Source organism: Dendrobium catenatum, unplaced genomic scaffold (genome assembly GCF_001605985.2).
Source record: "Dendrobium catenatum unplaced genomic scaffold, ASM160598v2 fragScaff_scaffold_726, whole genome shotgun sequence".
NCBI classification, from domain to species: domain Eukaryota; kingdom Viridiplantae; phylum Streptophyta; class Magnoliopsida; order Asparagales; family Orchidaceae; genus Dendrobium; species Dendrobium catenatum.
In genome coordinates this window covers 754397-815240 of record NW_021319188.1, presented here as the reverse complement: position 1 = coordinate 815240, position 60844 = coordinate 754397, and the positions used below count along the sequence as shown (strand labels likewise).

The window sequence follows — 60844 nt, the reverse complement described above, 5'->3', positions numbered from 1 at the left end:
TTTTTCTAAGTGTTCTTTTGAATTAAGAAAGCAATGGTTGAAATATGGGGGATTTCATATTACATTGCTTGGTCTAGATTGGCTCCTTTGTTCTTTTCAGTCACTTGAAGCCATGAATGAAGTTCTTAATGGAGGACCTTGGTTTGTAGGAGGGTTTGTGGTAGGTTTAGACAAATGGTCTCCTACCTTCTCACCTAATTCTTTTGATGGGATTTCAGCTCCAATTTAGGTTCGTCTTCCTCATTTACCATTAAATTGTTGGGATGAATCCAATATCACTAGAATTGGAACTCCAATTTTATTGGATGGTAATATGTTTAGATGGGGGAGAAGAGAATATGCTAGAGCTTGCATTCGGGTAAATTTGAATTCAAAACTACCTTTTGGTACTTGGGTGGAAGGCTTTAATGGTAGATTTTTTCAGAAATTTGAGTTTGAAAATCTATCTTCATTTTGTTACAAATGTGGCAAGATTGGACATATTGATTCCGTGTGTCCAAATTCAACTCAAACACAAAAACATCCTGCTATTGATGGTGATTCCAGTTCTTCCATTGAAAAAAACCCTTATGGGCCTTGGATGCATGTGAAGTACAAGAACAAAAGAAGAACAATTCTAGAAAAAAAGAATTGTAATGTTTTCTCATTCAAAGTAAATTCAGATGGATGTGGTGTTAATGCAAATAATGAGGCGTTGGAAGAAAGTGAAGGTGACGGGTTCACTGGTGCAGAAATTTGCATAGATCCTTTGAGTAATCAAGTTGATGCTATTACTAAGGAAGGAGATGGAAGAACGATCATTCAAGGAGTAGATTCTACAATCAAACAGCCAATCATTGCTGAAGTGTTACAAATTATAATCCCACAAAATCAGGAACATATCAAGGACGGTCAGATTTTGAATTCTAAAATTCCTGCTACCATGGTTGTTCCTGAGGGAGCTGGTTGTAACATTCCAAATGGAGATGCTAATCAAAAGGGGATCGTTATTTCTGATAACAGATTCAGTGATTATTTGAATTCAAATCCAGAATTCAAAATTGCTGAAAGTATGGAAGTTATTATGCCTAGTAAAAATGTTGATTTTTTGAATTCATATCCTGAATTTAAAAATGCTGAAAGTGTGGAAGCTATTAAGGAAGGAGTTTGTTTAGAAGAGGATTCTTTGGAAACAAACTATACTGATTCAACTATTGCTACTGAATTAAAGGGAGTTCAAAATTCTGATTCTGAATTAAAAAATTCAGATTTTTAGGTGGATTGTGTAAAAAATTTTGTTGTTGTAACAACTTTGGCGGCTGCTCACAATTCTAGAACAAGCCTTGATTTTAATAAAAGTTTTGATAATTCTCCTCCATCAGCAATCAATTTGAATTTCAAGAAAACTATTATTAAAAAAGACAAAAGTTTTTTTTCCAAGAAAAGTGATTCTTCCGGATCAAAACACATTCTATTCAAAGAGCTCCAAGCATTGGGTCCGGTCAAAGTTCTACCTAGAAGGAAGTTGGCTGATCACAAAGAGAAGAACGGTATGAGAAGTTCTTCTTCCCTATAATCCCACTAAATGCAAGAGTTTTTTCACGTGGATTACAACATTGTAAAGAGAGACTTCAAGATGGAGCAAATAATCTTAAAGTTGGGCATTTTTATTCCAATGAGTTTTGACCTTCAAAGTTGGAAAAAGCTTTTTGAATATCTTTCAATGATATTCTTAAGTGATTTTAGGAAATCCTTATTGAAATGTAATTTTCCTTTTTGCTTAACTTTCCTTTTTTTTAATTATAGTTTGTTATTTTAAATTTAGTCTAAATGATTATGTGATCTTTACTACTTCTTATTCTCTAATTGGATGGGAACTTTGGGATACTAATCAACCCTCGGGTTGTGTAATACTTTGGTATCCCCTGCATCTCAACAGTTTCAAAATAGGAGATAGTGGATTTCTTAACATTTATATTAAGTTTAAAATTACAAATTTTGTTTCAATAAGGTACCTTTTTCTTGTTAAAAAAGGGACCATTAGCTTCATTTTCCTAGTTAGTATTAGGGTGTCTACTTTTTCATTTTAATGCAATTTCTGCATTTCTTCAAAAAAAGTAAGGCAAAGTCAATTTTGTGTCTTTTTCTTGACCCTCTTGAACTTTGGCTTCTCTTCTCCCTTCTCCTTAATCAAGTAAGTCTTTTGGTTGGGGTAGTCAATTTGGAGGTGGTCTAGTTTTTCTTGCATTCAAAGTAAATAGTGTAAAAGTAACTTTAGAATTTTTGTTTCTTTTACCATTACTCTGATATTGTTGATGATACCTCCATTTTATTTTTATAAATCTTTAAAACTATTATGTCATTGAGGTGATGTCAATATGTGCCTCAATTGTAGAATTATTACTGTTAGAATAGTTTGGTTTAAGAGCTACAGTTCTCTCCTTCATTACTTTTCTTTTGACTCACTCCTTACTCGTAGGCAATGAGTGACCCAAGAAAATAGCCAATTGAATAAATATTCAAGTCCTTAGATTTAGTAATTAAAGTTATCTTCGCATCATAAGATATGGGTATATAACATAGAATGTTATTGACTTTTTTCAAACTTGTAAATTCTATACCTAATGCATGCAGGGATGCCACTATTTGTGTAAACCTAGTAAACATTTTAGAAATTGATTCATTAGGTTTCATGCACAATAGTTCATATACATGAAGCATGTTGTTTAACCTAGACTATTTTACTTCGCTAGTTCCTTCATAGGTTATACATAATTTACCCAAATATATTTTTGAGTAGTGAAGGTTTATACATATATATATAATCTCCATATTTCAATGCACATAAGAAATAATTTAAATATGTTGCATTTAGTTGTGTTAAATCTCTATTGAAAGTGCTCTGATGGAAATAGAAAGTTCATTAGGGATGTTAAGCCCATATGAACTAGTCCCAAGGCTAACCAAGAGGGGGGGAGAGGGTGAATTGGTATTAAAAAACTTTTGATCAAAATATAATCTTAAAATAAAAAACAAGATTCACCACAGAAGTCAAAGTGCAGAAAATAAATATGGAAGAAGTAATAAAGAACACATAGATTTATAGTGGTTTGGTTAACACGACCTACGTCCACTCCCTGGAGGTGCCCTCTGAGTATTGCACTAAAATCAGTGTCTCTCCTTTTGCCCCCACAACAAGGAGGAGAATCCTATATATACCTCCATTCTACCAACCCAGGTGACGTAGAGAACACAACTCCTTTTGTTACCTCCTGAAGAAGGAAGAGAACCTAACTCCTTTTGCTTCCTCCTAAAGTAGGTAGAGAACCTTGATTAGATGCTAAATTTTACCTCAATAGAACCCCCAAGGAACTAAGGATGACGACTAGAGAAGATGATGATGGATACTTGCTTGGAGAAACCTTTATGAACTCCCTCATAAACTACCCCCATAAGATCCTCTCTCTCTCTCTCCCTTTCTCTCACTATCCTCTTAACTTTCGCAGGTCAACGAAGCAACAAAAGATAAGCTAAATGGTAGAACAAGAGCTCTTAAATAGAAGAGCTTTAGAATAGCTCTTATTTTATACAAACTGGCTTTATCGTCCATGATGATTTGGACATCATCCTGGCTGATCAGTATAAATTTCACTCAGTTAGCCCTGTCGATTTGGGATGATCAAAAGATTTTTCTTCATAATCTTGACAGATATAATATTGCCCTGGATGATTAGTACAATTTCATAAATATCATCCAGATAATCTCTCTGATAGGATGTCTGGACGATGAAGAAATTCATCCTGGATGATTAGTTCAAATCTAAGGTAAATCATCCTGAATGTCACCCTAAATAGATGCTGGCCGATGTCAATCGTCCAAGATATCATCTAGGACGATCCTATGATTATCCCAGGTGATGTGATCGAGCAATCAAACCTTAATTACTTTTCTTAATTCCCTGATTAATTTAGGTATAATTGTGCAGCATTGTCCAGGCCGATGTCCTGAATGATGTCCAAAAAGAAAGAATATCTAAATAGATCTGGCGATTGATTCTTTCTATATTGAGCCTTTTATCCCGACCGATATGAATATCATCCAGGATGATGTGCTTAATGACGTCTGCCTTATCCAGGATTCCCTAATTTAGGGTTTTTATTTTTAACAGATCGTCCAGGCCAATTTGTAGATTATCCTGGATGATGTGATCAAAATAGAGAACTCTAACAAAAAGACAGAAAATTTCCCCCATGTGTGTGTGTGTGTGCAAGGTTACTTAGCATCAGGAGCCATTTCGTTTACAATAGAATCAAGAAAGGAAAAATTATAAATTGACTCAGACATATTCTATCTAATCTTGAGCTAGCTTGAGTTGCACTCGATCATGTGGACCTAAAATATTAGTAGGCAAGGCAGTCATAGAAAATCATGAATGTTTTTTATCATCAAAATTCTAATCTATGAAATCAGATTTGTAATAATCTCCCCCATTTTGATGATGGCAAACCAAAAAATAATCTAAGAAGTTCACGAACAGTTTAAAAGAAACAGTGAGAAGAAACAAAACATAGTTTTAACTATCCAATAGCATAATCAAACTACAAAATAAATATTACACAAACTACTCCCCCTTTTGACATCACAAAAAAGGAGGAGGAAAGTAAAATAGAAACAAGGCAGAGACTAAAAAAAATAGACACAACAAAAAAATAACAAAAAACAAAAAGAACGATGGCCCTTGATAATTTGAAGGAGGTGGTGATGGAGGTGGCAGATGAAAGTAACTGGCAAGGGTGGAGAACTTCTCTCCAAACCAGGTCATATCCTGGTCATGCTGGTGCTGCAGGTGAATAATGTCCTCAGTATGTTGAACCTCTTATGTAGCAATGTATCCCTCAAAGCGAAGCTCCCACTGGTCAAATCTCTCCACCAACTGATCCAGTTGAGAGTATTGGCGGAGCAGAGTAGGTGCAGGAATAGGTACAGGAGCAGGTGCAGGAGCCTCCGCCTCCTCCTTCTGAGCTTCCCCATCCCCCGAGTGGAGATGAGTACTATGAACAGCGTGAAAGGAATTGTTGTAGTGGAAAGCATATTGGAAGTTTGGTGGAGCAGGATGTTTGAGGTTATATTTTAATTCTAAGACATAAGAAATGATATATCCTATGGCTAGATTTGGCTTCCTCTTATGTCTTGGATTATGAATGATAGTAAGATGCTCGATGTAGCAAAAAATTAAATCAATGGCATTGAATTCTCGATGTGCAAAAATGTAAAAGGTGGTGATTGAAAGAAGTGGGGTGATATTAATGCGATCACCATGTTTTGAAATAATGGAAGTGCGAAGCACATGTTGGACAGTCCTAGCATCTTTGAATAAGCTGCTAGTCTCTTCAATAAGAAAATGAGCATTGGTGTTTCAAAGAAAATAGTTGGTTGCAGCCCAATCATAATCAGGATCAGGATATAGGGTATAGAGTTTATCCCATGTGGTGGAAAGTCGTAAAAGTTCTGCATAATCCTAATATGTGATCTTGACTAGGCGTTAATTCTCATAGGATCCAAAAGAAGTAAAGGTAGAATTTATATGGAGACTAGCAAAGAACTCAAAGAGAAGTTATGATTAAAAGGGACTGTAAGAGTAAGAATGAAGCACAAGGAAGTGTGAGAAAATTAGTCAAGTTTCAGATAAGACAGATGGTTCAGGTTGACAAACTGGGAGATAGTGATTCTGGTCGTCTTGTATCATTGGTAGGTGACTTGATCATCAGCCTCCATGAATCGAGGGTTTAAAGTTACCCTTGAGGAACTCCTAGAAGGGTAGCGGGATCGTTTTCCTCCTACCATGATCAAGAACAACAAAGCAATAGGAAGTATAAGGCTGGTAGAAGAAGAGGGTGTGAGAAAGAATGGCTGGAACCCTTCGAATTTAAAGAATCGACCTATTCATCTAGGCCGATCAAAAAAATTGTCCAGGCCAATCGGGTATATTAATGACGTCAAGGTCGATTGGTCAAAAAAGCAATCGTATCATCTAAGATGATAAGATATCATTTGGGTTGATAAGACATAGGCGATCTTCCTGAGGAGTCAAACCGGACGACAGTTGAAAAAGTATATTATACTAGCCGATTAGGTGGATCGTCCAGGATGATGCCCAATAATGTATAATACCAGCTGAATTTAGAAAAGTTTAAAATATTTCCACGTGTATCTTCCAGGATGAACAAGTGGATCGTACAGGCCGATCATAAATTATTAATCATATCGTTCGAGTTTTAAAGTGTTAAAAATGTATTACCACGTGTATAGGCTTGGCCGAATAGGTTGATAGTTCAGGATAATTTTCCATAAATTGGGCAAAGAGAAAATAACATCGTCCAGGATGAAAGAGAATCGTCCAGGATGATCACAGATGATTGAAGCAGAAGGTGATCAGATCATCCAGGCCGATTAATTCATCATCCAGAATGATAAAGAGGGAAATGGTTAGAATAACTAGCATATGTATTTTTAGAAGTGAATTGAACTGATCATCCAGGACGATATAAATATCATCCAGGATGATGTGAATAAAGTTTAAATCATAGGATGGGTGGAGATGATCTGAGAAATCCCAAAAACACAACAACACCAGAAAGTTAAAAATATGAAAAAGAAAAAAAAAATGAAAAAACAAAAAGTAATAATAATTTTTTTTATTTCAAAAACAAGGTCTAAAATCTCCAAGTGATTGAATTCAGGGACTTGTAAGACGAATGTATTAACATCGATGAAATAAAAAAATGGTAGAATATATGATCCTATTAACCCTAGCTTGGACTTCTCTTAGGGCAAAATCATCTTTTGAAAATAAGAGACCTAACTCAGAACAACTGGTTGGATAAGAAAAAAGATAAGTTCAAAACTTGGTTCCAGAAAAAATATCTTAAAGAATAATATTCCAAAGTGACTTATCATAATCATGAAATTTGAAATCAAGCCTTTGAAAATATTAAGTGACACATGAATTCTTCTAAGATTTAAAGGTTTTGAAAGAGAGGGAAGCTTTTCTTTTTGTGGACTCATTTTATTCCTCTTGTCAATTTGATTGGCGCACTTTGCACATCTTTTGATTTTTGATACACCTTATGTATTTTTTAATTTTTAATTATCATTACGCATCTTTTATTTTGGCGTCATTGGTCACCTTTTTTGTTTATTTTTCCAAGCTATATCTCTTTTCAAAACTCTTAAATATTCTAAGTTGTGAGCATATCTTCTAGTTATTAAAAAAGAAAACATCACTCTTTAATAAAGGGAGGAATAAACCACAAAATAGAATCAAATTCATATGATAAATGCAACAGCAAGATTTCAAAGAACTTGAAAGTGATATAAAGACTTTTGAATATTATATATATAAGGTAGATTACTATAGAAAGATAGAAAAGATCTTAATTGCAAAGTCCAGTTGTTAATTTAAGATAGACTTTTATTTAGAAAAGAAAATTGCATCACTAAAAGAAATTAGAGGGAGGGAAACTGTTACGAATCTATTTTTATTGATTAGAATTTTGATGATAGCAAACATTCATATTTTCTATGACTGTCTTGCCTACTTACTTTTCAGGTCCACAAGATCGAGTGCAACTCAAGCCAGCTCAAGATTGGGTAGATTAAGTCTGAGTCACTTTGTATTTTTTTCCTTTCTTGAGTCTATTTTAAATAATGTGGCTCCTAATACTAAGTAACCTTGCACACACACACCTTGGGAGAATTTCTGACTATTTTCTAGAGTTTACTAATTTTGGTAACTTTGTCCGAGATGATATTCATATCGGCTTGGATGATTGGTTCAAAAATAAAAAACCCTAATAAGGACATCCTTATGAATGCAACCATCATTAAGCACGTCGTCCTGGGAGATTTTTTATTGGCCAGAATAATAGGCTTAAATTAGAAAGAATCAGCCGCCAAATCTATTTAGGTATATCTTATTTTTGTACATCATTCCGGGCATCGGCCTGGCCTATCCAGCATAAATTTTCCTAAATTAATCTTGTATTTAAGGAAAGCAATTAAGATTCGATTACTGATCACATCAACCTGGACGATTGCAGGATCGGCCGGGATGATCCACTTGGCGATTGGACATCGAACAGCTCTTATTCAGGGATATGTTTAGGATAATATTCCATGATTTATACTGATCGGCCAGAATGATATATTATCGTACTGGACGATATGAATAAATTTCTTCTGATCATCCCAAATCATCCTGCTGATTGAGCTTTTTTTGTACTGATTGTACAGGATGATATTAATATCATCCTGGACGATAAAGTCGACAAGTTGTAATTAATGAGCTCATTTTGAGCCCTTCTATTTAAGCTTTGATAAGGTACTTAGTATGTATCTTTGGCAGCCATTGAAGCTTCGTTCTTCTGGAGGAAACTTGAAGAGAGAGCTTAAAAGGGAGAGAGGAAAAGGTGGAGTTTAAGAGAGGGAGAAGATCCTTAAACGGGGTTTGAAGTTAGTATTGAGGGGGTTCCACACGGTAGTTCCGGCAACCTTGCACCTTAGTACCATCGGATTCAAGGCTTATCTTGAGGGAAGTTTTGGGAAGAAGAAAATCTCTTTTGTGTCAAAGGGTCCGACTACACCGCCGCACCGGGGAAGGTGGAAGTGATTTTGTAAGGGCTTCTCCGCCTAACTATGGGGGCTAAAGGAGAGATAGTAAATTAAGTGCAATACTTGGAGGATGTCTCCGAGGAGTGGACGTACGTCAAGATTTGACCAAACCACTATAAATCTAGTGTGTTCTTTCCCTTATTATTTATGTATTTAATTTCTGCACTTTGATTTTCTTTGTGATGAGTCTTAGTTTTGGATGTGATTGTGTTTTTTAGTTTTAATATCTAATTCACCCCATCCCCTCTTGGTTAGCCTTGGGACTTATTAATATGGGCTTAACATCCTTAACGAACTTTCAAGTGGTATCAGAGAAGGATTCATAAAAATAAGTTTGAAAGCTTTTTGAATTTCGATCCATGGCTAATTTTTGTAATCATAATATTACGGAACGTTATTCAATCACCAGACCACCTTTATTTGAAAATATCACTTTTAATTTTTGGAAAATTTGCTTGTCTACATTCTTGTAGTCTATTGATTTTCGAATGTGGCAAATGAAGTTTATTCAAATTGTGACATCATTACATGCTTTAGGTAAAGAGTTTTGAAACTTTGAAAAAGTAAATAAAATTTTACATTGTCTTCTTGATAAGTTTGATGCTAAAGGTGTTGCTATTTGTGAATCAAAAAATTTGAATGAATATTCTATTGATAATTTGATTGGCTCATTGTGTACGAGCAAAGTTTGGGTCAAAAAATTTTTTTTGCAGGTGAAACGATAGTGCTAAAAGTTGAAGACACAGAAAAAAGTGGCTTAGTTGGTGAGGAAAATGATGACTTAACAAGCAAATTGGAAAGCTCGCTAAAATATAACCATCAACAAAAGTGGAATAAAGATAAAAATGATAAGATTGTTAAAATTTCTTCTGATATTATTTACTTATGATGTAGGAAATCTCGACATGAAAAATCAGTGCCCAAATTTGAGAACTCTTCCTGCAAAAGAAAAGGATAAAGCTAAGCAAATTATAAAAATGACAAATAATAAAAAGCAAAAAATATCCTGGGCAGACCTAGCTTCTGAATCATCAAACCAGGGGCAAGATGATGTTTAAACCATTATTTGTGTGCTTTATTTTTTTTTGTTTGCATGTTTTATTCATTTTTGTGTATTTTATATGTTTTTTTTATTCTTTTTTTCTTCTTTTTAGTTAAAATTTTTAATTTTGTCTTTAGTTTTTTCTTTTTATGTAGTATTTTCTCTGATCAACACACACATCACCATCTTTTTAAAAATAATAAAAAAATTATTGAAAATAAATCTAACTCCTATTTTTCTTGAATTCTTATATAAGTTGTGATTGACTTCTCTAAAAATAGTCAAAGGAAGGAAACGAAAGATTTTAACTCTCAATCTCTGTTTCTTAAAAGAGGTTATTCTACTTTTGATTTAAAATTTTCATCATATTATAAATTAGATTTTGAAATTGAACTTTTTCATCTCCCTACATTTATCTATCGCATATGAATCTTTTGCTAGTTATTAAATCTACCTCATAATTTTCTTAATCAAGTAGTTCTTTGTGTTAATAGAATGGCTTTACTTTGATTTTTAAAATTTTAGAAAGGTAGCATATTCAAAGAAGAAAGAAAAAATGGTCAATGACGCCAAATAAAAGAAGTGGCCAATGACGCCAAATCAAAAGATACGCAATGATGCCAATTTTGAAAAGATACATAAAATGTAGCAAAAAGTAAAAGATGCATAAAGTGCGCCAAAAATTGATAAGAGACATAAAATGAACCCACAAAGAGTATGCTTACTTTTTCTGTATTACTTAAAGCTTAAGAAAACCCTTGATATTTTCGATACTTGATCTTAAAAATCATGATTCTTGATTCATCAATTTTTGCATTAATCTTCTATTAGATATGTTTTATAAAATGATTTCTGAAAAATTAGTATTTATTTTTTTAATTTATTCCTTGATTTAGATATTGGATTAAAAAGTTTTTGAGCCTTTAAAAGAACTTTAGCCTATTTTAACAATTTCTGAATTTCTTACCTTACTGGATTATGCGGTGTCAATCCATTCCTTACTAAGTTTTTGAATAAAATACGAGGTAACTTATTCTTTCTTAAAACTTTTTAATGCCCCTTCTCTTTTTGATAATATCAAAGAGGAATGACATATTATTGTATTTATATCTTTTTTTACAAAAATTAAAAATAATAAAATTTTTTTGATTTTCCTTATTTTTTAAAGTTTTATTTTAGTAAGTGGGGGATTTGGACAAAATATTTTCATTTTTACAAAATCAACCAGTAATGTTTTCCATCATCAAAAAGGGGGAGATTGTTGCGGATCTATTTTCATGGATTAGAATTTTGATGATAAAAAATATTCATGATTTTCTACGACCGCCTTGCCTACTAACTTTTCAGGTCCACAAGATTGAGTGCAATTCAAACCAACTCAAGATTGGATAAATTAAGTCTAAGTTAATTTATAAATTTTTCCTTTCTTGAGTCTATTATAAATAATATGGTTCCCGATGCTAAGTAACCATGCACACACACATCTTGTGAGAATTTCTAACTATTTTTTAGTATTTACTGTTTTTGATAACATCGTCTAGGATGATATTTATATCATCCAGGACGATCAGTTTAAAAATAAAAACCCTAATGAGGACATCCTTATTAAGGCAGTCGTCTTTAAGCACATCGTCTTAGATGATTTTGAATCATTCAGGATGATAGGCTCAAATTAAAAAGAATCAGCCGCAAGATCTATTTAGGTATTACTTATTTTTAGACATCATCCCGGGCATCATCTCAGGCATCGGCCTGGCTGATCCAGCATAATTTTTCTTAAATTAATCTGGTATTTAAGGAAAGAAATTAAGATTTGATTACATGATCACATCATCCTAGACGATTTCAGGATCAATCAGGACGATCCACTAGACGATTAGAAATCGGACAGCTCTTATTTAGGGTGATGTTCAGGATGATATTCCTCGATTTGTATTGACTGGATAGGATGATATATTATCATCCTGGATGATATATTATCGTCTTGGATGATATGAAAAAATAACTTCTGATCGTCCCAAATCATCCTAGCTGATTGATCATATTTTGTACTGATCGTACAGGATGATATAAATATCATTGTGGGTGATAAAGTCAGCAAGTTGCAATTAATGAGCTCATTTTGAGCTCTTCTATTTAAGCTTTGACAAGCACTTAGTATGTGTCTTTGGCAGCCTTTGAAGTTTCATTTTTCTGGAGGAAACTTGAAGAGAGAGCTTGAAAGATAGAGAGGAAAGGGTGGAGTTTGAGAGAGGGAGAAGATCCTTGGAGGGGGTTTCATGGGAGTGTGGAGGGGGTTCCACACGGTTGCTCCGGTGAGCTTGTACCTTAGTACCATCAGATTCAAGGCTTATCTTGAGGGAAGTTTTAGGAAGAATAAGATCTCTTTGGTGTCAAAGGGCCTGACTACTTCGCCCCATCGGGGAAGGTGGAAGTGATTTTGTAAGGGCTTCTCCACCTAGCTGTGGGGGCTAAAGCAGAGACACTAAGTTTAATGCAATACATGGAGGGAGCCTCCGAGGTGTGGACGTAAGTAAAGGTTTGACAAAACCACTATAAATCTGGTTTGTTCTTTTCTTTATTAATTTCGCATTTATTTTTCGCACTTTGATTTTCTTTATGGTGAATCTTGGTTTTGGATGTGATTGTGTTCTTTATGGTGCTTCTCCCTTTAACTGATTTAGGGTTGTTTAGACACTGACTACAAAATTCCAAAAACCCAAAAAAAAGACAAAATATAATTTTGAGAGAAAAAAAAAACATTAGAGATGAAAAAATTAAAAAATTAATAAACACAAAAATAAAATAATAATAATCAATATAGATGTAAACATGCAATCCAAAATTTATTAAGCAACAAGTGTATGCAATTATGAACCGCAATCCTCCATTGTCTAAGTATCATATGCTCTCATGAGGTCTTTGGTGAGAGCACAGCTACAAAAATTAAATGTCAGATTTAGGAACCCAAACAGGTTTGGGTCCCTTCTTATGAAAAGAAGAATCTAATATATATTTGTGTTATGCTCTGAATCATGCAATTTGGGTCTCTAAACCCAATGTGTACTATAGTGAATGGTGCAAGTGTGTACAATGTCTCCTAGCATGCCACATGAAAAACATCTAACTCCAAGAAAATGATTTACTAATCTCTTTAGGTTATAATGCCTCTTCCTATGTTTTGGCTTTAGATAAAGTTGTTGAGTCTAGTAAATAGGTTGTTAGACCTAAGTTAATGTCCCAAGACTACCAAGAGGGGGGTTGAATTTATAGTTTAAAAATTTAAACCCTCTTTGAATTTAAGTTGAACCGAAATGAAAAATTTTCTTTTAAGTTTTTCTAGAAAATGTTTTTCAACCACAGAGTTTTTAAAATTAAAAATAAAATGCAGAAATGTAAAAACAGTAAAGTAAATGACACCAGATTTATAGTGGTTCGGTCTATACCAGATCTACATCCACTCCCTAGAGGCGCCCTCTGAATATTGCACTAATACAAATAGTGACTCTCATTTTGCACCCACAGCAAGGCGGAGAAGCCTTTACAAAACACTCTTTCACTACTATCCGGTGCGGTAGAGAACCGTCGTCCTTTTACCCAATCCCCAGTGTTGGCAGAGAACCGTCCGTCCTTTCACACAATCCCCAGTGTTGGCAGAGAACCATCGTCCTTTCATACTCTCCTAGTGTGGGCAGAGAACCCTTCAGCTATTCACACTCATCAAGTGTAGGCAGTGAACCCTTCGGCTGTTCACACTCTCCAAGTGTCGGCAGAGAACCGAATCTCCTTGACAGATCTTCTCACAAGAATCTAGAAGGAAAAGAGTGAAGTCATCCCAATTCACATGTAGAGATTCTTACCTTTGAACTCCAAGTGAAGCCTTCACGCTCCAGTGGTAGGAATCCTCCTTTGAATGCACTCTCACACTTTCTCCTTGGCTATTCTCTTAAGAGGCACGAAGATCAAATGACAAAAAAATATTGGGTGGCAGTCTAATTTGGACTATTTATACAAAAGACAAGAAAAACCGCCCAAAAATTGCAAGTTTTCAATTCTGTACGCAGTGGATCGTCCTGATCGATCGTGGATCGTCCTGGACAATTTTACATAAAATCCTTGAAACGAACCTCTTTGTATATGTGTACAAAATTTTTTCGTACAAGCTGATCGTCCCGTACGAACTAGTTCATCCGGTATGAACGGTTATTACTAGGTAGGTTCCAAAAATTGCAGAAAACCGTTCTAAGTCGGTTAATCGTCTGGACGAAAATCTTATTCGTCTGGTTGAAATTTTTACAGAGAACCGATCGTCCTGGACGATATTTAATTTCGTCTGGATAAAAAATTTACAGAGAATAGATCGTCATGTACGATAATTTAATTTCGTCTGGACAAAAATCTTACAGAGACCAGATCGTCCTGTATAATATTTAATTTCATCAGGACGAAAATTTTATAGAGATCAAATCGTCATGTACGACAAATTAATTTCGTCTGGACGAAAATCTTACAGAAAACAAATCGTCCCGGACGATATTTAAATTCGTCCTGAACGAATAGGACTTGAAAATTTTTTCAAGCCAGTTCTTATTCGTTCTATGTGCTCAATAGGAGATAACTGTCTGATCGTCCCGTATGAACTGATATCATCCTGTAAGATCAGTATAAATTTTATATGATCTCCTTTTGTGTGTGTGTATATTTTTATTCACTCAAATTACAATCACTCCCTTTCAAATTTATTTCAAAGAAAAGTACAAGCTTCAAATTCACAAAGTATCTCATGCTGAATTTGATTTGAAGACTTCGTAGTCTTGAGTTCAATTTTCCTGAAATGTTAGTACACACAAGAGCAAATACAAATCTTCTAAAATTGTTAGGAGATAACTACCGGGTCAACCCGAACCCGACCCGGTTTTGCAAACGGGTTGGTTTTCCAGACCTAAACCCGACCCGCTTCGGGTTATGGTCAACCCAAACCCGAAATTTTCGGGTCGGGTTTTCAGGTCGGGTCCAATATTGACAGGTCTAAGTTGACGTAGGAGGTGGCGAGAAGACGCATGTGTATTTAAAATGCAATTTTTTGTGAGAAAGTGGTGAAGGGCGGAGTAACCCGCATGAATGATCACTTATCATGCTCTCATAAGAACGTAGCACCGTGTGCAAAAGTGTCGGACAAGGTGAATGATGAAATTATTGCTTACATGAAGAAAAGTACCACGATAAAACACTTACAACAGGAGCAATTTTTGATGAATGGGTCGAACACAATGCTTACTTAGGGAGCGAGAGTGGAAAGGGCTCTACCTCCACTATACATAATAGATTGGAGAAGAAGATTCCCTTGAAGACCCATTTAGTGATGAAATATGATTGGATTTTATATGTTCCTTCTTAATTGTACTTTGGGAGCTCTGATAGACTTTAATTTTGTGGTTTTGTACTTTGGAATATGCTTTTATTGCATCTATTTTCTTAATTTCCACTAATTCCACATGTCATTTAGATGTTTTTATTGTATGATAGAATCTTGCTATTATTTACCTGCTAAAACCCTTAAATTCTCATTTACGCAATTCTGCGTCCATGATGCTTATGCCTCAGACCGCCTCGAGGCTTACGCCTCGCCTCACGGACGAAAACCGCCTCGAGGCTTATTTACGTAATTTTAAACCTTGGCTTGGACTGAGTAGAGATAAACCATATTTGATATTCGATTATTTTTAATATGTAATATGATGGTAAATATATTATTCACACTGGAAAAAAATCATTTTGTGTGACTTCTCTAATTTGAATGATTTCAATTCAAGTTGACTCAACTTGAATGCATTTATTCCTAATCTTGTTCGAGCTGAGTGAGAATAAAAAATTTTGATTATGAGTTGAGCCAAACTAAGCTAAAACTAGATTTGATATCATTCCGTTGTACTCTTAGTGAACTTATCTAGTTTTATTTAATGTTTGATTCCTGTAGATGCCATTTGGGAATTAAATATGGTTTTAGTTATATTGACTGCAAGGCATTCTGTCTTAGTCTGGAATATATTTCCTCTATTATAATTTTATAATTTTTTTGCCAGGAGGACTGGCTAGGAGAAGATGTGAGTGCAGATCATTAGGCATTCCAGCTATGAACTTTCTTTGTTAGCAAGTTAAGGTTTTCAAAGAGGAGGTAATGGAGGAAGGAGTGGTAGGTGAGTGTGTGCCTTTAGCTGGTTTGTCTACATAGGTTGACGAAACGGATCAGTCAACTAGTTATATTAACCAACCTTCTAGTTTTAATCAATCTCTTTGTTTGACAATGCCCCAATCAACCAAAATAATTGGTAGGTTTGTTTTTGGTTTGAGCATTTAAAGCTAGCAAGTTGTATAAAATGCTTGGTCTATGTATAGAAAATGCAGCCAAATCATATCTTTTATGATTTAAGGAACAAGATATGTTGGGATAAATAAGCGTGTTGTTATGTTAGGTAGAGTTTGATTTTTTTAGGCGATAGTTGAAAGTTGGTTGTATGAGATTTCAAAATTTCAATTAAAATAATTTCAGAAGTTTTGCACTAATCGGAGTATTACCAAACCCTAACACCATATCAATGTGCATTCTAGCTAGGGCTATCAAAACCAGGTCACGGGTCGGGTTCGGGCCCAACCCAAAATTGACCCGAACCCGACCCGTTTTTGCAAACGGGTCGGTTTTCCAAAACCGAACCCGACCCGCTTCGGGTCCGGGTCAACCCGAACACGACCCGATTCAGGTATATTTTATTAAATTTTTTTATTTAATTCAATTTATTTAAATCTAAATCAAATTAAGGTAAGATTTACTTTAATTAATTTAAAATAATTCAAGATTAATTTAATTTTAGCAATAATGTTTATAATTTTTTGAAATATCATTTACTTATTTCATAAAAATCCATTAAAACCCTCCTAAATTAATTAAAAACGGGTCAAACCGGGTTGATTTCGGGTTTCCGGGTCAACCCGAACCCAACCCGGTTTTACAAACGGGTCAAAATACCTATCCCGAACCCGAAATTTTCGGATCGGGTTTTCGGGTCGGGTCAAATATTGACACCCCTAATTCTAGCTTCCAAACAGGGCAGATCATATAACCTTAGAAACCATGCCACTCTTGCCTGAGCCTTTTGACCGAGCACTCTAATGTTCTAGTTGAATGTGCTTATCACAAGCGTTAATAAGACTTTCAGCATTGAATGAGTAGCTACATGTATGAATATGTGATGGATTTGTTACGGTGCTTGTAACTCATCGTTCTCCTTTAGTTGTAAATGCTTTATGGGTTCTTTAGAATATGCTTTCCCTCAATCATGGCTTGTAAAAGTTAATTTTCCTATATTTTGAGGACATCGACTTTGCTCTTAGTATTGGCTTTTCTATTGTCTTTTCTTGCTTGGATTTTCTTGCTTGATGTTATCTCTGCTATCGTGATCGACTTTATTATGGTTCTATTAGTTTTCAAACCTGACTAAATCTATGATCTGATGCAACTGTTGCATGACAGGAACAAATTAAACAGGTTTCAGCTGACGGTGAACAATTGCTAGAGATGGCACTTGACCAATATGATGGAGACTTGTGTGAGCCAGACAGGAGGAAGGTTTTACTTCCAGCAGATCATATATCATTGATTTTCTTGACATGACTATCTTTCCTTCAGCTTTGTCATGCAATAAGTTTGATTTTATATAGCCTAAAAAGATGCTAAACTTCTCATCATTTTCAGTTCAAAATTTTGCAGGCTTTGTCACTGTTGTCACATGCTATTGAATCAGATCCCTCTTCAGTGGTCTTATGGGTTGTCTTTCTCCACATTTATTATAGAAAGGAGAAGGCTATAGGGAAGGATGACATGTTCTTACATGCAGTAAGCTTCTGGCGGCTTCTATTTTAACTTGTTATAGTTCTGTTGAGCCAATAGCCTATCTGGATTAAAAATAATAATAATAAGAAAAATGCCTTTTTATTGTAGTCATTGACAAGGTTGTAAAAATCGGACCGGACAACTAACCGGAAGAAGGAGAGGTTCACAGTTTGACCGGTTTGACTGGTCTAATCGGGGTCGAGCCGGATGACATAATAAATAATAATATTTTTAAAATTTAATAAAATTAATATAATAATGATGTTATCATTCCAAATATATGAAAAAAAAATAAACGAAATAAAAAATTATGAAATATAAAACTTACATAATTACTTTAAAAATTTATTTTTTAAATCTCACATAAGAGTATAAAGACCCCATGCATCTTAATTTTAATAATTTGCACTCATAATAATATGATAATTTTAAATTTAAATATTTTTCAATTTTTAAATTTGATTTTTAATCTAAATTTAATTTATATATAACCATATAATTTAATATAAATTATTACTTATTTATATTACATATTTAGATATAATTTTTAAATTTAACTGTTTGGTTGGTGTCTATGAACTTTTGCTGCTTGATATTCTATATTTTTGTAAATGTTTGTGGATAACTTATAAAGCGATTTGTGCTAATATTTATTTATTTATTTTAAAAGTTGCATATTGCATTTATTAAAAGCTCAAAAAGAGTACTAAATGGTATGGAGACCTCTCATTGCCTCTATAATGGTTTCCATGTTGTTAGGCTTTTGATTTTTGTTTCCTCCTCCTAGAGACAAGAATAAATGGCCCGTACTCTCTATATCTATGCTGCTTGGGTTTTGCTGAGTTGAGGGGCTTGCAATGTGGGACGGGCTTCTAGCTTTGGATGGCTAGTGATTTGCATGTTGGATAGAGCTAGGGGCGGGCCTTGTGGGGGAGGTGTGCTGCTAATTAGAGTGATCCTTGAAGCTGAATTTAGCTGCTAACCTCTGCAAGTTGCATATGCTTGGAGTCCCTATCCTGTTCTTCCTCACTAGAGGACTTTTGTGAGCTGTGGTTTCTTGTTGCGTGCTGCAACTGAGTGTGCGAGGCACCATGTGGATGCATCCTGTTTGGCTTATGCTGAGCTTTGGCCGGGCATTGCTCCACCTTGTGACCAAGGTGCCCACATTGAAAACAAATGTGAGAGAGCCCCTCAGATTCTATTTTCTGAAAAATGACTTCCCATTTTATTCCTTTTATCCAAATCCTCAACAACAATTTTTGCGTCAAGCTGTGTGCACTCAAGCTCTCGCATAAGATTTTCTACCACATGAACTAGTTTGCTTATTCATTTGATGGGGGTTTACGGTGAGCTAGTATGTGACTTGCTGAGTTTAAAATATGTTTTAAGTTTTATTTTATATGAAATTAATAAAAGTGTGCAAGTATACTTATCAAGTCAAGTAATAAAGTGATATGGTAGAATGTCGAATCCACGAGGAAGTGTTCTGCTTAAATGCAATTTAATTACTACTGCTCACTTCAAATGCACAACTTGTCCTACCGAAAATAAAAATGATATTTTGAAGTTTTTGTCAATAAAAGGAAAAAAAACTTGCAAGTAGATTTCGATACTAATAAATGTAAATAACATAGTTTTAGACTAATAAATGTAAATAACATAGTTTTCCTAATAAAATTTTTTGATTTTAGATGTGGATTAGAGCATATGCTTCCCTAGATTTCTCTCAAGGTTTATGACGCTCCTACATTTTTACCATCTCCATAAAACTTAGAATATTCAAACATCTTTTGTCTATGCATGCCAACATTCTATTTTAATAATCATAATTATATTAGCATTCTTCCACCGAGGCTACACATCACACTAGATTTTAACTACATATGATCATTGTATGCATTAAATGAAGAACGAGAAATATTGAAAGCATCAATTTATCATTCAAGGCACAAGTCTACATCACTAGTTACTATGTTTTTTTCATCATCAACTCAAAACTAGAGAATTAGCCAGACATGAAAGATACAACAAACAAACTCATATTCATTTCATTCATTAGAAGAAAAGGTAAAAGAGAAATAATAAGAAAATTATCATCAGATGATCTTTTCCACACTCCTTCAACCACTGAGTTGCTTACACAAACATGCTAAGATCTCCACAATGCAAAGTATCTAACACTTCCCTAGCCTCCCTTAGACTTTACTCTAAGGGGCACTAATGAAAAACTTAAAATTATAGAATTTCACTTAAGTGACAGAACTCCCTAAACAACAAAACTGAAAAACTATTTATAGGAAGTACAAGGACAGAGCTCGACAAAGTGGCACTGTGGCAGTAAAAATGAACTAGTGCATCAACGTTGTAATGTTGGCTTTCCTGCGGCATTGGCTAACCTGACACGATTAATAATTGAAATAGTGCGTCCTTTGACTGAGTTAGCACGGCTCCTCGCGTTGGCAACTGCTTCGTTGCGGCGCTCCCGAATTTTGAGTGTCGTGGCATTGAAATATGATTTTTGGCGCTAAGGCGTTGCAAAGCTTGGCACTTCGGCACTCATTTTCCCAAGGAATATGCTGTGCTAAATTTGGGTTAAACGATGTTGTGTCGCGTTGTGACGCTGACCTAGTGACACTGCGGTGCTTGAAAACAGAGAACTCGACATTGCAATGTTTGAATATGGCATCGGGGTGCTGTGAAATCGAATGCTAAGATGCTTCTGATGATAGCGATGTGGCACTGTTCAACACTAATAGTTTTTGGCTTTTTTTGTACATTTCCTTCACAAACACCATTAAAACAATACATTTTCACTAAATTTAAATACAATACACAATTTACACTTAACATCATCCATAATGACTCCACCAATCATCGCAACCATTTGAGTAATGTCGATGAGTCCCAGTACATAAGTAGTAGTTGTGAAAGTTAGATCCAAATTGGGGAAAACAAGCCTTGCATTGAATTTGATGAAAATGAATGTAACCATCGATCCAATCCAATGATGCTTCTTGCCACTATCCACGGTCCACCTCGAAGGATTGCGTCTCTCTCTTCCAATCTTTGAAAAGGTAAATAAAATAGTTTGAGGCAACTATGATAAACTAAAAATCACCCGATTGGGAAGCTTTGAAAAGGCAAATAAAATAGTTCGAGGCAACTATGATCAACTAAAAATCACCCGATTGTGAACAGCTCCGTATGAGCGCATTATGCACTATAGAATGGGGAATGTGTTTGCCTAGTAACTTGTCAACCAAGGTTTTATCCAATTTGGAGATATTTTGTCGAACCGAGGTCCACATCGAGATTCATTGAGACTCCATCTTCTGCAAGCACATCGGCCCTACAAACCTTATCAAACTGGGTGTAAACTAGCTTCTTCCCAGCAAACGGTCTATAATATTTATTTTTTGTAGACACCTTCTGCTTCTTTAACCAAATGATTAGCTATAGTAAAGCTAAAGTCCTATATGGTCCCGAAATGTTATTCATGCATTTTGATTTCTTATTTTTGGTTGCTCTAACTCTTTGATTATGTGCATTTGTTAAATACATTGTTGATGATCACCATGTGATTTTCTTTTACTACAACAACAACAATAACAACATCAAATCTTTATCCCACTACATGAGGTCGGCTACATGAGTCTTTTTTCTCCATTGTATCTTATTAAGAGTCAAATTCTCATTTAAATCTAATAAAGAAAGATTATTTCTAATATTTTCTAACCAAGTCTAAGAGAAATTTATGTTTCTTAACTATGCTTGTTTTAGCAGTTAGGGAAAATGTTTCAAGATAATTAATCCTATATATTTGAGTGTAGCCTTTGAACATTAATGTGGCTTTATGCCGTTCTAGTGAACCATCATATTTGTATCATATAGTAAAAACCTACTTATGTCCTACTAGTTTATATCTTTTTGGTGGCTTCACTATTTCTCTTGTTTAATATTTTTGAAGGGCTTTTATTTTTTCCTTCATAGCATTATTCCTATTCACATTATATAAAGTCTAGAGGTATATTTAGGGATATAAATAGTATACAAACTAGTAATAAGGTATCGATGATGTGAGTATATTACATATTATTTCATATTTTTTATTAATTTAATTATTTAATTCTAGACTTATGCCTTAGAATGCTCAAAGCTCATGCCTCGCCTTACATGAAGAGAACAACTTAATACTTGATTGTGTGATTACAAAGCTTAGTTAAATGAATATTTTGAAGCTCTTTTGTTAGATTTCTATTGCATCCCTCAATTCCAGAAGACCCGATACCAAGAGTATGTGGGTCTTATTATTATTATTGTTACATATAGAGAAAAATTATGGTTCTACCAAAAAAATAAAGATGGAAAGAAATGCGGCAATATAGATATGAAGGTTGCTTCAATGGGAAATAATGCAACGATGAAGGCTGCAATAATTTATGGCTAAGTATTGATGAAGGCTGCATCTATAGAAAAATATGAGAAAATAAAGATGGTGCAACGATGTAGGTTGGTGGATTGTGGGAATGCAGTGATGAAGGTTGTGATAGAGAAAAATGTTCGGGCTCTAATTTCATGGCATGAATGAGAGAGACTTAGTTGAGTATTTTATTTCAACATTTATGTTGTGTTTATAGCAATGTTTAAAATTGCGTATTCGGGTATTGAGGCGTTTTTCATTCGTGAGGCGAGGCGTAAGTCTCAAGGCGTTTTGAGGCGTAAGCCTCAAAATCAAAAGATTGCGTAAACATAAAATGATAAATTTTTTATATACTAATGAGTGAATAATATAAAACATAAAAAAGCATAAGATATGAATTGAAATCAAAATATCCCAATAATAAGACAACATGAAATATAGTTCAACTCAAAATTCTATCTTTCCCACATCCCATTATTCTTTTCATTAACATATAATTCCAATTTCCAAAAACAAATAGCAATGACATGTCACATAAGAACTCACAAGTCATCAACACTGTCATCACTAAGGGGTTCTTTATTTGAATCATCATTATGATAAACTGTTCTCTCCCCTTCCTCCTCTCCTATAGAGTCCAATGTTGGGCATTTACTTCAAGATTTATGTAAGTTTTAATATATATAGCGTGAGGCGAGGCGGGCCTCAAGGCTTGCCTCAACCAAGTTGAGGCGCAAGCCTCATAACAAAAACTCGAGGCGTAAGCATTGAGGCGTTTTTTACTGAAATTGCGTAAGTATTATATGGAAGCAGCAGAAAGAAAATTAGTATTTTTCTCTAAGAATGGTAGTTTTCCTTTCTGCGAATGCTACTCCTTATGGTGGAAAGTGTCCATTCCCTGTTCGGTTTTCGAAGTGCCTTTATGGTTCTTGATCAGGACTTCTCAGTATTTCATGTTTCTCATTTCATGATCCATTAAGCAACTTACATTAGTAAATCATTTGAACTTCACTTTGGACTGATAAATTTCATTTTCTGATGGATCTATTGATTCATGCATTCCCTTTTTTGTTTTCTCAACTCTGGTATCAATTCATTCTGCTTTTCTGTAAGCTGTTGGTATTATTGCATTTGATTTGTATTGTTATGATTCTTTGTTCGCTTTTAGGTGCGGTACAACAAAGATTCTTATGAGCTGTGGCTTCTTTATATTAACAGTCGAATGCTGTGTGAGGATCGTTTGAATGCATATGATGGAGTACTTAATGTATTATGCCACATAGGAGGTCGAGATGGGAAGGATTTAAGTCCTTACATCTTGGATATCTTTTTGCAGATGATTGATTTCTTATGTATGTCTGGGAATGTTGATAAGGTTATTATTAGAATATGTGGACTTCTGCCTTCTAATGAGTTTGAAGAGTGCAGTGGCAATCCACTTAGAGACATCTGCACTTGCTTGACTGTGCCGGACCGATGCTTATTCTGGATTTCTTGTATATACTTCATAGTTTATGAGAAGCTTCCGCATGCCACCGTGCAACAGTTTGAGTTTGCAAAAAGTCTGCCGTTTGGATTGGACTGGCCATCTGCTCAACTGACATCTGATAGGAAAGCCCTTGCTCTAGAAGTTATGAAATTAGCGGCGGCTGAGATGGCTTCATACTTGGATGACAATCCTAATGAAATCGATGAAGCTTCTTCTCAATCCATGCATTTTCTTGCTGTGAGCCATGTCAAATGCGTAGCAGCTCTTCTCGGCTTTCCTGGTTATACAGAATTGTTGGATAAGTACTTAAAATTGTATCCGTCTTGTATCGAGCTTGTTCTGATGGCCGTTCGTTCTCGACGAAATTGTGTGACTGATTCAGAATTCGTAGCATTTGAAGAGGCTCTTTACCACTGGCCAAAAGAAACGCCTGGTATCCAATGCCTATGGAATCAATATGTTGAGTATGCTTTAACAAATGATAGAATTGACTTAGCTGAAAAAGCTATGGCTCGGTGGTACCAGGATTTTCCAAAATTCAGGGATTTTAGTAGCTTCTGCGCACTGGAAACTGAAATTTCTTTTGACTCATCCTCGCATATAAATTCTACCGGCGCGGTTCAATTGAAGACAAAAGATGATGCTTTTGGCTTTCTTAATCTGTTTCTTTATTGTATGCTGCAGAAGAGTGCTGTAGATGCTTGCTGTGCTATTGATAAATCATTGGAGCTTGCTGCTCCTGAGGATTACAATCACTTTGTAATGGAGCATGCTTTATTCATGGCATCAACTAATATTGAATCACAGAAGCATTTTCCATTAAGAACCTTATCTTCCCTTATAAATCGATATTTGGTCGATTTCCGGTCGAGCCTTCACTTAGAGCCACTGTCAAGAAGGTTCATTAGAACCATCAAGAACCCTAGAATCCAGCAGATGGTTAATAACATTTTGGGCCCTGTTTCCATGACATCTACTCTAATCAATTCTGTTCTAAAAGTATGTTATGGCCCATCTCTTCTACCAGAAAACTTCAATGACATTAAAGAAGCATTTAGTTTTGTAGAATTTCTGATGGAAATAACGCCAACAAACTATGAGTTAGCTTTATCAGTATATCGAATTTGTAGCCGAAGCTTCAATTCAGTGAAGTTCTGGGCAGGCACTCTATTGATTAATTCCATCTTCCAGTCTGCTCCTGCTGCACCAGAGCATGTATGGTTAGAAGCTGCAGAAGTTTTGAAAACTTCAGAAAGCTTAGAAATCAACCTCAGGTTCCATAAACAAGCCATTTCAGTCTATCCTTTCTCTGTCAAACTTTGGCAATCTTATGCAAATCTATATTCTTCTGCTGGTGAAACTAGCGAAATCATTGAAGCTGCACAAGAAAGAGGTATTGATTTGAACAGCTTTCTGAACTAGTTATGATTTTTCTGCTAATGTCTTCTTTAACCTGTATAAGATTAGGCCCAACAAAAAGAAGGATTTTTTTTTTTTTTGCTTCTGTTAATGGTAGAAGAAAGGATCCTTGAAGATCAATCCTTGGAGCATAAATTTCTTTTAGAACAGAACGTAGAAATTGTTGCTTTGTCAAAAAGGTTCACTGAAACTTCATGTGTATATACAATTGGTAGTATGTAAATGATTCTCTTATTTTTTTTAATGAAAGTGAATTTTTGGCCAATGGATTGATGTTTCATGTTTTTTTGGGCCTTCAACTTTAACTATCATATTCGTAGTCTTAGGCTTCGTTTGGGAGACTTTCTTCTTGCTTTTGGTAGGCAAGCTAAGTTTTGAATTAGATAGAAATGATCTTGGAATGAATGCTTGATCATTGGGAAACTTTTAGAGAACTTTCTAGAATGTTTGGATGGAAACTATTAAAGAACTTTCTAGAATGCATGGATCATTAAGAATTCTTTGTCGTTCTTTTGTTTGTCCAACAAAAATATATTCTAGATGAATTTGTTGACTTGTTAGATGGAGTCACCAACTTAACTAGAAAAAGCCGCCGGCTTTATTGAATGAATGTGGGTAAGAAATTTTTAAGCTTGGGATTGTAGGACTAGGGCTGCAAATGAACTGAGCCGAATTGAGCATGCGCATGTTCATATTTGAGTTTGTTTATTATCAGCTTATTTAAGTACGGTTTGAGTTTGATTTGAGCTTTTTTATCTGTGTTCAAGCTTTGTTTGTTTAAATAAATGGGTGTTCATATTTGATTCATGTTTTGATTCATTTTGTGCTTATCAAGCTTTAAACAAACGAGCCTTATCTAGCTATAAATGAGCTCTACTTCTATTGTATATTAACTTAACAAATGAGCCTTCTAACAAACATTTACATTGAGCATGTTCGTGAACATTTCTAATAAGCTATCAAACAAACTCGTTCATGAAAATATCTAATGAGTATTCTTGAGCTATCAAATGAGCTCAGTCATGAACGTGTCTAATTAGTGCTTTCGAGTTACCAAATGAGGTCGTTCAGGAACAAATGATTTATGATTCTTCTTATATTTGTTCAGAGAGCGGGATATTTGATATATTTTACGTGGATGCTGGAAGTAAAAATAAATTATTAAATAATTTTAGATGAGATTAGTAAAAATAAATTATTAAATTTAACAATATGTATTTTGTAAAACTCTAATATAATTTTTATCGAGCTTCTTAGTCTCTAATCGAGCTTTTTAAAGAGATAGTTCATGAGTGTTAAACGATACTGTTCATGAACATAAACAAACCGAGCACTAAGTTGTTCAAGCTCGTTCGTTTACCCTATCAAATGAACATGAATAAACTCTTATTGAGCCGAGCTATTCATAGCTCGTCAAACTCTCAGGTCATTTGCAGAGCCCTATGTAGGATTGTTAAAGCCTTATATCGAGTAACCTTGGGTGAGTTTGTCAAAAGCTTTGTGAGTTCACAATAATTCTGAACAGTTCGCTATTTTTATCCTTATATTATATGGAGTTTCCATGAATTGAGCTAATCTTGCTTGATCGGGCCGAACGGAGGCGATAGAGGGGTTGAAGGACGGGTCTGCGTGCGAACTGGAGTCGAAGACGGGGGAGGGATCGGTCGGATGTGCGGCTGTAGGCTGCGTACGGGATCGGGTCGAAGACGTGTGGGATCGGCCGAGCATGAAGGCTCGTGTGGCCTCGTACGAGAGATCTCGCGTACTAGGCCGATCGAATGAGAGGGAGCAGCGAGCGGGAAGGAGGCTTCTTCTTCCTTGCTCGTTGGAAGGTGCGGCGAACTTAAAGCGTGAGACGAAGTCGACAGCGACTGAGGGAGATGAGAGAATCCTTATGCTCAATTGAGCAGATTTAGAGAACTGTTAAATCAAACTGCAAGTTAAATCCTATCTTTCCCTCTTCAATTGAAAATTTTTTGTATTAAAAAGCTGCTCTAGAAGCAGTAAAATTTGCTGCTTTTTTAAAACGATTTTTTAGTACAAAATTTATTGAACTTGAAATTTTTGTACTACACAACTCTCCTTGGCCTATTGGTTGAGAGCTTAGGCTTCCAACTAAGAGGTCCAAGGTTCCAGTCTTTGTGTATGCATTGTGTGTGTGAGTTTGCCTTAAATGGCCTAAATGTCCCAAAAAAAAAAAGAAATTTTTGTACTTAAAAGCTACTTTAGAAAGCAGTGATGAAGTTATCCCAAATAAAGCATAAGTTTCAATTTTATTAATTACATTAATTACCAATTTAAACTTTTATTATATGTCTTAATGTATTTATAAGAAGTTGTCTATTAGTGAATCTCTTAATTGTTAACCTTTTTTCTTGTATAAATATATAATTATGATATGTTGATTTGTAAAAGTTGTAAAAACAACATAAGCAAAATACAACTAAAATAGTAAAAAAAAAAAACATAAAATATAATTTATATATTTAAAATTCACATAGCTAGGGACTTATATGTTAATCCAAGGCATGATTTAATCATTTAATATAGATCAAGTATTAAAAAAAGGTGGCTGGTATTCTTCATTATTAATAGCCATTAACTCACCATTTTCCCACCCTTTCTCCTCCCATTTTTTCTCCAAATTTGGTTGCCCATAAGCCTTGTAATGCTCATAAATATAGGGTGATATGCATTGCAATGTTCAACTTTGAAATGAAATATTTTGGTGGAGAAATGTTCTTTATTTGCTTGATATTTGATGGTTTCAATTATGCCTTTTTTTTTTTAAGAATGGATATTTATCACCATTTCCTTAAAGTTATACATTATTCCTCCCTAACACCAACTATAAACCTTTCACACCTCTTTCTCCACTTCATAAGCAACTTTTAAGACTAATAAACCAAAAAAATAAAATGTTACATTCAAAATGATTCTATATAGCTCTCGGCCAAACCACACAATATTAAAACCTAGTCTTGTTCCCTACTTAAACTCCACAAAACTATATCATCAACTCTATATCATAAGTTAAAATTCTAAGTTAACCAACCACCATCATTTCCAATCATTTATCTCACAAAATAATCTTCCAATTTAGCCCAAATTAGCACAAATATGATTAGCCTTGTCATTCATACTAGTATGCCCCTCAAAGCCCCACATCATTCCATCATAAACTCCCACGACACTTCTTTAAATATTAAAATAAAGATTCATAAACTTTATAGCTTTAAATCTCGCCAAAAGACCCGTTCACTACCATTATATTTGGTACTAAAGTGAATATGAAATGAGCAAATATGGTTAGAACTTTTAGATAGTAGAAGGGATTTTTTTTTTTGGTGGACTTGTCTCTAAAATCATGTGAGACAATCAAACAAGTTTAAGATTAATCAATCCTTTCTTATGATAGATTAATCTTATATTTATGTTAATATTATGTATATTACTTGTAAACCTATGTTGGTAGCATAAAAATCTAACTAGTGAGATCTACATATAACTTGAAGAATACCCCTTATGTGAACTCAATTTATTTATTTATTTTTTCTTGATCGAAAACCATATGTAACTACATGGTTTTTTCATGTTATTTGCTTATAGTAAATTTATTATTATTATTTTAATCAAAATTTGTCTTCTTTAGAATCTTAAAGACCAAAGGCTTATAGATCTAGACATATTTTCTAGCATTTACTTTGATCTAATTTATCAAGCATGATTTCAAAATTTTAAGATTAGTTAGCTTTCAAATGAATAAATGAACAATAATTTCGAGACCTAAAGTTTTTTGATATTTCCAATACATTAATGATTCGTTTAGGACGATTTTCTTACTAAAAATAATAAGAAAGTCATCCCAAACGAAACCTAAGACTTTATTTGAGATAATTTTTAGCCGCTATATTTTCACTATTTAAAAAAAAAATTATACTAAAAAATTAATGTAAAAAATAATAAGAAAGATATTCCAAATGAAACCTAAATCTCTTAGGTGAGTTCCTTAAATAAGTTCTCTAATCTTATACCTTTGAAGAATTCCTAAGTACTTGGTGAGTTTCTTTAGTATATTCTAATGAAATATTAGAAAAAGTTACATGAAATATTTTTTCCACCAAACATAGATTTTATTTTGTTAAAAAAAAAAAAAAACCAATGTTAAGATTGATGCCAATCTTGAGGAAGATGGGTAAAGAAATTAAAAAAAAAAAAAGAAAGAGATATTTTAATCAAAATTTAGCCCATATGCATTTCAAAATAAGAAAAAAGAAATTTAGATTAATACACAAACTGATTAATTATTCACATATTTCATATATAGCAATTTTTTTTAAAATTTTAGTAAAGAGTACCTTTTTTTTTCTTATACCTAATTTTTCTTAGATTAAACAATCTTTATAAAAATTCCTATAAATATTTTCTTTTGTAATCATTCCATTTTATATTGAGATTTGGGTACATAAATCTTTATCATTATTAAAAATATGTAAAGTGTAGACTCTTGAATAAAATTTAGTCATGATTGAATTAAATTTTTTTGAAGAGATGATGATGCTCAGGTGGATAAGTGGCTTCACTCTTAGAGACAGAATGTGAAACAAGTACGTTTATAAAAATGTTAGAACAGCTTAAGAACTAGAAGATTAAGATTTTGTTTGAGACAGCTTTCTTGCTATTTCTTATAATTTTTGTACGAAAAAATTGTTTTAAAAAACAGTAAGAAATCCGTATCAAATAAAGCCTAAGTAGATTTACTAATCCAAGTGTGTTAATGACAATTCATTCTCACATAATACAAACATACCAATTGAAAACCAGACTCTGTTGAACAAAAGATAGCATAGATAAACATTTTTCTAATGAGCAATTGGTATACAGGACTACTCATGAAGTTCAGTAGAGGATTTCTCAATGTGAAGAGTAAGAAAAAGAAAGGCAGATATTGCTATGAAGAGAGCTACAATCATCACAATCACCATAGCCTCCAAGCCAATGGCAGGGCTCAAGAAGAACACAACTGCTATTGCTGCACTTTGCCATACTTTAAACTGGGCGAAGATTGCTTCCTGTTCGGTAAGAGGAACATAACTGCAATATATCAGTCCTTGAAAAGACCTTCAAACTTCATATTAAGATGGTTTTAATTTATATATAAACTATATATACTCTTAACTAATTTAGTTGATTTGGCAAGATAAACCAACCCAGTCAAGATATTTTACCACTACCATATATAGATCCAGAGCAAGATGAAAGGGTATTCATCCTCAATAACTTAATTATACATGAAATGGAAGGCAGCGGGCTTGTTATGTGATAGAAAAGTCCCCCTCAAACTTAAGGGAAAATTCTATAAGATGGCGGTGAGACCTGCAATGTTTTATGGTGCAGAATGTTAGCCATTAAAAGAGAAGTATAATGTTAAGTGTTGCGGAGGTGAGGATGCTCAAGTGGATGAGTGGCTTTACTCTTACAGATAGGATACGAAATTAGCATATACATGAAAAGGTTGGAGTAGATCCTATGATAGTTAAGATTAGAAAGAGTTGTCTTAGATGGTTTGGTTATATAAAATGGCGGCCTTCCGATGACCTGGTTAAGAAAGTAGATGTATCGGATTTGACTTATGTTAAGAAAGGTAGAGGTAGACCTAAAAAGACTTGGTTATAAAATATTAGAAATGACATTTCTTTATTAGATTTAAATGAGAATTTAATTCTTAATAGACCACAATGGAGAAAAATGATTCATGCAGCCGACCACACATGGTGGGATAAAAGACTTAATGTTGTTGTTGTACTAGTAATGGGAAACATATATATATTTCTATTTTATTTGACCTTTTCGGAAGTACAAAACAAAAAGTTTTGTACGTAAAAGAACAATTATATGATGTTCTTTCTAAATTTTGGATTTGTATCAATGAATAAAAGTTATATTAGAATAATGAATTGCAAAGTTGAATCCAAATTCTAAACAAAAATGACTGACCTCCTAGCAGTGATTTAATTGAAAATAGAACTATATCTTCTAATGACGAGAATTGAAAGAAAAAATCCAATGATGATGGGCCACATCGCAGAATTAGAAAAAATCATTCACATGCAAGCATGAATACAACCACAGTAGCTTTAATATTTTTTTTAATAAATAAGATTTATGATACACTTAATGAACTTCCTTAGAATTTTACCATCAATAATTTATGAATCATAGAGAAAATTCCTTAATCTCAATTGATGAATTATATCTGAGTATAAACATAGTTTTCTTTTGGAGAAAAAGTGTTCTTTCCGACCAACAGATAAAAAAATTAAGAAAGCAAAGCAAATTTTTTTGAAACTTGTACTTAATGTAATTACAATATATAAAAAAGGTCACAAAACCATGAAAAAGAAATCTATTGGAATTAGAATAAAAGAATTTAATTCAAAAGTGTTTTGTTGGTCACACAAATTAACCAATGATTTGACGTAAGAAGAGGAAGAAGAAACTGAAGAAGAACTAGCAGAAAAAAAATGAGGTTCATGTTGTGCAAACAATCACAATAGAAATAAAGTCAATCACACAACACAATCACAAAGAACACGGCGATTTACGTGGTTCGGCGAAGATGCCTACGTCTACAGGGAGGGGATGATTATTTTACTAAATTGGAGAAGTAGAAATTACAACGAGCTCTCTCTATTGCATACAACAACCCTCGACACTCAATTTATAGAATTGAGACAAAACAAAATAAGGAAATCTAATTAATTCCAATTAGATCTCCCCAATCAAATCAAATTAAATCTCCTAATTTTGGCAACAAATAATTAGAGGAATCACAATCTCTAAAATTTTCCTCTGCAATCCCTTTTTTTCCCTTCTAAATAGGTTTTACCTGGTCATGGGCATCTCAAGCTTGATTTGTAATTCTCTCCCGAAGCTAAGTTAAACTGAACTATAGATAATAACAAGAAGAAAGTATCCTACGTGATTCCAAGATGACATCTTTACATACGACATTTAAGAAAGAATTTTCATGCTGAAAAAAAAAGTTCCCATATTGACTTCTAAGTCTTCGTTTGGGACAGCTTTTTATTGCTTCTTAAAGTAGCTTTCTAGTACAAATATTTTAATTTTTATATTAAAAAGCTGTTTTAAGAAGCAGTAAGAAAGCTGTTCCAAACGAAACCTAAAACAAGTAGAAATGATTACCGTATCATGCTTAAAAAGCATTCCAAATAAGGCATTCAGCTGTGTATTAAACACTCCATCCCCAACTCCCCATATGGCACCAATGAGAAGCGGCAATACCGAGCCAAGCACTCCGGGGCTTAAGCTGCTCACAAGCAAATCCAAAAGCAAAGCATGTCAGAACTTTCAAAGCCTAGTTTAAGCCAACAGTATGGGAAACAGAAACACCGATTGTAAATGTGCAGAATATCATAATTCTGCATCCAGAAACTCACCTGTACCCAAAAAGCAGCCATAGCAGGACAGAAATTTGAAGAAATGATCCAACAGAGACAATTATTGTCACAGAGGATAGACCAGATGTATACCGACCAGCCAACAGAGAACTCTGCACTAGTAAAGAGCATGAGAGATTTAAAATAGTCAGATAACATGGGTAAGCTAATGTTGCCAAAAAAACAAAGAAAAGACATAGAAAAACTATGATATGCAGCTAAAGAAATGTAAGATCAGCAAAAGAAAGGACCCCAAAAACTAATCATGACTATTTGAAATCAAACTACCAAGGAAAATGATAGGAAGTACTTGAGTTCGCAAGTAACCCCAAGGGTAATACTTGAGTTCGCAAGCAAACCTAGCAAGAATTGGCAAAAACAGCGAGTAAAAAGGCTGATTTCAAGGAGAAATCAGCAAGAACAATGCAAGAAATTTAGTAGATTGGAGAAGAAACACAAGGAAAATACTTTGATTCAATCAACAAACAAGAAAAACAAAGCAAGATACAATTTTCTTTAATTCGAGAGGAAGAAACTCTCCAAAATCTCTAGCAAAGCTTAGAGCCCAAACAAACCCTAGATCTCAAAATGTCAGCAAATCTCAAGATAACCCTAACCCTAATCTCCAAGAGACTATTAAAGGCCAAAGGAGGCTTACAAAATCCCTAAATAACCCCTAGTTCAAATTTTCCCTCCTAAATGCTATTTAATTAAGCAAGTGGGCCCCATTAGGGCTTCTGCCCCCTTAGGTTCTACCCAAACCTTGGGCCATCGGCCCCCCCCCCAAAGGTTCCGCCCAAACCTTGGGCCGCTGGTTGTAAACTCAAACCAATCACCGTTGGACCGGTTCAGCCGGCCCCTACTGGGCCGGCCGCATAACAGAAAAACTTGTATGTTGACAGGTAAATTAAAATGGTATAAGGCCCCTGACAATATGTCTTACTCGAGTTGATTACACAGAAAAATCACATGAAATTCGGCCCTATTATGGTGAACTGGTGAACTAGAACCAATCTTGCTATTATGGTGAACTGGCAACTACTAAAGAGCCTTGTAAAGATCACAACAAAAAATAGATTGCATCAAGATTCAAGCGCCATGACTACTAATACAAAGAGTCCTTGGAAATTTCACATACAATTGCATCTGCTGCACCATATACTGCCATTGCACCACCAACACCTGACATCCCAATAGCTGGCTTTACTATTTTCTTTGTAAATTCAGCCCTACCAATCAAAATAACTTAATTAATGCCAAAAAGTAAACCAAGTCAAGCAATTGAATCATTCTCGGTAATGTACTGAGTGCATAACAGTAAAAGAAATCTTTACCATACAAAAGCTTGTTGCAACCCTGAATATACCATAAGAGGAATGATTAGTAGAATTCGTGTCTCCAGTAAAGGAACTACGACAGACTTCAGTAAATGTCTGATAGAAGTGTGTGAAAGAAGAGCATCCTCTTTTTCATCTCTTTTAGATAAGAAGCACATCAATATTGCACCAAAAATCATGCAGCCAAGAAAGATAGTAAAAAGTAAGCCTGTTCCAGTGGGGCTACCTCCTTCCTACAATCATGCAGTCAAGTTAACAATATCCACGAAAAAGTATACCAAGCAGGAAGGAAAATACAATAAGTGTATGCTAAAGTTAAATGGAAATTGATAAACCATTCCTTGATTAAAAAAGCTACATCAACATAGGCTAAAGATGATATATAGATAAACCTAGAAATAACCCATGCAAGTGATCTATGGTCCATTAAGCAATACCAACCCAAATTAGGCTTTGTTTGGGACAGCTTTCTTACTGCTTCTTAAAGCAGCTTTCTGGTTAAAATTTTTTATTTTTATCCTAGAAAGCTGTTTTTAGAAGCAGGAAAAAAACCGTCCCAAACGAAGCCTTAATTATTAGACTCATGCTTACATTGACCTTCCTTGTATCTACAAGAAAGCTTCCCTTAGAACTAAATCATTATATCAATGCACTGGTTGCTCATTTGAATATTCGGTAAAACTATCTAAACTTCTCGCAACTAGATAGCTTCCATAAGGTCCTTAGTGCATTATTGTCCACAATAAATGATTCTAGAATTACAAGCATGTTGAGTATTTTTTTTTCAAAAAGCTTAAGAGGTGAAATTTTACAAAAAAAATCCGATAGCAACCTTGCCGCTCACAAAAAAAGTGAGGATTGGAGGTGACAAATTCCACTGTTATAGATTATTTGGGCTAAAGAATCCAGAAAGCATTGCAATAATGATGCCACCAAATTAGAATTCGCAGTGCAGCAACGGGACAAGTTGAACTAACAGTAACTATAGACAATGGGAAGAGAACATTCAATCTGAGAGACAATAGAAGCTAAAATTTGTTCTACAAGCATTCCTTAACTGAAAGGTGGAAGCAAGATGGAAGCAATGGATTTGCAAAATAGCGCTGATATGATCCAACCCAATACAATTGATTATGGAATTTTGCAAACTTGGCAAAACTAAAATATTGACAAAGCCTTCTATGATTGACATGTTATAAAATCATTCTGTACTTGCACTCATAATTCGTCAAAAGATCAAGATATTAAGTCAATGCATGTTCCACCCAATGGAAATAACTACGGACAGTAGGGAGAAGTGAATACTCAACCTAGGACAACTCAACTGATAGTAAAATTGGCATAGATGCATTCCTGAGTCGAAGGTAGCCAGAAAAAGTGTACAAAATAATACCCTTACTAAGATAACAATATTTAAGTCTTTTGTGATTGGCGAATGGAACTTCCATTGAAGCAACGGAAGCTATTCAAAAAGGATTTCATCAATTACATATAGATTGACAATAAATAGGCATATTCCAAGCTGCTACACAAATAGAAACATAGAAATAGACAAGAAGACAATTAAAATAATAAATCAACAGTCCTCCAAAATTGATCAAGGTATGGCAACTTACATTTCCATCTTGTAAAAGAAGTAGTGAAATTAAATTGCCAATAACCTGCAAAATATAAGTTAGCTTCATCAATGGCTTATTTCCCATAACAAAAAAGAATATGGCTCAATTCAATACAACATAATAAAAGTGCCCCAACTGCATCATGAAACAATAAGAAGTCTAAGGGGTTGATCTTTACTTCAGGCCTACACTCTAACATCAAAAAAAAAAAAAAAAATCTATAAGTTTCAGAAAAAAAGGACAATTGCATAGCATACCTGCGTGCTAGCGAAAAACCCCCAAAATTCACCATTGAAGTTACCAATAACAGTTCCCTCATGCAATTTACAATCTTTTGCATGGCGGCGTGCAGCCGAAGTTAGGTATGTACCCTATCAGATCCACTACATCAAACCTTTGAGTATGTTGAGTAAGCCATAAAGTATACTAGTAACATGGAAGCATATTATCAGCATTTAATTACCTGTCCAACCCAGATTATAGATGCCGTGAAACCAAGATAAAATGAAGCAGGTACCATCGTGTACCTACGAAAACAAACCGCAATGAAAACCAATGAACTAAAAGTATAACAAAACACCAAATTTGAATGAGAAAGAGGAATGCCAATGAATTACAAATTCAGAGAGCTTATAAAAGCAAACCCACATGAGGAAGAACTATAATCTGGAATATATATGTCCTGCTTGAATGTCTTATAAATGATTGCATAGAGCAGACAAAATTTGATGAATGGAGAGGCATCTTGACGATAGATTATGGCTTCATGGGACGGCTTTTTTACTGCTTCTTAAAGTGGTTAAGTGGTTTTTTTACAAAAATTAAATTTTTGTACAAGAAAGTCGCTTTAAGAATTCCCAAACGAAGCTTAAGATACATGTGATAGTAAACAAGAAAAATAAAAGGTTTTTGAAGTCAGTCAGAGTAATAATATTAGGTGATAAGGGTAGACAAACTGTCCCAAATTTCAACATTCAGAAACTCCACCAGAAATTCCATTACAACAACATCATACATAACAAAGATGAAAACCTAGTAAGTGACACCAAGACTCATCTTTTAAGCCACACAATAAGAATCCTCTAATTATGAGGTTATAAGGTCACACAGGTTTAAAGGTAGAAAACATGATTTGAAAAATGATAAAATTTGCTAGTTTCTTCTTTGATTGGGTTTATTTAAAAATCGGCATTAGCTCCAATAAGAACCACAAACTCCTTAAAATACCCTCAAATGTGACGATTTCAATTTCACACACAAAATAAGTGAAAATAAAATCATAAATTTTCAAAACGATCAACAATCAACCAAATGAACACTGAAGAAAGTTCGATGCCATACCATAAAGGTTTAAGATTGGAAGCTATGAAGAGCAAGTATCCCGTAGTGCCCAGAACAAGAGCTTTCTTTGACCCCAACCACCGAACCACCACGGAAGCAAAAACAGAGAAAAAAGTGAAAGATAGATAAAGTATCCCCATGGACGTTGTTCCCAAACCTTGCTCCTAAAGAAAGACCACCAACAAATCATAAGATAACCAACAAAAAAAGCATAAATCTCATAAGAAGAATTCGCCAAAGGGAAAGTAGTAAGAATCACCGTATTGACAGTACTCTGAAGATTCTGAGCTGCCCCATAAGCGGAGAAGATGAACAGGAAGGCAAAGCTCAGGATATGGGCGTCCCTGGCATGGTTCTTTGGTCGCCTGATTTCAGAGGAAGAGTCATCAACCACAACAACAAGAGGCGCCACCTCTTCTCCGTTGTCTTCAGGATCCATGGCAGAAGCAACCTTCAACTCCAGAAGCAAACGATCAACAAAGATGCTTACACGAAATCATCAATTCGAATTCAGATACAGATGGCAGACAGAAAAGCAGGAGTGTTGACACGACTCCAAAATTAGACTCAAACCTTACATAAAAATTTAGATTAGGGTCAATCCATTTGGTAAACGGGTTGAGTTCAAGTTCTCAAAATTAATTTATTTGTAAAATTGGGTCTTGGTCAACATGCTAACCCGAAATTGACCCGGACTGACCTGATTTTCCCGCACAGTCCCGATTCGCCTCCCTCGACGATGGAAGGTAGAAGGGTTAAATCGAAAGCAATGACGACGACAGACCAATGACAAGGACTAGGGTTTATTCAAGGGGTGTCAATATTTGATATGACACGAAAATCAGACCCAAATCAGACCCGAAAATTCTGGGTTAGGATAAACCCAAATGGCAGATGGGTTAGGTTCATGTTCTCAAAATTGACCTGTTTGAAAAATCGGGTCGGGTCTGGGTCAAACCGCTAACCCAAAATTGACCAGGACTGACCCAATTTCACTGCACAATCCTGATTCGCCTCCTTTGATGACAGAAGCCTGAAGTGTTGGATTAGAAGCACCGATGCCGACTGGCTGACTTCACGAACTAGGGTTTGCTCATTCTTGTCGAGTTAGAAGACACAACAGATGAGGCTAAGCTTGTCGTTAATCTACAATTGGATCATAAGCAATGAAGACGATGGGCTGACCATAGGGAGCTCACCGTTTATCTTTTGTAGTTGAATCGACATCAACGACGATGACAGGAGGAAGCTCGCCGTTCGTTCTGTAGTTGGATTGGAAGTAACGTTGACGACGATAGCAGGAGCTCCATGTCTGTTGCCTTAGTGCCTTGCAGCTCTAGGTGCTTAACTAGTTGACCTCATTGACTCACCTCGCATGCGGCCTCACAGTCCCAGTTTGCCCGACCGCAGTTGCCATCGCACTTGCCTGTTTTTGAATCAAAGCGGGGGTTGAAATACCTGACCTGTTTTCAAAAATGAGTTGGGTCAACTTGTGTCGGGTCAGCTCCAGGTTGGTCCCAAACCCAACTCATGTCCCGATTTTGACAACCCTTATTTGCTTCTACCTCTCTTGTTGGATGACACGATAGTTGAGGTTGAGCTCGCCGTTTATCTGCAGTTGGATCGGAAGCAATGACGACGACGGGCTGACATCAGGGAGCTTGCTATTATACTTTTATAGTTGGATCATAAGCAACAAAAATGACAGAAGGGAGCTCGTTGTTTGTTATGCAGTTGGATTGGAAGTAACGATGAACATGACGACAATAGGAACTTGCTTGCATGTGGCCTTAGAATCTCATAGCTCAATCGCTCAAGTACTGGATCAGTTGAACTCAACGACTCACCCAACCTGTGACCTCACGATCTCAGTTCACCCTGACCACGGTTGCCATCTCACTCGCATGTTTTTGAATCAAAATGGGTCCGCGGGTGAGGTGGGGTAAACCCGACAACCAACACGGGTCAGGTCTAGGTTAAAATACTTAACCCATTTACAAAAATGGGTTGGGTTCGAGTTGGGTCAACTTGTGTCGAGTCATTTCCAGGTTGGACCCAAACTCGATCAGTGATTTTATTTTGACAGTTTGATATATTTTTAAATTAATATAATTTTTTTATTAATTTCAAAATAAATTTGATAATTTTCAAGCATTTATTAATATAATTTGCATTTGTTGGATTCAAATTTATCCATGGATGAAAGTTGATCTTATCAATGTATTCTTGATGGATTAAAGCTATAGAACCAAATGAGAAAAGCTAATGAGTATGGAGTGAATAGAAAGCCCTAATATTTTTGTAAATAATCTCATAGCATGAAGTCTAAATTATGTTATTTTATCCAATATCTATGGGGTTAAGAGAAATATAAGAGGCTACACCAAGAATAAATAAAATCATTGTACATGATTTAACCAATATAAATTGACACAAATACATAGGAAAGTTAAATTGTGTATATATGTACAATAAAGCAACACATATGAGACTCAATGTAATAAAGAGTACCTTTGAGGTAGGTTAAAAAAAAATTCTTGTGGTTCCTTCTCTCCCTTGATGGCATTAAAGTCAATTTTGATAAGGTAAATGTGATCTTGGAGATTCCATAGATCAAAACCACAAGGGTTGTGTAACAACTCAATGAATGAGTTATCGTGCTCAATCGTTTTATCTTCAAGTCAGGCGAAAGGTGTTCATCTTTCTTCAAGATCTTGAGGAGTACCAAGCCATTCATATTGAATAAGGAGTGTGAGTTTTCCTTTCAACAACTCAAATTACTCATGTCCTTGCTACCACTTGTCACAACCCAACTCGATAAGACCTATAGAAGGAACATATCTTATTGTGTTGCCTTGCAACATGTTAAACATAGGATATAAATTTTAGAAAACTTTCATAATTTCTTCCTTAATGTCAACTGAAAAACTAACAAAAAACTGCAGATCTACTGATAACATCCAGTATAATATAAATAAACTCTTCCACAACTCTTTTCTTTTCATCATTAAAATGTGTAGATAAAATTATAGTATATCATATTACTACATAGTGAAAATATAGAGCAAAGCAGACTAGTTATGATTGTACAAAAAATCATAGAAAGGAATACTTATACAGACTCAGATAAATCAGATCTTGACTCAACTAGCTCTTTTCCTTTCCTAGACCCTGAAGATAGATTGCAAATAAACTGTGAGCTAATACAGCTCAGCAGGTCACATTTACCGATATAAATGTTCAAATAATTCATTTAATAAATATTCAGACGAGTTTTAAAATAGTTATGTTGGATCAAGAAAAATGGCACGTCAGCATAAATCATACTTTACAGTTATAGGATTCCATTCTCCTTAAGCCATATTGTAGTGAACTATATTTTCCCTGAGGGTAGTGTCATGGTTTAATTAGATCTGAGTTTTAATTTCCTATGAGTGCAATCACTCTTAATTAATTATCTATCTTAACACGTAAAAGAGAACTCTCGATTAAGGATGAATAATTTTTATATATTTTAGTCTCAATTGTGGGTAAAAATGATGGCAATCCAAATCAAGATATCATGATTCTATCATCTCGGGTATACCAAAGGTTTCAAGTTACCAACATTAATAATCATTGACCATAATATCCAGGAAATCTGATTAGCAGCTATGGGTTGCCTCCTTCCAAGGATCCTGAGTAAATTGAGGTGGTTAGATGTGAGTTTTAATTTTATTGAGTTTTGAAGTTTACATCTATTAGAATACCCAATAGTTAATTTGGTTTGAAAATTTTTAAATTCATTTAAAAGTTACACAAAGTTTGATTTGAAGAGGGTCTTACGACTTCTTTTAAAAGTAGCCCGGGTGTATGAATTTGAGTGGAGACGTATGAATTTCATTAAAAGTTGCCCATAAAGCGAGTCTTACGGCTTTTATTAGAAGTAGCTCATTTGCGAGCTTTAAAACTAAGCTTTATAGTAAGACTGTTTATTAAATTTGAATTTGATTGACAGATCTTACGAGTCTCATAGAAGTTGCATGTTGGTTTAATTTGGAGCGAGTGAGACTTTTGACTGTCATTAGGAGTTGCCCATTAGCGAGTGTTATAACCTAGCTCGAAAGCAAGGTTGCTCGTTGATTTAATTATTTGGATAGGTCTTATAGCTTCCCTTTGGAAGTTGCCTAAAAGTGGATCTTATAACATAATCCTTTATATTAAGATGCCAGTTAATTTTTATTTGAGGGCTTGATATTTCATTTAAAAATTTTTCAAATAATAGGTTCATGACTTATATTAAAAATTGCCTAATTATTTAGGTAGGACGGGTCTTATTGCTTTCTTTATAGAAATAGTCCATTGGTTGGTCTCATAATTTAGCCCTATAGGCTAAACTAACGGCTAATTTTATTTGGATTTCAGGTAGGTCTTATGACTTCCCTTAAGAAGTTTTTTGAAAGCAGTTCTTACAACTTAATCTTTTAAACTAAGATGCTCATCTATTTAATTATTTATTTATTTGAGTGGATATTAGTTGTTTGACACTATAATTGAGTTTATGAGGATAAATTTGTGTACACTATTCAATATTTATAATTCGTAAAATCATTCATGTACAATATCAATGATAATATTTTGAAGCTCTTATGTCTTATGCTATTACCAATTTGTATCGGTGTTAATATACATGATAAAATGCATAAAGTATTATACAATCTAAAATATCAAGTGAAAAATCAAATTATACATGCTAATATGACTATAATACTTTATTATAAAACATACTAAAAGTTATGCAGAGAAAGTTTTAAAATCTAAAATCCACTTTTCCACTTTCTCCTTCGTTTTTCTCTCTCCTCAGCTTTTTCTCTCTCTTCAAAATATCTCATTTCTATATATATCCAGACTGATCGTCCTGGACGATCGAGCTTCGTCCTGGACGATCTCAGCTCTGGACAACTTCGTCCAGACGAGATTTAATTATCGTCCCCGGCGACGGGTTCTCTGGAAAATTTTCGTCCAAACGATCATGATTTCGTCCAGACGAACCATACAGACAGAACAGTTTTCCTTGAACAACCTGTACCGATCGTCCCGGAGGATCCAACTTCGTCCTGGACGAACCTGGAGCAAAACTGATATTACACAAACATGTATATTATTGTAACTCTCACTATGTAATGAGCTTTATATGATGTACATTTGTACCATCAAGCCAAGGCCTTCTCCCAAGGAAGGGCCTCATTTGTAATCGACTGCAAATACTAGTGGATTCATTCAAACTAAGCCAGGCCCCTTGGTTTTTCCCCCTTTTCAGGGGTTTTCCACATAAAAATTCTGGTGTCTCTTATGAACGCTACACCCTCTCTCTTATCTTCTTGTATGCTGGATCTTCATACAATGCTAAGACGTTAAACTATATATTTCTCTACCGCTGCGAATATTCTAGGACGCAACAAGACTCAATGTAATAAAGAGTACCTTTGAGGTAGGTTCATAAAAATTCTTGTGGTTCCTTCTCTCCCTGGAAGGCATTAAAGTCAATCTTGATAAGGTAAATGTGATCTTGGAGATTCCATAGATCAAAACCACAAGGGTTGTGTAACAACTCAATGGATGAGTTATCGTGCTCAATCGTTTTATCTTCAAGTCAGACGAAAGGTGCTCATCTTTCTTCAAGATCTTGAGGAGTGCCAAGCCATCATTTTGAATAAGGAATGTGAGTTTGCCTTTCAACAACTCAAATTATTCATGTCCTTGCTACCACTTATCACAACCCAACTCGATAAGACCTATAGAAGGAACATATATTATCATGTTGTCTTGCAACATGTTAAACCCAGGATATAAATTTAGAAAACTTTCATAATTTCTTCCTTAATGTCAACTGAAAAACTAACAAAAAACTGCAGATCTACTAATAACATCTAGTATAATAAAAATAAACTATTCCACAATTCTTTTCTTTTCATCATTAAAATGTGTAGACAAAATTACACTATAGTATTTTACTACATACTGAAAGTATAGAACAAAGCAGACTAGTTATGACTGTACAAAAAATCATAGAAAGGAATACTTATACAGACTCAAATAAATCAGATCCTGACTTAACTAGCTCTTTTCCTTTCCTAGACCTTGAAGATAGAATGCAAATAAACTGTGAGCTAATACAGCTCAGAAGGTCACATTTACCTATATAAATGTTCAAATAATTCATTTAATAAATATTCAGACAAGTTTTAAAAAATAGTTCTGTTGGCTTAAGAAAAATAACGAGTCTGCATGAATCCTACTTTACAGTTATAGGATTCAATTCTCCTTAAGTCATATTATAGTGAACTATATTTCCCCTTAGGGTAGTGTTAGGGTTTAATTAAACTGAGTTTTTACTTCCATGAGTGCAAGTACTCTTAGTTTATTATTCCTCTTAACATGTAAAAGAGAACTCTCGATTAAAGATGAATAATTTTTATATGTTTTAGTCTCAATTGTGAGTAAAAATGAAGGTAATCCCAATCAAGATCTCATGATTTTGTCGTCTCAGGTATAACAAAGGTTTCAGACTACCAACATTAATAATCATTGACTATAATGTCCAGGGAGCCTGATTAGCATGAGCTATGGGTTGCCTCGTCTCAAGGATCACGAGTAAATTGATGTGGTTAGATGTGAGTTTTAATTTTATTTGGTTTTAAAGTTTATATCTATTAGAATACCCAATAAATAATTTGGTTTGAGGATTTATAACTTCATTTAGAAGTTACACAAAAGTTTGATTTGAAGAGGGTTTTACGACTTCTTTCAGAAGTAGTCAGTGTATATGAATTTAAGTGGAGACATGACTTTCATTAAAAGTTTCCCATAAAATGAGTTTTATGGCTTTTGTTAGAAGTATCCCATTTGTGAGCTTTAAAACTAAGCTTTATAGTAAGACTGTTTATTAAATTTGAATTTGATTGACAGATCTTACGACTCTCATAGAAGTTGCATGTTGGTTTAATTTGGAGCGAGTGAGACTTTTGACTGTCATTAGGAGTTGCCCGTTAGCGAGTGTTATAACCTAGCTCGAAAGCAAGGTTGCTCGTTGATTTAATTATTTCGATAGGTCTTATAGCTTCCCTTTGGAAGTTGCCTAAAACTGGATCTTATAACATAATCTTTTATATTAAGATGCCAGTTAATTTTTATTTGAGGGCTTGATATTTCATTTAAAAAATTTTCAAATAATAGGTTTCATGACTTATATTAAAAATTGCCTAATTATTTAGGTAGGACGGGTCTTATTGCTTTCTTTATAGAAGTAGTCCATTGGTGGGTCTCATAATTTAGCCCTATAGGCTAAACTGTCGGCTAATTTTATTTGGATTTGGGATATGTCTTATGACTTTCTTAGGAAGTTGTTTGAAAGCGAGTCTTACAATTTAATCATTTAGACTAAGATGTCCATAGATTTAATTGTTTGTTTATTTAAGTGGACAGCAGTTGTTTGACTTTATAAAAGAGTTTAGGGGGTAAAATTGTTTTTGTTTCTAACAAGCTAATATAAATTATTGTAGGCTTGAAAAATAATATGCTAGAATTCTATATTGTATTTGAGCATGTTGTTATCATCCTATATTTTCTTTATAATATAAGATGTTGGTTTGAGACTACAATATGTTTTATTTTATAATTAGAATGAGGGTAAAAATAAAATATTATTTGATTAAATTTAATTTATAAGATTGGATAGTATGATATGGGATTAAATTAAATAAATATTCTGTGAAAGCCAGTTTTCAATTTCCTTCCAGGTTCGTCAGGATGAAGTGGGGTTCGTCCGGGACGACCAGTTAAAAGCTTGGTGACAGAGAGTTTCATCCCAGGACGAAGTAGTTTCGTTTGTACGAAATTTTTCCCGAGAGCAAATCGTCCAAGGACAAAAGAATTGGAATTAATTTTCGTCTATACGATATGTGTCCATAGGAGATCGTCCCGAGACGATCGGGGGCATCGTCTGGACGATCCTGTTTAATAAATATCTGAATTATGTCATTTTTGAAGAGAGAGAAAGAGGAGGAGAGAGAGAACGAAAGCGAGAAGGGGAAATTTGCGTTTTTGGCGACTTCGGTCTGTTTTCGTCTGTCGCCGTAGTTACGAAAGTTAATCGACTCGAGGTAAGGCACATTATGCCTTTCTCAATTTTCAAAAATGTAGTTTTTGATGAATTTCTTGTTTCGATTTTCGTTTCCGTTAGCCTAAAAGTGATCCATCTTTGTATCGACGAAATTTTTATCGCGTAACTTTTGGTATGTTGTAGAGATGATGTTTTTACACGTTTTGAGTATTTTCTGAAAAGTTTTCACGTGGTAGTTTGAATTCTGCAGAGTTTTTATCGAATAAAAAATTATCTGGATGTTGGAAAATATTGCTTCAGTACAATGAAAGTCTTAAAATGATGTTTTACACTATATGTGATAATTTGGTAATTTTCTGAAACTTTGATTTGATCTGTTGAAATTTCTGTGGACTGACGTTATGCCGCTGACCATTTTTCTAATGTAATCCGATTTTTTTGAATTTGATGATTTGATGTGTTTGAATGATATCAGAAGGGGTTATAAGGGGCCAAAATCCTTCGAGATTATGTCTGTGTCAGGGAAGGCAGGCATAAGGGGCCAGAATCTATTGAGCTTATGTCTAGGTCCAGGAATATGAAAATGAATTCAGATCTGATAATTCTATATCTCTGATATATTCTGGTGCTGTAAGCACAAAGGGAGGCATCAGGGTCCAGAATACTATGAGATTCTGTCTGTGTCAGGGAAGGGAGGCATAAGGGGCCAGAATCCTTTGAGATTCTGTCTTGGTCAGGGAAATCTGTGATGAAATGTGATTTGAATATTTTTTGAAATCTGTTCTGAACTTTGATTGAATTCTGACTTGAATAATTTTGTAACGTAAATTTGATTCAGTTATTCTGTCTCTATTACTTCATTTGTTCATAATGAATATATGTATTTTGTTTGATTTATGTTCTGTATGAATCTCTGACCCCTGTCTGATATTCTGATTTTTGTAGGATTATCTGAATTCTGTACTGCAAATGTTTTTAACACCTTCATGCATATTTTGATATGAGAGTTTCTGGAATTTTGATTGGCTAGTGTAGTCTTGCTGAGCTGTTAGCCCATCCTTGTTATCTGCGTGGTTTTCAGGTTCTGGGAATGGGAAGGAGGTGTTAGACTAACCGTTCTGTGTCTGATCTGAGATTAGATATTTTTGTACTTTTGATTTTTGTACGGTTATGGCTATTCTATTCTTCTGTTCTGTTCTTTCTGTTTATAGCCATGCATTGTATTGTACATGATTATTTTAAAGAATGAGAAGAAAGAAAATATTAGATGAATTTCTGTATATTGTAAGTTTAATAGTAGCTCTGTGTTTTCTGTATGATTATTCGAAAGAAAGTCTGAAACCAAATTCCAAAGATAGATCCTGGATTCATCCGTCGCGACTTGACGCGATGGGATTCGTTCCGGTCGGATTGGGTCGTGACATATTCTCTATATCAATCAAGTAATATTTGATTCGATGAAATATACATATGAATTATATTGCATGATATAGATCTTACAACATGATTTTCAGTTCATATTCTGATTCAAATCGATAGAATTGTATGATCAATAATCATATAGTATAATTAACAATAGTTTTAAATTTAAATTCTAATCATCCTTAATTGATGTTTGCCTTTAATTTTGAGCTTTTGCTTGATGACACACAATAATATTTATGCTCGTACCAACAAAGAGTAATTTAATAATTTTAAAATAGAAATTCAAATAGTAATATTAAAAGACAAAAATTTAAAGTGTCCCTAAACATTAAATCATATTTTTCCTTAACATGTACACTTTGATCATTAAATATTATTTTAAAGAGAGAGATCTCGAATGTGAAAGCGTTTTTAATTTACTTAAGAATATTACCCAATATTGGCTTGTTGTAAAGTAGAAATTGAAAAAAAATTTATACACAGCTCATCTTGGTATGTTGGTAAGGAGCTTTGACTTTCAACTAAGAGATCTTGAGTTCTAGTCTTGTATATGTGATATGTGTATGAATTTGACTTAATTGGCCTAAATGTCATGAACAAATTATCATATGATAAAAAAAAGATTAATTATTTCATAATGTTAATTACTTGTTAAGGATGGAAAGATTAACTTATTTTAAATGAAAATATTTAATTTAAAAAGATAAAAAAAAAACTCAATTCATAATTCAAAAAGGTTAAGAAAGCTCATCCATGCAATAATTATGATAATTACACGTACTCTTTTAATTTTCTTCTCTTGTCATTAATTATTATACAATGTTTAATTTAGAACTTAAGGCTTAAATAAATTAAACTAAAAACTCTTTAAATCATACTTTTAAAAATATTTAAAGATAAAATATTCAAATTTTCCTTATTATATAAAATGAACTATGAATGTTTAAGCTATCATAATAGACAATGATAGCCAACAAATCAAATATGAACACCATATATTATGGCTACCTTTGGAACTGCTTTCTTATTTATTTTTAAATAGCTTTATTATAAAATTTTTTAGCTATTTTATGCGGAGTCCAGATAGAAAGAATCATCTTGACATATGAATGTACACACACAATATACATAATATATGTACATCTATGTACACACTCATATGTCCGAATGATCATATTCTTGACGATTCTTCTAATCCGAACTCCGCACAGAATAATTTCTAAGCTGGACTGTCACACAAATCAAGAAGATTTGCGTGCTTTTTAGGGGCAGAAGGTGACTCTGTAGTTGGTGCCGGCGGGGCAAGAGAAGGTGTCAGTCTGATCATCCTTGGGAAAGCTGTAGGCGTCAGGGCAAAGGTTCTTGAAGAACCTCGAGTAGTCGGTCGGCGCACAGCTGCCGGAGTAGCAGCAATACTCATCTGTCTTAAACACCGTGCACGGATTATTACATCCTCCGGGAGCCTTCAGCGCCGTCGGGCACTGCCCAACGAAATCCGCCGCGCATTGTTGTCCTTGGCAGGACCCGCTCGTCGTCGTCGGGCTGAAATTAATCCCCACGTTGTACCCATCGACGAGGGAGATATCGAACAAGTCGAGATTGGAGAACTCGTCGAGGGCGAATTCCGCCAATGTGTTCGGCGGCGATCCGTAGGCGGTGCAGGAGAGTTTGCCGCCGCAGTCGCCGGTTTCGCAATGGCCGTTACCGGAGTCGTTGAAGGAGCAGCCGGTACGGGCCCACACGCGGCCGACGGTGGTCCCGGATGGGACTTCGAAGGTCCATGTTTGGCCGCTGTTGAGCTGGATGCCGCCGCCGTACGGCACTGCGGCCGGCCAGAGTGTGTCTGAGCAATTGTTGACGACGGTGAAGGAGGCGGATTTGAGAGGGGTTAGGACGGTGAGGAAGGCGAGGGGGAGGAGGACGAAGGAAATTGCTGCCATTATGTTGGATAAATGAATTTCTTTGCTTCTGTAATGAATTGGGATGATCGTTTATATATCTGTATATAGGAGGAAGGAAGCTTTTAGATAAAGGTTTGATTTTTATTCAGTCATGAGGCGTTTGGAAAGGGTCGAGGAAGGAAGCATTCAAAGTCTAGATGGTAAGCCCAATTCCACGCCAAAGTGTGAAATTTCTCGCATGAGCAAATACTATTCTCAGCACAATAAGGTTTATTTTGGGACGATTTTCTTGCTTCTTCTTAAAGCAATTTTTTAATACAAAAATTAAAATTTTTATATTAAAAGTTATTTTAAGAAGCGTTAGGAAAGCCGTCCCAAACGAATCCTAAATCTAATACGGTGGTCTCCACCATTTTGATTTTGCCACCTAAAATCACATTTTTGTGTTTAATCTCGGTTGACGATTGTGAACAGTGAGACGACAATATTGACGTCACACTGTCACCAAAACGATAATTGAACGTCATTCCCACGCTATCCTTCATAAATATAAAACATAAATGAGAAAAAATAGACGCATGATATTTTTTTTCGGTGTTAGAAATGAAATTCGGTTGAAGATGAATTATTATTTGATATGATTTCTTTTCATTTTAATTTTCTTTAAAATATTTTGAACCATTTCGTTCAAGCAAGTAAATGCTCTATTTTTTAATAGGGAAGACTTTTCTAAATTTCATTAATCAAAGATAGAGATGAATATTAATTGCACTTTGTAGTTTTTCCACATATCTGATCATGAGAGTGACAGAATGCTAATTAATAATCTCTTCTTATGGAGAGAAACAATTAATTAGAAATTTTATCTTTCTACACGGCCAGTCCATGTGTTGGAAACTTGAAGTTGCAGTAGTTGATTTCACCATTTTTTTCTGAAGCTATTTACAAGTCAAGTCTTCCACATTGCTTAATATAAATTCTATCTAGCTCTTTTATTAATATAAAATTGTATGGAAGAAATCTCTAGAATAAAAAATAACTTTTTGTAGTTGTTAGTTGAATTTTTATTATGGAAATATCTAGATTGTGTTTCTAGAATGATCTTTGTGCAAGTATAAAAAAACCTTTAGCCTTATCATTTTGATGTAAGAGAGAAATAAATCTAATAGAAGTTCCTCTTGTTTTTATCCTCTTCCACTCTTTTAAGCAATTTATCTCTTACAAGTGGTATCAGAGATAAATTCGATGACAAGTAGTATGAATTTACAAGAGCATTATCTCACAAAAGAGAATTATGAGAATTGGAGTATTCAAATGAAGGCATTATTTTGGTTCGCAAGATATTTGGGAGATAGTTGAAAAATGCTATGTCGAGCATCAATATGAAGTAGCATTATCAACAACCCAAAGAGAATTGTTGAAAGAAAGCAGAAAGAATGATATGAAATCTCTCTTTTTTATTTATCAAGCATTAGATGAGGCAAACATTGAGAAAGTGACCAGTGCATCTACCTCTAAGCAAGTATGAGAGATACTTCAAATTGCATATAAATGCATATACAAGATAAAGAAGATTCGACTTCAAACTCTCTGAGCTGAATTTGAGGCACTTCAAACGAATGAAGAAAAAATTGTGGAAAATTATTTCACAAGTCTTGACTATTGTCAATGAACTATGAAGGTATGGAGAAAAATTAGAAGATGTTCGAGTGATAAAAAGTTCTACGTTCAGTAAATGATAAATTTGAGCATATTGTAGTAGCTATTGAGGAAGCTAAAGATTTAGAGACAATGACTATTGATGAACTAATGGACTCTTTAATGGCTTATGAGCAAAGGAAAAAAAAGAAGAAAAAATAGGATACCCTCAAACAAGTTTTCCAATCAAAGTTCTCATTAAATGGTGACAAAGACAACAACAAAATGAAGATAATTCAAATGATTGAACATTATTTATAGACAAGGCCGTGATCGAGGTTGAGCACGTGGTTATGACTTTCGAAGAGGTTGAGGATATGGATGTGGACATGGTGGATATCAAAGAAATAACGAAGAAAGTCAAAACTCAAGAAATGAAGTGGAAGAAATAGTCAAGATATCAAAGGTACAAAAAATCTCATGTTCATTGTTATATTTGCAAGAAATTTGATCATTATGCTTTCGAATGCTAGCATAATCAAGAGAAAACTAACCTTATAAGAGAAACATAAGAGGATCCAATTTTATTATTAGCATTAAAAGGAGAAGAAGATGAAAAAAATGGTATTTAGATACTGGAGCAAGTAATCATATGTGTAGGGATAAAAATATGTTCATAGAAATGGAGGCAATAGAGAGTTAAATTTATTTTGACGACTCTTAAAAAATTCCGGCAAAAGGAAAAGATAAAATCTTTATTTTACTTAAAGATGGAACTTTTTAATTTATTTCTGAAGTTTATTATGTGTTTGATATGAAAAGTATTATTTTAAGCTTGGGGCAATTACTTGAGAAAGAATTTGATATTCATATGAAGGATAAAAAGCTCAATATTAAATATAATTCAAATGAATTAATTGCCCAAGTGGAGATGATAAATAATATAATGCTTATTCTTAATATAAAAAATAAAGTAATGAAATGTTTAAAGACGTGTGAAAAATCCATCATGAATTTAGCAAATGAGGCTTGTGCATTTGAATTTTGGAGATCTAAATAATATGTCGAGAAAAGATATGGTACATGGGTTACCAAATATTAATCATCCAAATCAAATTTGTGAAGGATGTGTATTTGAAAAACAACATAGAAAGAATTTTCCAAATGAAGCAAGCTTTAGGGCAAATATGCCTTTTTAATTAATCCACACAGATATATGAAGACCCTTTGCTCCAACATCTTTTTGTAAGCATCAATATTTCTTAACTTTTATTGATGATTATTCAAGAAAAATATATGTTTATTTTTGAAAGAGAAATTAGAAACTTTTAATATAAGTGGGGCTTCAATAAAAAATATAGAGAAAAAAGTGGGGCTTCAATAAAATCCATCATATCAAATAGAGGAGGCAAATTTTGTCCGAAGTATTCAAAGAATATTCTGACGAGCATGACATTCGACTTCAATTAACAACACCCTTTTCACCCCAACAAAATGGAGTAACAGAGAGGAAAAATTGCACTATTCTTAATATGGTATGAAGCATGATCAAAATTAAGTATATGCCTACAGAATTTTAGGTTGAGACGGTGACATCTGTTGTCTATACAAGCTCAATCAGTGCTCAACCTCAAGCTCACATGATATGACGCCACAAGAAGCATAGAGTGACACCACAAAAATATATGACAAAAATAAAACATGCCTAAAAGTTTCTGGAGGCTGATTCTTTTTTATTTGAGCCTATCATCCCGGACGATGATAATATCGTTTAGGACGATTTTCTTAATTGTGGTTGCCTTAACCATGATGCCCTAATTAGGATTTCTATTTTTGATTGATCATCTAGGATGTTTTTAGATCGTCCTGAATGATGTGATCAAAAATAGAAAACACTAAAAACAGACAGAATTTTTTTATGAGCGTTTGTGTCCTGAGATGGCTTGATTTGCACTCGACATTATGGACCTAAAACGTTAGTAGGCAAGGCAGTCGTAGAAAAATAGAAGTAAGAAAAATATTTGCTATCATTAAAATTATATTTCATGAAATCAGATCTGCAACAAGATGGTGGTCTGGCAGAACTCCGGGACTTAGGTGATGGTCCGACAGAACTCTGGGCTTTAAGTGGTGGTCCAACGAAACTCAGGGCTTCAAGTGATGGTCCGGTGAAGCTCAGGGCCTCAAGTGGTGGTTTGACGGAGCTTAGGGCCGCAAGCGATGGTTCGGCGGAGCTCAAAACCTCAAGTAGTGATCCGGCAGAAGTCCGGGCCTCAGGTGATGGTCTGGCGGAACTCTAGAGGAGCAAGAAGGCATGTGACGCAGGAGCATCCATATAAATAAATTGTATTTTCTTATTAGTGATTGGTGTAGCTCTATCTCTTGTGTAGCCTATTATGTGACTACATGAAGTCTATATTATGGCAAGTGTCTTGTAATAGAAGGAGATTTTGGAGATTAATAAAATTAGAGTTTTACTCTTGTGAATTTTTATATCTTAAGATTGTTCTTAGGTGGTGGATCTTGCTCCAACAAGGAGTTCTTGGAGTAGTGTCCGGCAACTGCCACCGGATCATTGACATGGATTTATCGAGCCCCCTTCAGTCCGGTGTCATTTGGTATCAGAGCTGGCAAGATGCTAGCGTCACCAATGGCAGCTCCTTAACGTTGCTGGCGTCCACAATCCTCATCACTTAATAACAACTAACTGCAGCAACCTGATATTCTTCTTCTACTCCATTGTTTTTTTCTTCATCAAAAGCAGATTGTCATGCCAAGGACTGAACCGCAAGATCCGGCATACTTCAAGACATAAACCAAAAAAGCTGTTAATCTTCGGTTTCTTGGACTGTCCTCTATTTTATGTATTCTGGTTTATATTTCTAGATGGTGAGATAGAGTCCAGTAGTCTGTAGATCCCAGTGTTCCCAGTGTCGGAAGAAGCCAAGTCGGAGGCCATCCAAGGTCCGGCGAGTTCAGCTAGGCGTCTCATTCATCCAGTCTTGATCTTTGGTGGTGAATCGGCTTTGGTGGTTTTCTTGTGTGCACAAGAATCGGATACCATATTATTGAGTGTGTCCTTGGGATACCAGCATTGCTTTGTATTCGGCAATGGATCCATTAGAATGAAACTTGGTTTTAAAGGTCCATCGACATTCCAAGATGGGTTGGTCAGTTTGATGAGGAACTAGGAACCAGGTCCCTTGTTGTTGAAGAGCCATGAATTCCTCGGACATAGATGTTCTCTAATGGGTAGATTTGGAGGTGCGTGGAGCTAATGGAGAAGGTTGAGGTTCTGTTTGGGTTTGAGATTTTCGATTTGATATATGATAACCATGGGGTGATTAAGTGGTTGTGATGGGGTATTGGTTGATGGTTGAGGTGGCATATTAGGTGAGGGGGATCATGTGAGATGAAAGAGGGGGGGGGGGACGGGGGGCTTGTGGGGCTTGGGAGAGGTGTGCTTAGCAATGGTGGTTGACGAGATAAGGATAAGAGGTGGAACATGAGGTGGGTTGGTGTTTGAGGTGGTCGACGGGATTTTTGAGAGTGGAAAATTAGTTTCATTGAAGATGACATGTCAAAAGGTGATGATTTTGTTTGTTGAAAGTATTAAACAGTGACATCCTCTGATGCCCCAAGATCTAACTTGGAAAGAATGTCAATCAATTACTCAAACAATTTACCAGAGTTATCTAAAACCTTTAATTAACCAGTCTATCAAACATCTATAAAATTTCAAACATCAATATACAAGTCAATTCATATCTCAAAAGTCATGTACAATACTCAGGAACTGAAGATCTGGATCAATTCCTATCTTCTGCTCCCTTGCCCTGACCTGAAAATATCAACCACATATAATGAGCTTTACAAAGCCCAGCAGGTCACCTAATACCTATAACTGAAATCAAAGCACGGCGATGCTATCAATATGCATGTCGGTCAATCAAATCAATATCAGTCAATGAGTCTATGCAACGTGGAATCCATAGTCAATGCAACAGCAGGCAAAACGATTAATCCAGCTCAATCAATCAGTACGTGAAATCTTCAAGAGAATCCGTCGATCAATCAAATCAATCGTATCGAACCAATCTATCGTATCAAAGCAAATCTCTAGTATCAAGTCGGTAAAATCAATTGGAAAAGAAATACGATAAAATAATAGCAGCAGCAAGTCAAATCGATGAAGAATCAATGGTATCAATGAGTCTATGAATCTATGCCGTCCATGTCCATATCAATATCAATAATCAAGTAGTATCAATGCTCAATGATCAATCAATGAAATCAATAAATCGATGCATATCATTCAATGGTCTTACTAGACAAGTACAAACGCTGGCTATGTTGCTGTTGTAGAATCCGAATTGCTGTTGTAGATGTCTATACGTTGGTTCCATTAATAAGAGTCGTCACTCTTTTTGCCCGTCGGCCGCCCGTCGGCGTATAAAACTCCTTATAACTCCCTCCATGATCCATGATCCATGATCTATGATTTAAAGGAAAGCCCGTCGGCCCACCATCCTGTACAGGTCAACCAATCTCCAACCAACGTTCAACCATGTTCCCACTTGTCTTTCAGTATCAATAGTCAATTAGTAAAACTGTAGAGATTTTTTTTTCATAAATATCCTTACAACCAAAATTTGTTCCGGGGGTACTGCTGCCCCTTGACCCCTATTTATTCATATTCTTGATCGTTGTAAGCTTCGCAGATATTTCGGGGGTCCAAGGGCTCATCGCCCCCTCACGGGGCGCGGGGCAGCGCCCCCGGAACAAATTTTATTTATAAATATTTTTGGATTTTCTTTACTATTTCCCTTTGAATTTTTTGTTGTATGGATATTTTTGGACTTTCTTTACAAATTTTGGTTGTAAGGATAATTTTGGTTCCCTAAAAATAACATCTCTACATAATGTGTTTAATTGTGTTGGAGCAAATGCCCCCATTGGGCTTATGATCTGCCCCAGAGTATGTTGGCGAGCTTATTGGTGGTTGAGATGTGGTGAATGGTTAAGGCTTTAGAGATAATATGACCTCGTATGAAATGGAGATCAATTTCAATGTATTTGGTACAAGCTTGAAGGATCAAATTGTTTGCAATGTAGATGGTGAACGTGTTGTCATAGAACAATGATGTGTGAGATGTGATGGGTATGTCAAGATCTTGTAGCAGACAGTGTAGCCATATGAGTTCTGAGGATGCGGCAGCGAGTGCTCGATATTCGACCTTGGTAGATGACCGAGGGACTGTTTTCTATTTCTGAACTTTCCAGAGTATGGGATTTGTGCAGAGGAAGAAGCAATTGCCCGAAAAGGATAGTCAATTTGTGTTATTGCCGCCTCAATCTTCGTCCGTATAGGTGGTGAGTGTCAAGTTGGATCGATGACTGGTAAGGCCAAGTCACTCGTCCCCTTGAGATAGTAGAGGATGCGTTTGATCATTTGAAAATGCATTTCCAATGGAGCTTTCATTGATTGACTTACTGCAAAGGCTATATCGAGTCTAGTAATTGTTAAATACTACAGTGAGCTGACAATTTTATGATATTTGGTGGGTTCCAAAAAGGGTGGTGAGCTGCCGATGAGGGTTGGCTTGGGGGAGAGGGGAGTAGAGATGGGTTTGAAAGTTAGCATGCATTAGCCATTCAGAAGATTGAGGAGATACAATTATTGGTTTATGAAATATCCAGATTTGGTTTTCATGACTTGAATGACAAGGAAGTTGGAGATTGGGCCTAATTCTTTAAGTTAAAATTTGGTGTGAAGTTGTTGAAGAAGGGTTGTTATGAAGTGGGGATTGTTACATATGAGTATAATGTAGTTTACATAAATGAGAAGGTAGACATGTGTTTGACTGATTTTATGAACTAATAGGGATAGGCTGACTGAGCATGGTGCAAATCCAAGGGTTTTTAGGTGTTGTGAGAATGTGGAGTACCACTGGCGAGGAGATTATTTGAGACCATAGAGGGCTTTGTGTAGTTTTCACATGTGGTTGAGATGTTGGGAGTCCTTGAATCCAGGCAGTTGTTACATGTAGACAGTGTCTTCGGGATTGTCGTGAGAAAGACGTTAGAGATGTCAAGTTGATGAATGATCCTTCCTGATGAGTTGCAAAAGCAGTGAGTTCCTGGATCGTGGGCATCTTAGCTACTGGACTGAACTTTTCTTCATAGTTGATACCATATTCTTCAGTGTGTCCCTGGGATACCAGCATTGCTTTGTATATGGCAATGGATCCATTAGAATGAAACTTGGTTTTAAAGGCCCATCTACATTCCAAGATGGGTTGGTCAATTTGAGGAAGAACTAGGAACCAGGTCCCAAAAATCGTCCTGGACGGTTCCCAGAACTATTCTCAGGCCGATATTTTCTACAGTGCCGATCGGCCTGGACGTTTTCTAATCGTCCTGGACGATCCTGAGAGGAAAAATCCAAATCAGAGAGGAACAGTAAGGGAACGAGGTCTCACACATCCTTTGTGAGATGAGGAGTAGCCAAGGAATGCGTAGTGAAGTGCTCGTTGAGAAAATTTGTTGGAAGAGTTATGTTTCTGTAACGCGAAGCATGGGCACCCGAAGGTGCGGAGGTGAGTGTAGCTTGGGTGTTTGTCGTATAATTGGAAATGTGGTTTGCAGGTGTATGGCTCAAGAGGAAGTTCTGTTGATTAAATGAACTACTGTGGCAATGGCATATGTCCAGAAGGAGTGAGGGATGTTAGCTGATGTAAGGAGAGTACGCGTGGTTTCGATAAGGTGACAGTGCTTGGGTTTGGCCACACCATTTTACTCGGGTGTGTGTGGGAACCTGAGTTGATGCGAGATGCCATGAGAATTAAGGTATTGAGTGAATTGGTGGAGGTATATTCACTACTGCCGTCAGTTCTGAGCGCGTTGAAGTTTTTATAAAATTGAATTTTGATGAGCATGTGAAATTGTTTGAATTTTATTTATTGTTTTAAATTTAATAAACATAAGCAAGAGCCATATGTATCTGGAGCAGTTGTCGATGAGAATAACGTAGTATTTAAAATCTTGAGACAAAATAGGGGTTGGGCCCATACATTGGAACGAATTAGAGCAAATAAAGGATGTAGTGTGCACATGCGAATACAATAGCAGATTTTGAAATTTCTCAAAATTTTCATTAACCGTATATGAGCTCATTATATATTGATCTCTTGATTGAAAATTATATCTTACAAATTATTATATATGTTGTTCATTATTGAGTCCCGCATGTCGGCTAACTCATTGTCGGAGCACCGAGACACTAATAGGCCTTCACATTGTTTCAATATTTTCTTTCTTGTTGAACTACCAGGGGTGGAACCACATTGAGGCGAGGCTGGCGATAATTGCCAATTAACCCTCAAAATTGAGTTTTACTTATAAGGGAGAGGAATTTTGAAAAATTGCCCCCATAAAATTATTTTTAAATAAACTTTTATGTCCTATCTTAAATAATTTTGCCGCCATCCAATCCAGATCTAATTCATGTAGGTCCAACCACTCGTTGTTTCTCCTGTGCAATATTTCCCCTATCTCATTCATGCTTGACAGACTGATACTTGGACTCTATCTCCCTTGAAACAACTAAAACCCCTTGGCACAAGCTCTTCTTTGGATGCCAGCCACCCATTTTGCCCATGTATGGAAAGATATAAAAAGCAATGTTTTTTTTTCCCCTATCTTTCTTATTTTGCTGAGGGACGACTCTCTTAGAAGTCTTCACATTAAGAAATTATTCTGTACAGACACCAGATCGTTCGGAGATGATTGTGAGCGCTTCGTCACCCAGTACACAACACCAACACACAACAAAAAATGACGTGGCACACTCTCATTCTTCTCCGCAAGCCGTTTGATATCCGCACATAATAATTAATCCTTCACACTATACTTTACTCATTATATAATTTTTATGCTTTTTTTAATTAATGCAAATGAAATATTTCAAGATTTGATGTTAGAGAGAGCAGTAAACTTTAATTTTAATTTCATAATATTAAAATAACTTTTCTAAAAGAGTTTTCCTTTTCTTCTCATTAACTATTATACAATACTTTATTTATAACTTAAGGCTTATATAAATTATAAACTAATTATAAACTCTTTAGTTCATACTTTTTAAAATATTTAAAATATAAAATATTCAAAGTGTCCTTATTACATAAAATAAAGTATGAATGTTTAAGCTATCATAGTAGACAATGATAGCCAACAAATCAAACATGGACACCATTGCTTATATATATTGCTTATGTTTTTGAATGGAGAAGATTTGCGTGCGAGGCCTTAGGGGCAGAAGGTGACTCTGTAGTTGGTGCCGGCGGGGCAAGTGAAGGTGCTCGTTTGATCGTCCTTGGGATAGCTGTAGGCGTCCGGGCAAAGGTTCTTGAAGAACCTCGAGTAGTCGGTCGCCTGACAGCTGCCGGAGTTGCAGCAATACTCATCTGTCTTAAACACCGTGCACGGATTATTGCATCCTCCGGGAGCCTGCAGCGCCGCCGGGCACTGTCCAACGATATCCGCCGCGCATTTGATTCCGTGGCAAGACCCACTTGGCGTCTCTGGGCTGAAATCAAGCCCCACGTTAAACCCGTCGACGTTGGAGATGTCGAAAAAGTCGAGATTGGAGAACTGGTTGAGGGCGAACTCGGCCAGGGTGTTCGGCGGCGTGCCGTAGGAGGTGCAGGCAAGTTTGCCTCCGCAGTCGCCGGTTTGGCAATTGCCGTTTCCGGAGGCGTCAAAGGAGCAGCCGGTGCGGGCCCACACGCGGCCGCCGGTGGTCCCGGCTGGGACGTTGATGGTCCATGTTTGGCCGTTGTTGAGCTGGATGCCACCGCCGGAGGGGACAGCGGCGGCCCAGACAGTGTACGAGCATTGGTTGACGATGGTGAAGGTGGCGGCTTTGAGAGGGGTTAGGAGGGTGAGGAAGGCGAGGGGGAGGAGGAGGAATGAAATTGCTACGGAGGTGGTGGTCGCCATATTTGTTTGATTAACTGTAATGAATGAATTGGGAGGGAGGGAGGATCGTTTATATATATAGAGGAAGCTGCAAGCTCTTAAAGAAAAGTCTGATTTTTATTCTGTGATGATGCGTGGAAATGGTCGAAGAAGGAAGCATTCAAAGTCTAGATGGTAAGCCCAATTCCACGCAAAGTGCGAAATTTCTCGCATGAGCAAATACTATTCTCAGTACATTAAATCTAAGAGAATTCTCTGCGGATTGGTGGTCTTCCCCATTTTGATTTTGCCACCTAAAATATTAATTTTTATTAGATTTGTATGGGGTGAAATTATTACGTGCGGAGATCGGGCACAGAAAACCGTCTAGTTTGTCTCTATGAATAGTAAAACACTGGACTTTACTGCTGCACTTTTAATATTCATAGAGATAAAATCGATCAGCACTGCACTTTTACTATTCGTTGAGATAAAATTGAACGATTCGCAGTGTCAGATCTCCGCTCGTAATAATATCTCGTTAGGGAGAGGATCTTAATAAAGAAGGATGCTATTTGATTATTTGCATACATTCCTTACAAATGGGCATTTATTACCAAAGCTTATAAAAGCAATAGGTCGAAGATATCCATGTGGCTTAGCAAAAAGAAAGCATGAATGGCAATAAGTGCGATTTACTTTCCCTATTTCAAGTTTTTCTCATGAAAGATATGTGTTACTGCCTACTTTAATCATGAAATATGATTAATAGTTTTCAGATGAGAGTAAACCAAATGTTTGCCTTTTAACCTCTCATCAAAAGGAATAAAACTTTTGATAATCCTCAACTAAATAAGGAAATATTAATAAGTTTAGGGTTTAGGGCAGTAGCTTTTAAATCATTCTTAAATAGGGCCGGAAGCGAACCAAATGTTCGACGAGCTACTCGTTGTTCGGTTCGATTAAAGCTCATTTACGATCGTTTAATTAACTAAACAAACAAACTTGAACAATATTTTAAATACTCGATTCTTAAATAAACAAACTTGAACACTAATGCGTTCGGCTCATTTATGTTTGTGAACAACATCATTTGAAGTTCGTGAACAAGCTCGACATTAAGCTCGATTCGTGTTCGATTTTGAACTAGTGAATAAGCTCGATAAAAATAATTAATATTTGACTATAGAATTAATAAATATAAATAATAATTACCTTTGTTACATAGACAATTGCTTTTATTATAAATGTGTTTGTTCATAGATATGTTCATGAACGTGTTTATTTGATAGTTAAAAAAATTTGTTAAATATGTTCGCGAACAAGCTCGATAAACACTAAATGAACGAACATGAACTGGACATGCATGAACCGAACATGAACACTCCTTAATTTAAATGAACCAAACATGAACACAAACGCTAAAGCTCGAACAAACATGAACCAAACTTGAACAAGTTAATATTAAATGAACACAAACATGAACACTCACATACTCGACTCAGCTCGGTTCATTTGCAGACCTATTCTTAAAGGATCGAGATTCATTTTTATAACCTAAAAAATCATGATATGTTCTCTTAAGAGAGCTATTCGCCATGCCAAATAACAAAGAACCCACATCCAAAATTACAACAATTTGATACCATAAAACGAAGCCAGAAAAAACTCAAAATCTCCGAAACAAGTTGGCCAAAGGTCGGCCCATAAGCGAACCAAATGTTCGACGAGCTACTCGTTGTTCGGTTCGATTAAAGCTCATTTACGATCGTTTAATTAACTAAACAAACAAACTTGAACAATATTTTAAATATTCGATTCTTAAATAAACAAACTTGAACACTAATGCGTTCGGCTCATTTATGTTCGTGAACAACATCATTTGAAGTTCGTGAACAAGCTCGACATTAAGCTCGATTCGTGTTCGATTTTGAACTAGTGAATAAGCTCGATAAAAATAATTAATATTTGACTATAGAATTAATAAATATAAATAATAATTACCTTTGTTACATAGACAATTGCTTTTATTATAAATGTGTTTGTTCATAGATATGTTCATGAACGTGTTTATTTGATAGTTAAAAAATTTTGTTAAATATGTTCGCGAACAAGCTCGATAAACACTAAACGAACGAACATGAACTGGACATAAA

At 35.2% G+C, this 60844-nt stretch overlaps 4 protein-coding genes across 4 annotated transcripts; 1 reads left to right on the top strand and 3 right to left on the bottom strand.

Annotated features, from left to right (window-relative positions):
• Positions 1-17199: 17199 nt before the first annotated feature.
• On the top strand, positions 17200-25173 carry LOC110098037. Its single transcript, XM_020824738.2, has 3 exons — positions 17200-17316; positions 17458-17583; positions 23169-25173. Exons 1-3 carry the CDS (start codon positions 17266-17268, stop codon positions 24909-24911), a joined length of 1920 nt encoding a protein of 639 aa, XP_020680397.1. The 5' UTR covers positions 17200-17265; the 3' UTR covers positions 24912-25173.
• A 4563-nt stretch (positions 25174-29736) lies between these two features.
• LOC110098049 (UNC93-like protein 3) lies at positions 29737-37223 on the bottom strand. Its single transcript, XM_020824756.2, has 10 exons — positions 36925-37223; positions 36666-36829; positions 35788-35851; positions 35582-35695; positions 35322-35366; positions 33703-33938; positions 33507-33597; positions 32369-32481; positions 32115-32238; positions 29737-29980 (listed from the first exon to the last, which is right to left on the bottom strand). The coding sequence occupies exons 1-10, from the start codon at positions 37102-37104 to the stop codon at positions 29795-29797; spliced, it is 1317 nt and encodes a 438-aa protein (XP_020680415.1). The 5' UTR covers positions 37105-37223; the 3' UTR covers positions 29737-29794.
• A 10230-nt stretch (positions 37224-47453) lies between these two features.
• Positions 47454-48143, bottom strand: LOC110098031 (protein P21-like). The gene has a single exon (XM_020824730.2). The coding sequence runs from the start codon at positions 48129-48131 to the stop codon at positions 47454-47456; it is 678 nt and encodes a 225-aa protein (XP_020680389.2). The 5' UTR covers positions 48132-48143.
• A 9720-nt stretch (positions 48144-57863) lies between these two features.
• Positions 57864-58749, bottom strand: LOC110098050 (protein P21-like). The gene has a single exon (XM_020824757.2). It carries the CDS (start codon positions 58728-58730, stop codon positions 58038-58040), a length of 693 nt encoding a protein of 230 aa, XP_020680416.1. The 5' UTR covers positions 58731-58749; the 3' UTR covers positions 57864-58037.
• Positions 58750-60844: the final 2095 nt, after the last annotated feature.

Excerpts from the sequence above, each read along its gene's own strand:
- LOC110098049 (XM_020824756.2), bottom strand. The coding sequence starts at position 37,104 with ATGGATCCTGAAGACAACGGAGAAGAGGTGGCGCCTCTTGTTGTTGTG. Across the intron at positions 36,830-36,924 it reads TTCAGAGTACTGTCAATACG|GAGCAAGGTTTGGGAACAAC; the intron begins GTGATTCTTACT and ends GTCTTTCTTTAG. Across the intron at positions 29,981-32,114 it reads TGCTTTTTAAGCATGATACG|GAAGCAATCTTCGCCCAGTT; the intron begins GTAATCATTTCT and ends CTTACCGAACAG.
- LOC110098050 (XM_020824757.2), bottom strand. The coding sequence starts at position 58,730 with ATGGCGACCACCACCTCCGTAGCAATTTCATTCCTCCTCCTCCCCCTC.
- LOC110098037 (XM_020824738.2), top strand. The coding sequence starts at position 17,266 with ATGGCACTTGACCAATATGATGGAGACTTGTGTGAGCCAGACAGGAGG. Across the intron at positions 17,317-17,457 it reads GTGAGCCAGACAGGAGGAAG|GCTTTGTCACTGTTGTCACA; the intron begins GTTTTACTTCCA and ends AAAATTTTGCAG. Across the intron at positions 17,584-23,168 it reads ATGACATGTTCTTACATGCA|GTGCGGTACAACAAAGATTC; the intron begins GTAAGCTTCTGG and ends GTTCGCTTTTAG.
- LOC110098031 (XM_020824730.2), bottom strand. The coding sequence starts at position 48,131 with ATGGCAGCAATTTCCTTCGTCCTCCTCCCCCTCGCCTTCCTCACCGTC.